The sequence below is a fragment of the Thermobia domestica genome, chromosome 13 (genome assembly GCF_964235325.1).
Source record: "Thermobia domestica chromosome 13, izTheDome1.hap1.1, whole genome shotgun sequence".
Taxonomy (NCBI): Eukaryota; Metazoa; Arthropoda; class Insecta; order Zygentoma; family Lepismatidae; genus Thermobia; species Thermobia domestica.
In genome coordinates, this window is record NC_137466.1 from 59,032,970 (window position 1) to 59,105,058 (window position 72,089).

General features: G+C 35.9%; 1 protein-coding gene across 1 annotated transcript; it reads right to left on the reverse strand.

Moving 5' to 3' along the window:
- Window positions 1-12,877: 12,877 nt before the first annotated feature.
- On the reverse strand, window positions 12,878-44,880 carry LOC145669200 (uncharacterized). Its single transcript, XM_081737525.1, has 4 exons — window positions 44,820-44,880; window positions 26,008-26,116; window positions 19,039-19,185; window positions 12,878-13,448 (listed from the first exon to the last, which is right to left on the reverse strand). Exons 2-4 carry the CDS (start codon window positions 26,114-26,116, stop codon window positions 13,360-13,362), a joined length of 345 nt encoding a protein of 114 aa, XP_081593651.1. The 5' UTR covers window positions 44,820-44,880; the 3' UTR covers window positions 12,878-13,359.
- Window positions 44,881-72,089: the final 27,209 nt, after the last annotated feature.

Below are 72,089 nucleotides of genomic sequence, written 5' to 3' on the forward strand. Positions count from 1 at the left end.
CATTGAATCAATTTGAAGATGTATTAAATGTTTTTGTTTTACGGTGATTAACGTCGAAATCGGACATGGTTGATTTCTACCACTTCCGGTTTGAATAGAATGTTAAAAGAGGAGAGAGACTATTCTTAGGGTATTGAATCCATATTGAAAACTAATTTCTCGGTGCGTCATACTGTGCACTGTAGTGGTTTCAGACACTTAATATGTTTCAACTGTTTCACGGACACAAAGTAGGCCTACTTTTTTTCTTCGAAGCTTCCTTAATAATGTTTTTCTTCTTAAATATCCACTCTATATTCGACGGGAACACTTTGTACGCTTTATTTATCTATACATTTCCAAAGCCATGTGACTCCGTATGAGTAATGACGGCCCTCGGCATCATCTTCCCCTCCAGGAGAGTTGGAAAGGAAGCGGCCTGGACCCTTTGTTATGCATTTGTCTATTGTGCTTATGAGGAAAATCAAGGTAAAATCTTACTCAGTATAGCTAATATGAAAAGGCTTTTCCCTTTTATACCTTTTCGACAGATTATTCTCACCGGAAATCGAACCAGGATCCTTCTATCAAAAACAAGAGCATTAGCGACTTCGTGAAACGGCGCCACAGCCAACTTAAACTATAAAGCTGTCTCAATTTCACTACGAAATGTTATGTGCTTAGGGGCCGTACACATACAGTTTTTACGTAACGCTATTTGTGACCAATATTTTTCTCCTCCCTTCCACTTGTCACACTTTGTAACGCAAGGCAGAACCCCTCCCCCCCTTTGTTACGTAACACTTTTTGATTTTTGTTTTTTCACCAATTTTGCTCGTTTTGGTAGATTATTACAATAAAAGGCTAGTTTTAATGGTAGTACTTTTTATTACAAAACTTGTATGTATTTATTATTATGTACTCTGAATATATTTCTTGTGTGTTTCACCAACAAGTCAAATTATTAGAACATGGTAGTACCATAATAACATTAGCCCATAAGGTTGTTTAATTAACCAATCTTAATTTTTCGAAACCTCAAACTGTCGTTTTCCCTAAAAGATTGTACCCATCCTTGTAACTCCCCGACGACCGGCAAGGAGGAAATACTGCCGGAAGTGCAGGTGAAACAGGATCTGAAGAATTGACATCGATCTGTTTTTCCGGAAACCAGGATGCTTCGTGCATTTGAAGTTTGCCAGTGTCGACGATGCAAAGTAGTTCTCTTCCTCGTCGCCCACAAATTCAAAATGCTTGCATACGTGAAGGAACAGGGACACATCATTTGTGTACAAGTTCTCAAGAATCTTCTGTGGACTGCTTTGCAAATTCTTCTTGTCCTAAATTAGTGCCAGAATGAGAATAATCTCGAATCTCTAGAAATATTCAAATTCAAAAGTTTAAAAAAAAAATCAGTACAAGATGAATATCTGACGAATTAGGTTTTTAATATCTTGTTTTGCTCTGCAAATCGTGGAACGTTCGGTCGCGGAAAATGTTACTTAACGAAAGTTTCTTCTGTACGAAATCAGTTAGAAGAATAGAGTGGATAATAATTCAAATCAAAAGCTTTAAATAATATTCTCAGAAATAACGAATCGAGTGGGAAACGCGAGGATATTTTCAAGTGGCGGTTACGATCACTAACATCTAATTCCAGGAAAGCGGTACCGTAAGTGCAATGTTGCAATAGCCACAAAACTGATTTTTATTGTATTGTAATGCACGCAGGGTTTATCACCAGCCATCCTGGTGTCTAGTTGCGTCTTCGAATCCCTTCTGCATGATTCAGTTTATATAAGCTATATGTTCGCAATTTCCCGAACAATAGAGATATTTATTTATTTAATAAAAGAAAAGAACTAAATAAAATTATTTGTTTAAAAGATTGTGTATAAACCCGAGAATAAGAATAAAAATTTCATCGAAAATAACATGCGTTACGTAACGATGACGTAAACCCCTTCTTCCCCTTTGTCACAATTTATAACGCAAGGCCGAAGCCCCTCTGACCCTTTGGCGCGTTACGTAATATGTGTACGAGCTTTATGCAGGTATATACACTTATGCTCAATATTACTTTCATTAACGGTTAGTTTATGACATGCATCAACATTTTGTAAATAGATCGAGATTGCACAACTGTTGGCCATGGCGATTATAACTACATTAGTATTGGATAGGTCAAGTTGAGTTAATACTAGTCAATACTCATTATATTTGGCTTCTTAGACGTCTAAATTATTATCGTATTATGTTTCAGAAGTTAAGATTTGCTAGATTTAAACATAAACAGATAATATATCTACGTTACAAACGAACAAATTTAATTTAGCATTTGCACATACGTACATATTCCTTGATCCGATACTCAGGAAGTTTTTATATCAAAGGAAGTTTGTTGTAAATCTATCAAAAGATGGCTAGCAGTTTAGTTACGAAAGTTTTATCTTAACAACATTATATGTTCGGAATGCAATTGATTTGTACTTTGTTTGTAAATGATTTTGTTGCTGAAGCTTTACTTACGTTACTACAGATATTGCACTGTATCAACGGCGCCGACTTTCCAAAATTTATGCAGGTGCGTAACTAGTGTTGCCACGAGACGAGACGAGACGTCTCGTCTCGTGCAAAGCATGTCTCGTCTCGCGTCTCGTCTCAAAAAAATGTGCTCGTCCCGTCTCGTCTCGTCTCGTTTGTCTCGTCTTGTCTCGTCTTGTCTCGTAAAAAATATAGCAGCATACCATGGAAACGAAACGAAAATGTAGCAGACTGCACCATGCTAATCAAGATACAACTAAGTTACAAGTAGACAAAGAGGTCTGCGCGGATACAAAATATCGCATCCGTACCGCATCCGCAGCATCTGTATCCGCACCCGCATCCGCAACATCTGTATCCGCACCCGCATCCGCATCCGCAGATAATGAGGTAGCAAATATATACAACTTACATATTCTATAATACAGGTACTTTTCTGAATTAAACGAAACAATATATTATATCAGTTTCCTCGTGATCAAATACCAACTACGATAAATAAAATGCAATATAAACCGTACAGATATAAATCCGTGATGATGATAAGTAGAGGTCTGCGCGGATACAAAATATCGCATCCGCATCCGTACCGCATCCGCAGCATCTCTATCCGCACCCACATCCGCAAACATCTCTAACCGCACCCGCATCCGCAGATAATGAGGTAGCAAATATATATAACTTACATATTCTATAATACACGTACTTTTCTGAATTAAACGAAACAATATAGCCTATTATATCAGTTTCCTCGTGATCAAATACCAACTACGATAAATAAAATGCAATATAAACCGTGCAGATACAAATTAGAAATTAATGAACGATTTATGTACTTACCCAAGATCTTCAAATATAGATATCGGACCAAAATAATGCCACGTAGGTAATATCTCCTCAACCAACTAATTTTAGAGCACGTCACTAAGTTTTTAAACTTCATCATACTCATAAAAAAAGGGGCATTTGTTCTAAACACAAAGGCGAAATAGAAATCATCGTTATTAAGAAATAAAAATTAATCACAGGACCGCAAACTCATCCACATATCCCGAACTTCATTAGCACCAGTAATTGCACTAAATTTAAAAAATAAGTGACGAAACTAACAACGCAATACAATGCATGCTTTCACGACCAAGCTCCTTCCTGGCTAAGCGGTTAGCCTACGCGCCTTTGGCGTGGGAGATCAGGGTTCAATTCCCGACGGGAGCCCCATATGGTTCGGATTCCACGTTAATCAGTAGGCCCACGTCTCATATAGCCTCGCTGCTGAACGGGACGTTAGACTCAAAATCAACTCAAGCTTTCACGACCACGCTTTTACTGAAACTAGAAGTGAAAATAACTTCGAATACAAATAGGAAGTCTATACCGTTAATTTCGGGAAGAGGCAATAGAGGAAGTTTAGAATTTACGTTTTCCTTTGCAGGCCCCACTCATTGTTGGACACATTTAGGATAGGAGAAACAATGCATTGGTTGTTCTTTCTTTCTTTACCTGAGGCCCAGAACATACATACATATACACATACACACATGAAGAAAGAGAGAGAGAGAGAGAAACATTGCTGTTATAAAACTCCAATCATTCAGATTGTTCATTGAGGTCCGTGGCACCTCTCCGAAGAGAGAAATCTATGGGGTCGCAAATGTGCATTCAGTATCTGCTGTACTTCAAAGGAAACAGTGAAGATTTTTTTTAAGAGAGAGGGAGAGAGAAAGATGAGCGTATGATGTGATTTGTTTACTATTTCGGGGACCTACGTGCTTCTCCAGTTTGTCACAAAAGGCAAAGATAATTCTGCTGACCAGTTTTCAGTTTATGGAAGGGGATGCGGTGTTTTAAATTAGGGTTTTGGTTCCTGTCCTCTCGGGCTAGAAAAACTTTATTTGAAGATATTTCTTCCTCTTCAAAGCGAATGGTCTGAAAATTTTGAGCTTTATCAGAGGGGCTTTGGCGCCAATTATTTGTCTTTTTTTTTTTTTTTTTTTTTTTTTTTTTTACAACAAACAGCGGTACTTGAGGAGTAGCGATGGGGCCTGTCGTTTCTTTCTGTTTAGGTCAGAGATGTCATTCACCTACAAAACGGCTGCTAAAAATATTGAAAACAGCAATAAAAGAATAACTCTCTCGTGTCATCTTTTGTCCTTTTGCTGTCACTGAGTAACAAGCTTCAAACACACTTGTATTTCGATTTTAGTATTTTTCAACTGGTTTTAAAACTTTTAACACAAAACGAACGTTTCTAGTACTCTTTCCACCATTATCAGAAAATTCACAGCATTTTTTTAGGTGGAAAAAATGTAGGAAACATTATCCGCAACTTTATTCGCTATCCGCACAGAAGAGAGATATATATCCGCATCCGCGCAGACCTCTAGTTACAAGTATTACCCAGAACACACAAGACAAGAAATGTCACGGTAGGTACACCGTGAAGCCTCTGGTGAATGTGGTAGTCGGTTCGATCTCGGTTAGGGCCATGTCAGCTTTGTGGTGGACAAATATTGAATATGTGTACGGACCGCGGTGGCTCAGTGATAGAGCGTTCACCTCTGGTTCTTGGGGTCTCGGGTTCGATTCCAGCCCGCCAAGTGAACTTTGTGGTGGACAAACACCGTGTGCGTGGGTTTTCTCGGGGTTCTCGTGTTTCCTCCCACGTTCTTCATTCCACCATTTCATTCATTACTCATCATCACTGTCTCCTTTAGCCTAACCGGCATAACCGTGGGACGTAAAACTCAAAGATTTCATTTCATTTTTCGAATGTGTGTGTTTTCTCGAAGTTGTCTAGTATCCTACCACTTTCTTCATTCCACTAATTTTCCCATCATCATCCATTCGGTCAAAGTTGCCTAAATGTCTTAAAAATATATTCAAATAAGCTCACAAAACGAGGACAAATAGTTTAAAAGATAATACTGTATATCTCTGCTGTTAGTTGTCTGACAAGGAACCCTAGGTATCTATCAGAGCCCGATTTTCATGAAACTTTGTATATAGAGGGAGTACCTCGGGAAACTCGCACAGCCAAAATTGTAGCTGCAGAGTCCAAGACGTTGGCACACTAGGGCCCGAGAAAGGTCAAAAGTGGATTGTCAGCACATTAAGGACATGGTGGGAAAATGCACGTTTTTCTTTAAAACTAATAATTGTAGCGACACGAAATGAGCATACATGGATACGAGATGATCGATATGATCTGTTAAAAGTTATAAAAAAGAATATCCGCCACCTTGAAAGAGGCCATGTTGAAACTGGTGCGATTGGTGTAAATGAGAAGAGAGTCATGCGATGCATTAATTTTAACGTAAATAGCCACAAAAACCTGTTGGTGAAGTCTGTTGTGATACTACATTATTCCTGTGCTTCTGGTAGAGTGGTTTAAGTACAAGATAAGCAAAGAGTATCTCATGACACTCGAGCAGATGGAGGGTATGGAGCACTATAGGTGGACTGATATGACGTTCTGATTTCTGTTCGAATTAAGTCAAGTCTAATAAAAAGTTACAAGTTAATGTCAACCATGGCGTTATTATGAAGATTGAACCCGTCATATCAGCACATCCACACCAATTACATGGTGACTGGGACACAAATGATGTAGTGCTAAAATTATATTTCGCTCGGCTTCTAGTTCCACTGATCCCACTCATAGCACTCCATAATCTGCATCAGCTTGAGTGTCATAAGATACACTTTACTCATCTTGTACCTAAAGCACAGGAATAATGTAATACCACAACAGACTTCACCAACAGACCAGAAGCACAGGAATAATGTAATCCAACAACAGACTTCACCAACAGGTTTTTGTGGCTATTTACGTTAAAATTAATGCATCGCATGACTCTTTTCTGATTTACACCAATCACACCAGTTTCAACATGGTCTCTTTCAAGATGGCGGATATTCTTTTTATAACTTTTAACAGATCATATCGATCATCTCGTATCCATGTATGCTCATTGCGTGTCGCTACAATGATTAGTTTTAAAGAAAAACGTGCATTTTCTCACCATGTCCTTAATGTACTGACGATCCACTTTTGATCTTTCTCGGGCCCTAGTGTCCCAACGTCTTGGACTCTGCAGCTACAATTTTGGCTGTGCGAGTTTCCCGAGGTATTCCCTCTATATACAAAGTTTCGTGAAAATCGGGCTCTGATAGATACCTAGGGTTCCTTGTGAGACTTCTCGATCCTGGCTTTTTTTTTTTTTTTTTTTTTTTTTTTAAGATTCTAAAACATTGAAATTTGTTTCACCAGTTTCAATACACGAATATACAGTAAATTGCTCATAGGTACGTCAAAGATGAAGACACTAATGTCAAATAATGTTTGCACGACAAGCAAATTTCGATGTAAAGGTGTCACCATCCCCGACACTATCGTATACTATCAGCCCACTTGCTTTATAGTATATATATATATATATATATATATATATATATATATATATATATATATAATATACAGTGGCGGATCCAGGATATGATCAAGGGAGGGGCTAAACCATAATTTGCCGTTTTATCCAGAGTAAATTGAAGCCCATTTTATCCAGTGTAAACCTGAGCGTCAAGGGGGGGCTATAGCCCCTTAGCCCCCCTTGGATCCGCCCTTGTATATATATATATGTATATATATATATCTATATATATAAAAGAGAACGCACAAATCCTTTGTTCCCTCATCACGCTAATACGGCTGAACCAATTTCTTTCATTTTTGGGGGGTTATTAGGATTTGGACCCTAGATGGTTTTTATCATATCACTTTAATTTTTAATTACCAGTGTCTTGAGATAATTGACCATTCAAGTGTCCATAACGTACAAATCCTTTGTTAGTTCATCATAGGTAAAAATAAACGTATTTATATGCAACCCGCATGACCGTGTCACTCGGCGGGTTAACATAAATGACAGGCGATATAATGTTAACATTTACTGGAATCTACTATGGTTTTTATCATATCACTTGAAAGCGAAAAAGTAAAAATTATCTAAGTAACAAAGTTTATTGCGTTCCGGGGTGACCGCAGCGAAGCGGGGCGGGTTAACATAAATGACAGGCGATATAATGTTAACATTTACTGCAATCTTCTATGGTTTTTATCATATCACTTGAAAGCGAAAAAGTAAAAATTATCTAAGTAACAAAGTTTATTGCGTTCCGGGGTGACCGCAGCGAAGCGGGGTGAACGCTGCTAGTATATATATATATATATATATATATATATATATATATATATATATATATATATATATATAGAGAGAGAGAGAGAGAGAGAGAGAGAGAGAGGGATGGAAAGATGTATAGATAAATAGAGAGATAGATATGTGTGTGTACACTTTGATTTCATATATTCCAGCCTTTAGGTTTCACAGTGTTAACCCATACCAATCCAAAAACTACTTTCCATTTTAGCATGTTTAGATGTGTTGCAATTATTATTTTTTTTAAAAAATGCTCAGAACCAAATAATTTTATTGAGTAATGCGTTTTCATTCTCGAGACACGAGACGAGACGAGACATTTCACGAGACGTCCCGTCTCGTCTCGTTTTCGAGACGGGACAAGTAGTCTGTCTCGTTTCGTGTCTCGTCGAAAAGGGTTCTATCTCGTCTCGTTTGCGAGACGAGACGAGACGAGACACGAGAAATGTCTCGTCTCGTGGCAACACTATGCGTATCGATGGCGGGGCGTGTTATATGTTTCCAGGGGAGTTTCAATATTTTTGATTGGTTTCCTTTTAGTTAAAATCTTTTATGAACCATGTCATAAAGGGCTATTCTCAATTCTGTTCACAATATAGTTTCATTTTTCTTTTTTATTGTGTAGACTGCCTTTGGCTAGGTCAGAGACATGCAAGGAAAGGGGGAGTGTGTTGCTTCGTTGCCTTTGCACAAACACATTTGAAACAAGCAATATTATGTTTTAGAAGTAAGAAATTTTAACTTCCACCTCAATATTTTAATTGTTTATTATTTTTTTGATAATGGCAAGTGAGAAGAATTTATTTTATTTTGTTTCTATCTAAAAAATCCTGTGGGTACGGCGCACCCACAAGATTATTTGTGTGTGTGCTGGATCCCCGAAGCACCCACGTAGTCGGCGCGCATGCATAAATATGGGGCAATGATGTTTTACTAATTAGTAACCATTGCGTTTGCTGATAGTTATTATTTCCATCCATTAGGCTATGAGTATCTTCAGCACATGATATAGTGTATTATTTTCGCTATGTCTTGAAAGCTATTCAAGTCTTGTTTCAAACTTCCATTACCTGTCTATTATATTCAGCCATCTATAAAGTTTTGGTATATATATATTCTAAAAGACAAATAAACCTCTCTTACAGAATTTTCCAGTCGACCAATTATTCAACCTCGAGTTCCTTTCCAGGAAGTCATGATTCTTGAATTATCATTGGACGATATCAAAGGAGTTAGTCCCCAAGCACCTTCTGCTCTATTCTAATTATTGAATATTGGAACGCTGCACTATTCCTAGCATCTCACTACTGATTAACGTGGAATCCGAACCACATGAGCTCCCGCCGAGAATCGAACCCGTTTCATGAAATAGTAATATATATTAATATTTATGTATATAAATCGGTACTAACGCATGAGTAGATTATGTAAACAACAATAGTATCACTACAGGAGAGAATTTCTGAATTTTTGTGAGGTCGGGTATGCAATCCCGTAGTACGCACTTTTCAAACACAGGAGTATATACATGAAAGTTTCAGTTTAAAAAAAAATACAGCTTCTTTTGTTAGTTTTGCCTTAGAGATCGATTACTAGATTCAATAGAATATTCTAACAAAATCTGATGTTAATCTAAATAGCTTTAGTGAGGTCGGGTTCAAAAACGCGCCCTTCCGGGACCAGATTCAAGTTACTCATGTTACAATTCAGTATGTTTATAAGTTCAAACTTCAGTCAATTTTTTAATGCGTTAAATATTGTCTAAACCGGTGCTCAACCTTTACCATTAGTCAAATCTAAAGCGGACATTCTTTATCTAAATGGGCCATAGAAGGAACTGACAATCTAGTTAATAAGAACGGATCCGAAGTAAAAAAATAACCTGTGGAATATCTGAAGCTAAACAACAATATAAATTATTAACTTTACAAAAGGTTTCTAAATAGCACAAAGGTGTACTTTAAAGAAGAAGGCAAAATATATCCGTAGCGCAATAGGTCAAACGGGCTAGCTTTTCGATCCGACTTACAACGCAAGTTAGAGCAATATTAACAGCCACACAAATACATATTGCACAAAGGACAAAAGGATAATTTTCTACAAGACGTTCTACTGGTTTTACACATACCTTATTTGCTTCACAGATTGAAATTGGCCTCCTTCTCTCTCAATTTCCTGACTGGCAGAATGTAAAAACACGAAACACGATACTAAGACTGACGATCAAATCTTCCTTGGCACAAACGAATCAAATATCTACTTCCAATAACAAGGCAATACAACGACCACGTATTTAAATTCTCGACCACGACTTACATCAAATTACTTCGAAGTCCACTTTTTCTTCTCAAGCCGCAGCACTAGTTATTCCAGCACAATTTACCGCGGATCTTACGCGCTGTTAGAAGCCGGTTCAAAAACACGGGCGCGAAAGATTACTAGACACCTTCAGGCCCAAAACATTACTAGTTCTTGATAAATTTATTTATTTATTACGATTTACCTTCTCTTTTTAGATTATTTTCGCAGGACAATACACACTTTATTTAAATAATAATTACACTTCCAAACAGGCCGGTAGCCAGCCCAAAAATGTAGGGGGGCCCGGCTGAAGTTAGGTGGGCCTGATCCAACCATATTATAGTTCATCACCATATTATTGTTCATGTGCAAGCCTACCGTGAAAATTTTAGGGGAGGCCCGCCCCCTAGACCCCTCTGGATACGAGCCTGCTTCTGAACCAGCAAATTCTTTCCTTTGAACATTTTTTTTTAATTTTTATTTCCTCATTTTTCTTTCTTTCTTCTCTCTCTCTCTCTCTCTCTCTTCCATACGCTGCAGAAGGTAACTGCCCTACATATCCCACCCAAGTTCTTGGGATCACCGTAGGACATTCAGGGCCTTATGCAGAATTGTTTTGACGTATGATTAGCGTCATACTAAAGGCCTGACCACTGCAAGAAACATATGTTAGTCGAAATCTTTAGTATGGCATTATGCGTCGGAACGACTCTGCATAAGGCCTTCAGAGTCTTGCGACGCATCTTCGTCCACAGCGTTACACTATATTCAGATTAATACAAAGAGACTGCAAAGAAATGCCTAGACGTTGTATTTCCTATGGATTCCTATGTTAACTATACAGACCCAAACTCCCGAACCTATTGCTGGCTGACGCTGGGAATCCAAATGCATCTTCAATAGGACTGGCTCTTTTCTGATATGTATGACATTCCACCATTCTGGATTCAAAGGAGCGAAGTGTTACTTGTTAGTAATAAAAACAGCTAAGTGAAAGTTATGATGCGAGTGTTCCAAAACCGAATGACTTTATTAAGCCTTCCGTATTGTGAAGATTTACAGTCCTACTGAGTATTAGGCAGACTCTTCTAGGATATCCAGAATACTCATACCTCAGAAAAATGTTCAGAACTTCTTAAATTTTTAAAATTAGGTTTCAATTGATAATGCAGTCTCTATTAACCGCATTCTCAGTTTTACTCATGAGAATGAATTAGTTATCGTACTCTGAGATTTTATTTTTAAATTTTCCTTGTTATGTGTTGCTATTATTGGTATTTTTGACCTATTTTCTACTAGTTATATATTTTCTAATTTGTTGTTTATTGTTTCAACTCTTTCACGCCCCCTGACTGAATTTAGTATTTGTATTGTTTTGTTTTGTTTTAATGTCTTAATTTGACGAAATTATACTTTACTTTCTTACGAGTTTTATTTTGAAGTTTTAATGTGCAGAATGTATCGGCCATTTTCCTTAACCATGACGGGGACAAGTGGGCTTACAGGTGACGTTGATATCGAATGATTTGTCACAGCGTACAACAAAATTTTGAATTATTTCGTTATAAACCTATGCTGATAATCTGGACAGAAATGTACTGTGATACGGTATATACACGGCAAGGTGTTTCATATCTTTACCAGTGTATTTAATATATGTAAGTGACTAAGTTTTTAAGATGGATACTGTGTGAAGCACGTGAGAAGATCTTATATGAATTTCGTCAAGAGTGCTACGCCGATCCTTTCTTTGAATTGATCGACACTTTCATTAAAATTAGCGCTATACAGTAAATTTCGAAACATCATCACCGTAGTACTGATTCTCATCAATCAGGTCTCCATAAACTAATGTGGCATTAATTTTGACATTGTTGCTTAATTCGTGTTGACATGAATCACAGTACACATGATAGGATTGCTAATTCTGTTATTCATTTTCAGCATACGCGGAACAGGTACTGTACAAATGCTCCTAAGGCGATGAAATTCTACAAAGGTCTAGAAAAGAGATTAAAATAGTGACTGGTTGGATTCGCAAGTGCAAAAATAACATCTCTGCGGGAATTCGATGCACAAACGAGTGCTAACTTTTGGATCAGTGGCGGATCTTGAAGGAAGTCACAGAGGTAAAACTGAACCTTTATCGCTTCAAATTAAGGGAAGAAAACTTACCTAATGTTCTAGGTAATGTATTATTGTCTGAAGGAATAAGAGTTCAATTTTAACTTATTTGACCTCCCTTAAGAAATAACACTAATCTGGACAATCTGCGTATTAGTATATTAATAACGGACCTCCATTTTCCAGCAGTGAACCCAGTCTAATTAAATTAAACATTTTAATTAAAAGTAAAATCTGACTAAAGTAAATCACTTTTAATAAATGATAGCTTTACAGTCTTAATTTGTTTATGTAAGTGATTTGTTTTGATGAGGCAACACAGTTTCAAAACTAGAATGAACGACATTCAGAAACACTTTATATAGGGTGTCCCAAAATTCGAAGTCCCGCACTAATCGGTCATGACATTTTATATCATTTACTTATTGTTATCCATACAGATATTGACTTAGTTTCTTCCTTATCTGTTTTTAATTTATCTTCACTTATACCTTAAGCTCGAAACAAACCAAAGCAAATAAATTCATTATATTAATAAATTAAAATATACTTGATCGATGCTGGTACACAGATTTCTAATTCCTACAGATGAAAGTTCTGTATTTAATATTCATGATTTGTGATTTCGATTCCAACAAAGTCCACACTTCAAACAATATCGACATTGAAAGAAATATCAAACTAAAAGAAAAATCCAAACTGAGGTTTTATTTATTTATTTATTTATTTATTTATTTATTTATTTTACATGAAATGTTCTATTAAATTCAGCTTCCGTTAAATACATATTTCAGTTTTCTTTTAAACTACTTTTCAGTATGGGAAAGTGCAAATAGTTCAATGTTCGGAATAAATAAATAAAGATTAATGTATTCTTTTTTACATTCCTACGTTAGAATAACAAAGATATTATTGTGTAAGTCATTTCTTTGATATGCTATATTGAAAGTTGATAATTAACTTGTGATACCATTGAAGTTTCTTATATTAAAATTAAATGCTCGTATTCAACTTTTATTATAAGATACCGTATTTGCATATTGTTAGCTAAAACAATTTGAGACAATGATGAAAGAAGATTGATGAGTCGTTATATAAATAGATTTATTTTAAATAATTGATTACATTATTTGTACATTAGCAACACTTCAGGTTTAAGTAATTTACATTTATTGATACAAGATAGATGCCACTAGAAGGTACCATCACCACTACCATCTACTTCACTGGTACTGTTCCCTTGTGAAGATCCTTCTGGTCCTGTTCCGGATCCTGCTGGAACTGAAATATAGCAGAAATGATTGAGAACGTTACTTTGGTAGTTTCTAGAAACGAAATGAATTACATTAGAATAGTTACTTTAATTCATTTCAGTGAACGCAATCAATATGAACAATTTTGTTTCGTTAGTAAAAACATTTTTTTTTAAAGAATGGTTTAAGGTGATCATTATTTTTTAAATGTAGAATATTTACTGTTTTATCTAAAAAAAAAAAAAAAAGGGGAACTTCAGTAGTGTGTGCAATAATGGATAAATTTATAAATTTCAGTTTTCGACTTCAGCGGTTAACATTTGTCTCATATACCACCTTGTTCATAGATAGCCCATCTCACCGACGAATTCAGAATCCTTGTAGCTACAAAATCCCTAGCAGGGGCATTTCTTCGATTGTGCTTAACCTTGATTACAGTATTATTGTAATACTACTTTCACTCCCTGTTAATTCTAAGTTCCATTATAAGTTCTGAAATTATCACTGGCAGTCTTACCACAGTTTTTCCTATTCCAAGGAGTTCCACAAGATTCAGCGCTGGTAACACCAGTGGTAGGCCTACGATACCATCAGGAACATAGACTTTTACTTTTTCAGGTCATACAATTTTGCTATCGTGTGGCACATCAGTATAAGTATCTAGCTGGAATGCCCGTTGTTTACGAGGTGGAAAATAGGTTATGGATAGTAGTTGGACGTTAGGAACATGAACATTTGTAAATTGCAAAAATCCTTAAATGGCATTTTGCATTATCAGATTTGCAAGTTTTGTAGGATATTTTGTGAAATGAAATCTTTGAGTTTTACGTCCCACAGTTATGCCGGTTAGGTTAAAGGAGACGGTGATTATGAGAAATGAATGAAAGTGGTGGAATGGAGAAAGTGGGTGGAAACGGGAGAACCCCGAGAAAACCCACGCACACGGTGTTTGTCCACCACAAAGTTCACTTGGCGGGGTCTGGGATCGAACCCGGGACCCCAAGCACCAGAGGTGAACGCTCTACCACTGAGCCACCGCGGCCCCTGTAGGACATTTTGTATCGTAGATGCGACGTATAGTTTTATTTATTTTTTTAAATGATGAACATAGTGATTAATGCAATAATGCTTGATAATCATATTTCTACATCTTGATGGTCTTTCTATTGCTTGCTTTGAAGATACACATTTTGAAACGATGGCTGTGGTGACTGCTCTAAATGCCAAACGATTGCGTTATCTTCTGGTTGAAATTCTATGAAGGCTCATGTTCTGATTATGCTTGTCACATTCTCCCATCTTTGTTTTGTATTGCTGGACGATATAAGGCTGGGAAATAATTCTTCCTTTCTTTTTCCTGATGAATTAATAAAAATATTGAGCTCATAGCAACAACATTGTGGTCACTACAGTTATGTTACTGTTTCTTTCTCCAACCCCATAAGTTCCTTTTTCCATATTTTTCATACCAGTATTTCAGACATGGTAGCAGGGATTTTAGAGTATTGTCCTCCCCTGAACCGTTCATTTCTATTTATTTCACTCTTCTCCAGCTGTTCCCAAAGATCGAGAGATGTAAAAGATCAAAGTAGATACCTATTACATGAGAGTTTCTGATTTGCAACTATTTTACTGCAGTACTTCGGAAGAACAGAAAGACTGAGTGCAAAATACTTGTAGTATTTACCTATTTGCGTACTTCGGTCCTGATATGGCTCGATAGCCAACATATACTCCAATCGTGTTGCTCCTACCCACTTTGAAGCCATTTTGGATATACTGCCTTTTATAAGGTATTTGGTACCCATGTTCACCGACGGAAGGGAACATCGTTCTACCTATGCTATAGTATTGTTACATCGGGGCATTTGTCTAAAAATTAGTGTTCACGGCTATAAAGACTGGTCATACTTTTGCAAATTTATCAAAATTATTTGATACGGCCATTACTATGTGTTAGATCAATATGACTTAAATACGTCTCTGTTCATTGTATTTACAACTAGGATGTTATACGTATCTTTCGTTTGTTCCCAGAATATTCTTCAGCATGAAAGTTATACGTAGCTACCCAGAAGTATAAGCACTTAATTTCGTCAGTGGATATATTTACCTCTTAGATTCAGTTCAAATACAGAATGAAAAAAAAAAAAAAAACAGTTATTCAAGATATAAATTTTCAGTAGTAAGGACGGTACAAAATTTCATTGTTAATCATAGTTTGGGCTTAGATTTTCGTCCACAAACATACTTGAGTTCTTTTTCTCGATAGTTTAATAATCACATCTACGGCAACTAAAACTAACTCTATGGCCTATGGAACCCGGAGGTTCAATGCCGCGTTCACAAAAGCTCTCCACTGACTTCTATCCTTAGCTAACTGCATCCAGTTTCTACTTTGTATTTCAATCTCTGCGAGATCCATCTTAATATTGTCCTCCCATCTGCACCCAGGTCTTCCTAATGGTCGTTTTCCGATTGGTCTTCCAGTCAAGACTTTGAAAGCGTTTCTACTTTCTTCCATTCTAGCTACATGACCCGCCCACCTAAGCCTCCTAGACTTCACGACCCTAACAATGTTGGGTGAACCATATAAATTATGTAGTTCCTCGTTATGAAGTTTCCGCCATTCCCCATTCCCGTTCCTCTTAAGTCCGAATATTCGTCTCAGAATCTTGTTCTCAAATACTTTCAGTCTATGTTCTTCCCTCAGAGTAAGGGACCATGTTTCACAGACATACAAAGCAACAGGCATGATTATCGTTTTATATATTTTAAGCTTCAAATTCCTCGACAGAATTCGCGACGACAAGAGATTTTGAACCGAATAGTAACACGAATTCCCTGCTTTTAGTCGACATTTAATTTCTTCGTGAATATGATTTTCGTCTGTTAATATTGATCCTAGATATTTGAAACCATCCACTTTATCAAAAGCATTATTTAATATTTTAACGCATCCATAATTTGCTGTATTCCGGTCCCGACGCACTTCCATGTATTTAGTTTTCTCTGCATTTACTTTTAAACCCATGTCCCTGCAAGCGTTTAATAAGATATCTGCACGTAATTCTTATTTAAGAACCAATTCCTGAATTCAGGATAAGCTTTCAAATCGTTGCTACTTACAGTTGTCCTCAATATATCTGTTTTACTAACGTCCCACGTAGAAAATATTTAGTGTAACAACTACAAGTAATTACAGGTTACGTGATACGAATTATATAAAGATGCCTATTTATTTTGTATATACATCATTAGTAAACATAAACATAATAACTTGATTGCCTCAATATATAGAAACATACTTTTACATTGTCTGTTTGGAGATATGGTTTAAAAGTGCAAAAAGTGACGAAACAGTACGTTCTGCTACATTTTCTTGTTTTTGCACACCATACAAACAACAATAAGCTCATTAGGATTAGGATTAGAGATTGGATTTCTGGGCTTTCGGCATATGGATATTAGCCTATCATGCAGAGGAATGACGTTCCTCGGCGATCACACTGCTCGGTGAATTCGGGAGGAAGAAAGAATGAGAAAGTAAGGAAGCGGCCTGGGGCCATTATGTTAGGAACTATCCCGATATTTGCCTGGTATGAATAAAGAAAAGCCAGAGAAATCTCACACAGGATACCTGGCCTAAAAACTTTTACTAAGTGTTCCTACTGGGAATAGACACCAGGATCGCTCGCACCAAAAACGAAAGCGTTAGCGACTACGCTACGCGAAACCACAATAATATACCCGTATAGTGCAACACTTGTGCTTGATGTGTGGATAGATCCTAACAGTGAGTGATTGGTGCGAAGTATTAAAAACTCAGAATTTAGTGTGTTGAGACAGTAGGTATATCTGAGCTAGAAAAAATATATATGTAAATCATAATTATAAAAGGCAAAGATGTCAGTTTGTGTACTACCTATCCTGAAAGTTATATAAACTACTTAAGAGATTTGTAATGTCGGTTGTAGAAAGATAATGAGCAAAATAAGAATTCTTACGTTTAATGGCACACGATTAAACGTTAACTCCTACAGTCACGTTAATATATGTCGTTATCATGTGTCTATCTGACGCTAATAAATGTCTCTGCCTGCGAAATTATTTTGTATAATGAAGTCCTTGAATAATTGCATAAAATATATAGTATGGAGTTTAGAGTGGTTGGTGGGTAGGCCTATATTAAAAAATAAATAAATTTGTAAAATATAAACAATTAGATAGTTGATGGGTAAATTTAAAAATAAATAAATTTGTAAAACATAAATAATTAGGTAGTTAGTGGGTAACTTCAAAAATAAATAAATTGTAAGATATAAACAATTAGGTAGTTGGTGGCTAAATTCATAAATAAATAAATTTGAAAAAATATAAACAATTATGTAGTTGGTGGGTAAATTGAAAAATAAATAAATTTGTAAAATATAAACAATTAGGTGGTTGGTGGGTAAATTCAAAAATAAATACCTACGGTATATTTGTAAAATATAAATAAATTAGATATTTTAATTAAGCATGATTTTAACGTATAGTGTCCAGCGAGACGGAGGGTTGGGCTGAACAACTGGTTGAAATAAACTAGCCATGTTACAAAACACAAAACTTTCGAAGTGCTTTCAAATAAGTTATTTAACATTTCCTCTGAAATAATAGCAATCTAAATTAACAAATTACAGGAAAGCTTATGAATAGAAGTTCAAAATAAGGAATTATTTCAAATTAGTTCAACAAACCTTCAATATTTGGGACAGTACACAATCAATCTGGAAAACATCTTCATTGTTTCCTTATAAACTCAATTAAAGTACTGTATAATACTTTCAAATGTATAATAAGATGATAATGAAACTTTTTCTTATAATTTCCTTTGACATTTTCAACTTCCTTGTTCTTCACATCTGAGTCTTCACGGCAATATTTTATTATATGCAAATAAGTAATTTTCAGTGAGCTTCCTAACGTATATTGCATTTTTTTAAAGAGTTAACAACTGCATTACATTTTGAATGAAGAGAATTTTATTGTTTATATACTCAATGTTGATACAAACTATTGATAATTTATTAAAACGCTTACTTCTTGTTTCTAGATTCGTTTAAATAGCCAGCCACCAATTAGTCACAAATTCGATTTTTCATTCCGTCCCCCTTAGCCTAACGGGGATAATACTGGAACGTTAAACTGAAATATTTCGTTTAATTTTCATGGAATTTTCCTTTGTGGCCTATTATTATTATTATTATTATTATTATTATTTTTAGGCCTGTCAATCAACGTAAGTCGCTATACCAATGATAATGAACTTTGTCGCAAACTGGAATGATGACAGACCCCTTCTGCTTCAATAGTGTTTTGGTGATTCCAGAAGTTCATGCATGCAGGTTAATAACGGTAATAGCCAACCGACTTACTAAAAGACATTACCCCGTATCTGTATCGGATACATTTGAAGAAAAATGTATTTTTTTCTTGGACAATTTAACCTGGTGAGAATTTCATATAGAAATAATCCTATTTGTCGTATTGTAATCGGATGGTAGGTCACATTTACCTTTCTGGATTACAACAGATAAATTATGACTTACGAAAGAAACAGAGAAAACTCTACTTACGACCGCAGCACACTGCTGTATGTGAAGTTCTTGACGCACAACTGCCAATAACTGTTCCTCCAATTCGGGTACAATCTCTTATTCTAAAGCAAAAGGCAATTGTTGACCCCGTTGTGCAATTCCTACCAATAGGTCTGCCCAAGAAAGCTGAAATATAAGTAAGATGTGGGAGTGTATCCTCAAAACATTTATCCTGTTCCTTAGAATATTGCACTTACACTTTATTAGTATTACAAAGCTAAGATCTACGCTATCCTCGATTTGCTATACATAATGTGGTTAGTCAGCACTTATTTATTTGCAAAAGTTACCAGTAATTTATACTCTGTAAAAGAGATCAAAAAATAAAACTAACAACATATTACTATATTTACAGTTGACCACAGCTTGCATACAAGGTTTGTTCTAAGTGCTTTTTAAGCAATAGGCTTTGATGCAATACGTTCCACAACCCTAAAAGTCAAAAGAGGAATGAATTACGTAGGAATGAATCTGGTAGTGAGTAAATGAGTGTTACAATAAGGAAAACCCAAAATTCAAATTTAGTACTAAGAATGCAGAGTACGTACGCACTTTAATTTATTATTTACTTAAGTAATAAAAAAACCCTCTTTATCTTGTCATCTAGCATCGGAAATCTTGACATATAAGGTTCTCAAACAATTACTTTTGCCTTAGGTTATTGAAAGTTCCAATTGAGAATATATGTTTCATTTTCATCAAACACTTTGTAATCGCATTAATGTAACAACAAATGTTTTTGGTCAAATACTACCTGAAGATACTTCTGATAAGTAATATTTTCACTATGAAGTCGTTCTCATGGTGCATTTAAAGAAAACTTTGTTCTCCTCGACTGAAACAGTTAGAACTGAGCACTTAAAGAGAATGGAAGGAAGATTACAATTGCAATACGAATTATTTAGTTCTCCTATACTTTGTTAAGAAAGGATGGTATTACCAAAGAAATACATTTTACGAAAGCTTATGTTAAACAGAAGATACAATTTATACTTGTAAAATAGGAATCATGATGGATCCTAAGACACAACCTTAAGATACACCAAGGGTAGAACTTCCCTTTTATTTTTTGAAGGAAAATAAAAGACACTTTGTTATGACCATGCAACTTTTGTTAATGATAAAAAAAAAATGCTTTGGTTTAAAACCTTTCATTATACAAAACCATAAAATTATTGCAGAGTACAGAGGTTCTTATTTAAATCTGTATCTATAGTATTTACATTTTTGCCAGCAACGCGAACTTTGGGATTCTTCCTTATATAAGCTACAAATTCCCTGTAAGTGTAATCAAAATTTATATTGATTTGAACACTATTTCATCTTTCATCTATTACACCCTCCTTGCCATTTAAAAATTTACATCAAGAAGGAGACAAGATAGCAGAGACAAATTTTGCAGCAGAAAGCTGATGGTACAAGTAACAATGATTAAACTTATCACACTATGCAACGCGTAACAGTGTAATGACATTGAAGCAGAACTGTCGATGGTCAGTATCCTGTGGAATCAGCAAGGGTGTCAGAACAACTGCAACAGGGCAAGACATCGAGAGAATGAGTCCTTGGATATCCTAGTGGGACATAGTAAGCCATATGTCTTCGACACAACGCCACAGCTCACCGATACTGTAGCTGCTGGAGTTCGCGGGTGGGAGAGGCTTTGTCCAACCATCGACCAGACATATCCAATCGGCCAGACACCGGAATAACACGCCAGAGAAGGAAGTAGAGGAACATTGTGTTTCGCCAGGGAAAGAGCTCAGTAGGTGCAACATGAGGGTGCGTATTATCCTGCTGAAATGGCTAGATATGCACTAAAAGAATTACAATCGAATTCAATATTTCATACATGTACTGTTGGTTGTTCGAGTGTCCGTTAATGTGTAGGAGAAACCAACGGGAACGGAATCCAATAGTACCACACACCATAACACATGGCGCCAGGTACGGACTACCATGATGCTGCAGACAGAACCGGTATTTGTCGAAAAAGAGGATATCTGCTATTCGTCTCTCCAAACGTGGTGTTCATGACACCATTGTAGTTCCCCATACACATGATAAGTTAGTTGTCAGTTAAAGTTGCTAAGTCAGTTAAAGTTGTAGTAATGGGCGCAGTGCAAATATCCTTGTCTCTGCTAGACGACTTAGAACTTTTCGTGGTGACACTTGAGACTATGCAACACCCTCCAGTACTTGCGCCAGTGTGCAAGATTTCATTGTACCATCCATCCTGGGCTATATAAACAAGCCATCTGTCCTCGAGGCTCGTAGTATTGCGCGTTCATTAATATCTTGCGTGATGCTGCGTAATGTCATCGAGTTTATGTAAGTTCCACCGTGGCACCATCGTACCTAATACACATACCAATGCTGCGGTAAACCACATTCATGATACATCACTACTTGTCCGTGATCAAAGGCAGAAATCTAGCTAACGGGTTGCCGCATTAGACAACGTGGCATCTTTTGACGGTATGCAGATACGTCACATCAACTTTTGTTTGCCATTAAACTGTGGATCTCTGGACAACTTTCACTTGATTTCACTAAATGGCATGTCCGGCGTCTCTGTTGCTTCATGGCACTGTCATGTTAATTAATTGTTTATTCTTCATGCTCTACATATTAAGGAAATTGTGTACTTCCTGCGATGTCTCCTTTTCGGTGTTGCATTTTTAATGGCAAGCAGTGTATAGGAGACAAAATAATTTTGGTCAAGTACGTAACCATAGATTGGTTGGACTAGGAAGTGTATATGGGTATATATAAAGATGGTTCACTAGATGAAAAGGCCCTCCGCGAGCAGGTACGGTTTTTATTTATTTTCTATATTTTTTCAAGAAAGTGTTCTTTACATTAAAGAGATTAAATATCATTTTTATACTTTTAGAATCCATGGCATTCTTAAATCTTAAGTTACTTCCGTAACGAACTCATAAGACTTTTGTCTTGAAATTGGATAGTGTAATAACGAAATAGTAGTAGATCTATGATAACCCGCGATAATACTTCATTAAGCTTACGAATTCGTAATACTACATCGTGTCTGACTATGTAGCTTGACAGGAGTCAGGAACAGTGACAAATAAGAGTGTATTCGAACTTCTCCAAGGAGTCAAAGTGAATATATTATGAAAAATATTATAATACTGTATTACTTTTATATAACCATTAACCCAGAAATAGCTTAAATGTCCGTTCTTCATACAGGAAGAATAAGTTTGAAGAAAATATTTGAACCTCCTTTCCTCCTTATGATACGCACTTCAATGAAAGAGTAATTATAATAATCTATAATTCATTCTATTTTCAACGCCAATTTGAACACCCCTATTTCTCTTTGGATACACCTTATAATGAAAATGATATTATCAAGAAATATCGCTTGAGGTAGCTAGTAACCATGTTTCAAACTTCATTTCAAACTTATAAGGTGTTTTCCCGTGATGAGATCACAAATAGCCCACAACAATGTTTCCAATGTGGTGACACAATCATAGAAATTGTTCCCCTAAAACTAGATTTAAAAAACGCTGGGACTTGTTTCTGCTCACTTTTAATAAGGAGTTTAAATACTGGGTTTCATCTTTCTAACTTGACGGACGCATGAGATACTTTGTTTTTCACATAAATGTTGGTTCCTCATTCCCTCTTAGGATAGGTCTACGAATCAAAGTGATCTAATAAAATCCTTAGCTAGAGGTAGGTATTATGTTCCAAATTTATTTAAAATTGTTCAGTCGTTTTCCGTATTCTGCCATTATCGGCAGGTCACTTGCCCCAACTGAGAAGCTTCCATGCCCCACGGTCTTTTGCTAACCTCTTCGTCTTCAAGTACAGTTTTTCTATTTTGATATCGTCCATTAATTGTAATTTCCTTCGCCCCTCCCTCTCTTTCCTGCCACCAAACCCTCTAGCATGTCCCTCATGATATAGTTCTTCCTTAGCCAATGTCCCAACAAGTTTCCTTTTCTCTTCTTAATAATATCTAAAATTGCTCTTTTCTCCTCCACCATTTCTAAGACCTTCTCATTAGCTTTCCGTTCGACCCAGCTAATTTTCTCCATTCTTCTCCACACCCACATTTCGAAATCTTCCTGTCGTTTTACATCATTTTGCGTAATGTCCAGCTTTCTGGCCCATACAGTGCAATACTCCACACGAAGCATTTTATGAGTCTTTTTCTCAACTCTTTATTCAAGGTTTCAGAATATTATTTTCTTCACCCTAAAAGTTTCTTTCGCCATTTCTATTCTTGCTTTTATTTCACGTTCATACTTCATATCATCACTAACAATACTATCCAGGTATCGGAAACTAGTCTCCTGTTCTATTTTCTTCCCTCTACTTCTATATTTGACACCGACCGCTTCGTTCCAATCACCATGGCTTTTGTCTTTCTCACATTTACTTTCATCCCATATTTCTCAGATCCCTTTCTCAAATTTCCTCATATTTTATTGATTTTCTCTTCAGATTCTGCAACAAGTGCCACATCATCTGCAAACCGTCTGCTATCGAAATGCCGTCTACATTATGCGGGGGTTCGATTCCCGGCGGGAGCTCATGTGGTTCGGATTCCACGTTCATCAGTAGGTCCACGTCTCATATAGCCTCGCTGCTGAAAGGGACGCTAAACTAAAATCAACTCAACTCAACTCATTATGCGGTGTAAGAACATAGAAAATGTTCCCTCAATCTTGAAATGACAAGCTTTAAAGACATGGGACATGTGTCTATTTACTTTTAATGAGGAATTTAAATACCAAGTTTTGTGTTCCTACCTAAAGAAGCTTTTGCTATGTTCTATTTTGGATATGACCCTCCATGTCGCCCTAAGGACGTGCCCTCGAATCAAAATAGCATCATAAAAGCCTAGCTCGAGGTTGGTACTGATTATGTTTTAAATTTCATTTTGAAACTGTTCAGCCCCTTTCCCACGATCCGATCAGAAACAAAAACCAACTTTGGTTTCAATGTGGGAGAAAATATTTATGAATGTATGAAATGCCTCATTTCACCGCCCTCCGTAAAACAGGAATTTCTCAAAAAACGTCAGTGTTTACAGTGAGTGAGTGTTAATTGACTGATGGATGAAGATCAACCGAAAGGACAAGAGTCTCCTGCATGAGTTGACAGTTAAAACAAGGATAAACAGGATTGAATATCATTGATATATCAAGCAGCAAGAGCAATGAGGACTTACGGACTTTTTGTCAAGTGTGTATTTGTACTTTCTTGCCTTCTGCTGATAGCGGCATTCTTCACCAGTGCTACTGTGAGTGTGATAAGACAGTGTTACAACTAGAGGAAAGAAACGAGCTTGAGAGCCTTGACTGGACTAACCATTCACCCTACTTTATTTTACTTCACAACAAAGAATTTCCAGTTGAGCTTGTGAACAAAACACCTCCTAGAGTATGACGTCATTACTTAATAATTTGACCCCCTTCTGTTCAGAAACACAAGACGGGCTGTGTGTTATGGTGTTCTAAAGGAGTAACTATTCCCAAAGTTTCAGATTTATTTTTATCCAGGCCCATTGGAGATACTGGACAGTGAAATATGCCGAATTGGCACAATTACTCAAATTTACGATTGTTTTTCAGACCTTTGAGAGCAGCTACAGATCTGCAAATTTTTGTGTATCAACTTATGATCCCAGTCTACATGCACACACAAATTCAGACCTCTACGTCAATTGTTTCCTCTTCCCAAACATGTCATCAATGTCCAAAAATGTTGCTCCTGTAAGCCCTGATTTCACCCCTTTTAAGTGGTTTTAGGCACAAAAAAAAAAAAAACGTTAAGAGAACAAAGTTTTAGCTCTGCACAAGTTGGAGATGCCCAGCAATTTTCAATTTGGTAGGACAAACATATGTGCTGAGATATTCAAAACAAAGTGAACGAATGAAATCGAGAAAACGAAAAATGGCGGCAGCCGCTACTTCACCATGAGATGTTGTAAAAAAATAAAAATAAATAAATAAATAAATAAATAAATAAATAAAATCATTATGGTTTTGAAGTACTCTTATATCGACTCAACATTCCTCAATAATTTAGATTTTTTTGAAAAGGTCAAGCAGCAATAGTTCTTTCTTCTTTAGCATGAATTGACTGTTTACGAGACGGTCGAAATGTTGTTGTTCAGAGTAGGGTTAATAAGAATTAAAAATAAATAATGAGGTCATTGACGCCGATTTGAAGTTCGAAACTAAATATTACTAAATAAGTTTATTATTTATTATTGGTATTATTAGTAATATTATAATTGTTTCTACAATTATCACTTGCATAACGAATATACGATCATTTTTTTTTTGTAATATACGATAATTTTAAAGACGAAAATCGATAATTTTGTTCTATGAGATTGGCAACTCTGGTTTACAATGTAACTTCTGTCATGGCTGTTGTCTAGCAATCTAAAATAATTCACTATCATTAAGAGTCTTCATCCCGGCGAAATTAAAATACCGCTAATTTTACAGTAATTATGTGATATCTTGAAATAGATAAAAGATAATCGAAAAGTGAAACAGAGCGCCCTAGACAATATTATTTTACATGAGAAAACGTTATCACCACTCATTTATCTATTTTCGATTTCAAGCCATTTAGAAAATCGGCATTTATTTTCGCGTTTCTAAACGGCTGAAAACGGAAAGCTACTAGGTGACTCGTGGTAACGGTACCTCACGCAAAATAATATTGTCAGGGCGCTCTTGTTCCATATTTCAACTATCTTTTATCTATTTGAATATATCACATAATTACTGTAAAATTAGCGGTATTTTAATTTCGCCGGGATAAAGACTCTTAACTGCTCTATACTATCTTACGATGTTTACTACAAAAATCTAAATAACTATCTTGAACCACTAGTGTACATTCCATGTATCTTAAACACTCGTAGTATCTATTTGAAAAATAACTTACTTCTTGTGTCCCCAACAGCTTCTGTCTCCTCTTCCGTTTGTTCTGTACTGGTAGAAAGTTGTAACGCTATTACAACCAACAGGATAATGGAAAAATAAGGAATTGACATCTATAAATAGAAGGTAAATAACAGTTTAGAATAAAGTTTATGTTTCTCTATTATTAATTAAAACTGATCAATCAATATTTACAAATATTTCAAATTAAAGCTCGTCTATCAGTAAAAGGCTCAAGGATAGTGTATTCAACTCTGTGAAAAAGGGTTGCTGCATCGATTTCATGATACAATACCATGTGAATTTCTGATGGATAACCAATGTCCGCAGTTTTCTCGGGGTTTTCCCTTTCACACCTAGCTATTTCACACTCTTCCAATATTTTTCCGTCCACATTCACTGGAACTCATCATAAATTTTCACTAAAAATTTCGTTTCTTTCTATATTGACAACCTAGCCACTCAGTGCCTAATTGGGGATGCAAAGTTGAGTGCAACTAGGCGCCTTCCACTCACCATCTAGAATGAGTGGGACAAACACTGATATTAACTTGCGAGAGGTTTCTCATTTGGGGATAAATTAAATAACAATACGTCCACTTCTTTAATATAAAAACACTGTATTTCGTTATGTTTATGAGTGTACTGTAAGATTTCAGAACGTTAGTAATGACGGATATTAAGATTCATTTTGCCAGACGAGTACAGAAACGGTCAAGTATTGAGCTTTTGAATACTGAATCGGTGCTACACATACCTGAATAAACTGGTGTATTTCCCTCGTTGTTCCGGCGTTGAACTCGGCTCCTTTAAGCTGAATCTCCTAGCTGATGAAAGACGAAATGAGCATTGAAGTATGACTCCGTTCCAATGCTACTCTCTGCATGACGTTCTCCGTTGTTAGGATGATTTGGAATATGAATTATTTTCTCCTCCTGTCATCTGGCTGATTCTCGAATAGAACTTGGTTCTCCTAACTCGAACCAAAGAATGATCACTGTAACTTGATCATAGACTCTACTATAGACTTCCTATCAAATCTCGAAGTACTGTCCACTGTCGAATCTCTACGAACTCTCAAAGGACTCTCCAAGGACTGTTTACGAACTCTCCCAAAACCTTCTCGTCCTCCAGTTTTGTTTCGCCTTGTCCAACCTCCGTCGTCTGCTGCAGCACGTGCAACACCGTTTTCACATGGAGAGACAAATTCCTTCCATGTGTCAAAACTCAAAATTGCAATCCTCGACACGTTCTGATTTCCCGATTCTAAGCAATTCTCCGTACATCCGTAATCTCATGAAATTCGTGAAATCTTACAGATTCACTTTATACAATTTCTAGAATCTGGCTAATGTGAGGATAGACACATTGTCAACATTTCCTTCCTACATTGCCAGACTCTCAACGATGACATTCTTGTACACATGTGTTTACAATAAACTGCTGACACAAACATTAGCAACTTTGTGCAGCTTGCATTTACTCGCATATACAACATTTAATTCCCATAACCTCAATAAATGATTTTGTGACATAAACATAAAATAGAATCAAAATATACAAATTATTTTCCTCGAAAATCGAGTCCTGCTACATGGCCCCCCTTAAAAACTTGGTTGCTCCGCAATCCAAGGTAGACCTCGTAAGAGGGCGATTTTCCATAAACACCCTGTACATCATATAAACTGAATCAATATTGAACGATAAATATGAACTTGAAAATAAAATAAAATATGTATTATTATGCAGAATAATTATATAAATAGTAATGAATATTCCTTCACCTAAAATTATTCAAAAATATATATATTTGAATTTTTAATCTTCTTTTTTTTCCTTAATTCCTATAATTATAAAATACAAAAACTTCAAATGTAATGTAGCAAAGTATATCCTCACGACATCTAGTGAGTTTTCGCAGAACTACTTGCTCATCACCTTTAGTCCAGAATGATTGTGCATAATTACATATATGTTAGTTTGCAAGTACTCTTGAATTATCTTCTCTTAGCGACAACGCTTTTAGAGTCTCAAGTTACCAAAAACTTCCACTACTCTGTCTGTCCATACGTGCCAACCAATGAATTTATTGGCCGTATCAGTACTGGATCAACTTCATTTATTTCCACCGCTATGTGAATGGAAATCTAAAACAAAAACTTATAACATAGTTTTCAGATCATAGTTAGTTAATATATTCACATTTGCACTGTAAAAACTTGAAAATATAATTGTTTTATTTTCATCAAAATTTTATTCACTGACATTTTAGCATGAACGGAAATATAATCTAGCCGCAGGGCGTTGGATATCATGTAGATCCTTCCAGCATAGTAACTGCAAGATCATCAGTTTTCAATCAAGTGCGTCAAGGTTAACCTAACTTCTATTTCCTGCCTTTCTATTCGCGCGTCACTGTTGACTGGATAACATCGAGTGTTAATATTCCGTAGCAATTATTGCGTTATTAGTTTTAAAACACTATAATTTATAATATAACGATGTCACACGGATAAAAACAATCACTTTTTATGTTTTTCGGGCACTCAGTTTTTCCGTGTCTGTCGGAATTTTCGTTGAAAACGTCGGTTTTCGTGAATTTATAGTGTCCCATTGATGTATTAGTGTATTTCTCATCTTCTGTAGTGATGTGGTGCAAGTGTGTGTTTTCCCGTTCAGTTTCAGTGCTCTTACTACAATCCGCTATACTACCATCTGGCAAATTCTTAAAAATAGTGATATCAGTGCTTTGTGGGATAGTTTTTAGTGTAGATTTGCTCTTATTAAAAATAGTGGCATAAATTGGTGATATTTGGGAAACTGCGTAAGTCTCAGACTCATCTCTACCATTTGCTTCTACATCTATGTTTGATCTTACATTATTTTTACCATTTCTTACACTATTTTCGTATTTTCTCTCTATCCTATTTAATCTTAACAAAATATAACATGTGATAATTACTATTATAACTAATACACTTCCTAAAACTAACGCTGATATTAATAATAATATTGTATTGATGTCCATTTCCTTCGCTTTTGGATATTATCTGAAATAGACGAGAAATAGATAAAGTCGGGATAGGCCTACTTAAAATTCGTAGAAAATTACATTTATTATAGTTAATTAAATAATTAAAACACCTAACTTGTGTCTGCCTACACTCTTTTGCGTTCTAAAAGTCGCATATTTTGAAGCAGTCTTATTTTGTTCTTTCTGTGTCGAGCACCCTTGTTACTTTCCTAGTAATCTTTGTGCATGACCGTTAACACTCTAGCTATGTGTGAAGTCCGTCTAACCCTAACTTGGAGACTATGTTTCACACCTAAAAACTCGTGTTTTCACTCTTTTTCTATCATAAATATAGCATTAAATTATACTCGCTATATCTCTCTATATTTAAGCTTTTATTACTTATTTCATACGTATTTATGTAGTTTAAACTTTATTTTAATCATTTACGTGGTTAAATATTATAAATTTTATTAAATACTAATTTTTCTTGAATTTCTAAAACATATTATATGAATTTACGCTCGGACTAGGATTAATCTTCACGCTTTACGGAACTTCAGCGGGGCTAGATAGAGCGACTCCTGTTCGTGTCCACTTCGAGTTCACTCGGAATCTTTCGTATTTACCATGTGCTTGAGACCTGGAGTGGAGACTAGCGTAGCCTCTCGCGGAGCTACTCTCTCGCACGGGTCTCAGTTCTCATTCTTACCTCTAGCTGCTCAGAGTATTAAAGCTGTTTGACGCAAATCCATACAGAATAATATGTGAGCCTTTGCTCATATCGTTTACAAATTACGTTCTACAATAAAATTAATAATTCTAATGATTCTTTTCAATCAATATTGATTGATTATTACTAATTATAATAAAATACATTAATATCTTTTCTTTTCTTTTCTAAAACTTACAAAAATTTTCGGAGTTTAAAAATAATGAATAAATACGTTATTACTACATACACTAAACATTCTTTAACACTATTTGTGAATTATTTCTAGCTTTATCTATGCTTATTTGCATCTTTTAACCTTTTAATTCACCATTTACATACGCTATAAAATTTATTATTTGCTATTTTATAAAAACACTTGTAGTAATTATACATATATACTATCTACTATTACTATAATAGTAACCCATTACTAATTCGTCTATTTTTATCTATTATTAACTATTTTCTAGTGTTGTTATTACTAATATTATTACTTTCTACATTTATTTACCTTATCCCTTCTTGAATGTTTGAATGTTTTTAGACTTTATCTATTCTTGATTGATGTCACAATCCTAGATTTATCTAGGTTATCTATTTCATCTATTTCTATCCTTATTTCACAATTTTCTTCATTTCGTTCACACTTTATACGGAAATGGGACATCGTTTGGTACACCGTATTACAATACAACCTATCCGGTTTGGGTAGTATGACTATTATGGACTATCATAGACTATTGACTTTGTTTACTTAACCCTATACCTTCATATGGTGATGGTGTTTACTATTGGTGATGGCTGCTTGGTGAGTATGGAATGCATGATTTGAATACACTTTGACACATTTACTTGTTTGTTTACATTCGATTTTTTTTTTCAAAATTACCAATACTTAATTCCAATGTTTACAAACTGGTTTACAACCTTTTCTAGACTTTTCTCGCTCTAGTTCGCGGAATACAAACAATTTTTATACAATATGATCCTAAATAATGTTATTATTATTATTGTTGTTATTATTATTATTATTATTATGATTATTATGGTTCACTATTTTCTACTTTATATTTTCTTATCGATCTATACAGTCTACAATACAACGTTATTAATGCAATGACTGAAATAATTAATACAAATATGATTGCTGCTATTACATACATTATGTAATTTGTTCTAATTATTAGTAGTGGTACAGTGGTATCCACTTTCAGTTTTAATAAATTTTCAGCTAGATTGTTGAGTTCCTCATGGTGTATACTAAAATTTAATTGCTTTAGCGTCCAATTCCCTATCAAACTTAGATGCTTATTGTTTACGCTTATTACTTTTCTTGTTGGAATCGCCAATTCTCCAAAAATTAGGTTATCAAATGAATCGCATTCAATGAAATACGAGCAATTGTTCCCAAAATTTACCTTCGTCGATGTAACTTCGTGATGTTTACCTAACTTAGTCACATATCCTTCTACCAATGATGAGTATAATACTCCAGCATGAGTATATTTGTACACTACCTTGCCTAGGTATTTCTCGGTTTGTTGTTCGCAACCACTTAACGATCCATTGAACACAATGTTGTTCAAGCATTTAGCTGCATCATCTAGTGATATCTGCTCGCAAAAATACAAGAAACTCTTGAATTCACATTTCGATCGATCTAGTGTGTGATATATTCCATTAGCTAAGTATACCACTTCCGGTAACTTATAGTACGTTCGAAAATTGTTAGATAACCCATTGAAATTACATTAAACATTTTTGATACAGTATTTTCATAAACAATAGGCGTTTTTAGCAATAAGTCGATGTTGTTTTCGTTATAGTCATATTTCATTATTCTAATGTTTCCTTTTCAGTCTCGAATAAAATTCTGGAATTAGTAAAACCTAATATTAATTTCCTGTTACTATTCATTTATTTATTTATTTGTGTTTTAGTCTACTGTCAACAATTTATTTAATCCTATGTATTTTATATCTTATTTTTACTTTCTAGGTGTCAACTGATTTTAATTAGTAATTTTAATTTTACATTCCATACATTTATTATTTATTCACAATTCTAGTAACTATAATTCAAAAAGTGTCTATCGATTCGGGAAATTTCCTGATGGAGATTAGCATTTCCTCCAATCTCGGGATTAGGGTTTGGTTGAGAAAGTGCCCCCTTTCTGACACTTCATCGGTAGACCCAATTTGTACCATAGTTACATTAGACCCTATGTTAAAACTTTTTTTTTCACCAAATCAAAATTTATTCATCACCGTCTGATGTTTTATCTGTCTCACCATATTTTTCACCATTTTTACTTTCTACAAATAATTTTAATCGTCTTAAGTCTATAGTGTCACTCTTCTTTTCACCATTTTTAGTTTCATACTGTACTTTGTATGAATTATTGTTTATCTTGTCCACAATTACCCCTTTAGTATTGTAACGGTTACCAAAACATGCGGGCAAACCTGCTCTTGGCATTTCCCTAATTAACACTTTTTGACCAATTTCAAAATTCGGTTGATCAAACTTTTTCTCTATTTGCTTCTTCTGAGATCTAAATCTTCTCTGCAAATTTTTGTACGCTAGCTGGCGTGCCTCTTTTATGCTCTGAAGTCTCACCTCATTGTCGACGTATTCGCAAGGAATGTCTAGGTCCTGCTCAAGAAACGTTCTTGGTTCGACTCCATGCAATAGATAGTATGGCGAAAAACCAGTACCATCATGCACTTGCGTATTAATAGTAAATATCAAACTTGGCAAGATCTCGTCCCAGTTTGAAAAATCCTTGTCAATGTAATGCTTCATTACTTGCTGTAATGAGCCAATGGCCCTCTCTGCACTCCCTATCGAATAATGGGCGCTTGTATTCGCAAAATGCAATTGCATTCCAAATTTCTCTGCCATTTCTTCCACTATTCTGCTGCGATGAGATGATAGCCTGTCCAGATGGAGCTGAGATGGAACTCCATGTTTCGTAATCAGATCTTCGAAAATTACCTGCGCAACGATCTCTGCCGTTACTGCGGGTACCGCTCTAGCGATAACAAATCTAGTTGCATTATCTACAAACACTAGAATGTACTTATTTCTATTGTTACGAGACAATTTGAAAGGACCAACCTCATCCATCACAACTGACTGAAATGGAGCATAAGAGGGGTACGTCTGCGCGTGAAATGGTACTCTTCCTGTCTTTCTTTTCTGTATCTGGCAACTTATGCATTCTCCTATCTTCTCCATGAAAAACTTCTTCATGTTCGGAAAATATATTAATTTTAATGCACGTCTATAGCATTTCGTGTACGAAAAATGTCCGCTACCATATACCGAACAATGTAGGTTCTTAAATACCTGTTCTCTTAACGCATAAGGAATACATAATAATAATTTTGTACCACCTGCCATTCTTTGTGTTCTATAAAGCCTATCGTCTTTTACCGTATACCATCGGGCTTGCTTTTCGGCCTTTACATCAGCATCCTCTGGGTGTTCAATTGCATGCATAATCGGTCCGAAAAATGAATCTTTTCTTTGTAACTCGCCAACATCAATGTCCTCATCGAAAGTCAAATTAACTTGGAGATCTTCGGAATTCACTTTCAACGTTTCTAACTCAATATCATCTATTGTTGGTTCAATGTCTGTGTTCCTGGACAAAATATCACTAGGATTCTTTTCTCCAGGACAATGCACCGGTGTGTACTTATACTGAGCTAAGTCTAAACTCCATCTTACCAATTTCGGAGCTAATTTAGGTGACGTTTGCAAATACTTTAATGCCTTACAATCGGTGTACAGCTCAAATTCTTTATTGAACAAGTAATAATTAAATGCTCTTAAAGAACTTATCACTGCCAATATTTCTAATTCCACTATGTGTCTGGTCTTCTCTTGTGGACGTAACACACGACTGTAATACGCTACTGGTGTCCATTCACCATTAGCCTGTTTTTGCATTAAAACTCCACCAATCGAACTAGTCGATGCATCTGTGTACACTCTCGTGTCCAAATCTTCCCTAAATGGAGCTAGTAATGGTGCATTCAGTAGTGTTGATTTTAATTGATCGAACGCCTGCTGGTGTGATTCATTCCATTCGAACTTATGACCCTTTTTCAAAATTGGTTGAAACGCTGATGTGATTTTGGCATAGTCCTTACAGAATTTTCTAACGTAATTTGTTAAACCAAGAAAAGATTTTAACTGCTTTACATTATTCGGGGCCTTACATGCTTTTATCGCCTGAATTATCTTCGGGCTAACCTCGTATCCTGCGTCACTGACAATGTGTCCGAGAGCCAAAATTTTCCTTTCTATGAACTGACATTTTTCTACAGATAGTTTGAGTCCGTAATGTCTCAATCTTTTGAAAACTGATTGTAGTACATCTACCATTTTCTCCTGATTATTCGTATATATAAATACATCATCCATATAATAGGAAACTGACTCCGGATTTACATTTGCCAGGGTCATCGCCATTATTTTTGTGTATATGGCGGGCGATTGTAAGTATCCCATCGGAAGAACACGATACTGATAAGCTCCTACGCCTGGTATATTGAATGAGGTATACTCCCGTGACTCCTCAGAAATAGGCACTTGATGATAAGCTGATTTTACATCCAAAATACTAAAATATTTATGTCCTCCCATACACGTTAAAATTTGATGGATCGGAGGCAGCGCAATGCTATGTAATTTGACGCATTTGTTCAAAAACCGACAGTCCAAAACTGCACGAATACCCCCTGACGGTTTTTGTATAAACAACATCGGAGAGTTGTAAGCACTTGAACTTTCTTCAATTATTCCTTGCCTTAACAAAATATTAATTTGTTCCTTGACTTTATCTCTTAACGCTATGGGAATTGGATATTGGTGTCGTCTAAATGGTACTTTTGTTTCTAACTCGATGTGGTGCTCAAAATGTTTTACTTGGCCTAATTCGTCATCCTGCCATGCAAAAACATCCGCAAAATCATAGCACAAACTCTCAATTCTATTCCTAATTTCCGGTTTCGTTTCGGTCCCAAATTTCAATCGAGATTTATCAAAATTTCTACGAGATCTTAAAATACTATCTATATCTTCAGTTGATAATCCTTCGTTCTTCAATTGTTCTTCATCCACGCATTCTTCAGCTTTTCCTAGCGTTACATTTGGTCTTAATAAAATTGCTCTATTAGATGGATTAATAATTTCGATCTTGTTATTTTCAGCCGATAAAAGTGCTCGCGGAATCAACACATTGTATTGGGCTTCTATCTTCCTGTCCGGTTCTAACAAGTATTCCCTGTTATTCCAAGAACTAACCAAATTCACTTCCACAGTAGTCTTAGTCCTAGGTAACAACCGTACCTTATGACCTAATACCCATCTTGGTCTAATACAATGTTTTATTCCTAAAGCTGCATTATCAGACACAGTCACAGATTCCTGTTCTTCCCTTTTCCTTAATCTTGGCTTTCCAAATCTCTGCAATGTCAATTTATTCTGACCGTAATTTATTTGGCAATTCTGACTCTGTAGAAAATCATTCCCGATCAAAACTTGATACGGAAAATCCTTCACTACGCGAAATTCCAAATGAAATGTCTGTCCGGCCATTTTAAATCTAATCACAGCGATCTTATTTACTACTAACACATTCTGTGTTATTCCACGAATCCGTGTTGGTCTAGGGATTACCTTCGCACTAGGTGGGACTAGCTTTTCATTTACAATAGATATCTGCGATCCTGTATCAATCAACGCCTTATGACTTCTACCATCTACTTCTATCGGAACATAGAGCATATTATTATCAGTTAACGTAGAGGCTACTATTTCTCTAACTTTTAATTTACCACCTGTAAATGTGCCTCTGTCATTTACAGTTTGACTTAGTTTAAATTATTTGAACTTGTAGCCTGATAATAAGTTGTACCATTTATCTGGTTCGGTACCACTGGAACATACTGTACTGGACTATTTACTTGGCTATGATTTTGGCACCATGATGTACCATTAACACCATTCGCACAACAACTATTCCCTCTTTGTTGCCAAAAACCTCTCTTCCTTCCGCCTCTGTTATTACGCCAATTATTTCTAAATCCTCTTCCATTATTGTATCCGCTAGAACCTCTATTCCTATTATAACTATTATTATTGCCATTTCGATTCCAATTCCTATTTCCATTATTCTTATAAAAATTTCGTCCTCCATTCCGAAAATTTCTATTTCCTCTAAAATTATTACTATTATTCTTCTGTTGCTTCGAATCACTACCGCTTTTATCTTCTCTACTATTTCGGTCTTGAAAATTAGCAGCTAATGTCAACTGTAATTTCTCTATTTTCTTCTCTAGCTCACTCAATTGAGTGATACTCGGTGGCTCTTGCTTAATTTTTACGTCTTCCCTATTTTTAATCTCTTTCTTTAACAACAACTTGTCTACGTCCACATCGCTATCTTCCTCTTCTACTTGTTCTCTCATTTTCTTTAAAAGGTCTTTGACAGTAACCTTTCCGTTTTCCCGTTTAACGCGTTTCTCTACTTTGCACTTATTCTTCTCTATTTTCTGAAGATCCTCTACAAATTTATCAATTGTGGAATACGAGTTAGTTCCTACTCGTTCCATGAAATATGGCTGAAGACCACCTACAATTATCCCTATTTTCTTTTTATCATCCATGCTAGCGTCTAATCTTTCGCACAAAACTAGCATATCATACACATAATTTATTATAGGTTCATCCTCAAGATGCAACCTTTCTCTTATACGTTCCTCTATATCTAATGTTACATTTGTACGTGTAAATTCTTCTATTATGCTTTTCTGTAGTTGCTTATAACTAGTTTCGCTAACATTCCGTCTCTTTAAAAATACCTTCATCCATTGTCTACCATTCCCTTTAAATACACTAGGTAATAGCTCTTTTCTCTTTTCCTCACTTACGCCTGCCATTTGACACGCGTCGTCAAACTCATCAAAGAAACCAATTATATCGCTATCTGTCTTCAAGTCAAACTTCGGAAGTTTGTTTACATCGGAATAAAATGTTACGCCTGTCGCCATTTTATCTTCTTTTGTACTACTCGACTGCTTATTACCAATTACGCTACTTCCAAATGGAAAAATTGATGTAAAATCTTCCGTATAAGATTTTGCTATAGGACTGGACGGAAAATTTTCGACGGGTCCTAATTTCAAATTCGGTTTCACACTTTCTTGCTTTTTCTTACTCGAACTTGCAATATTAAACAAGTTTCCGACCTGTACTCCTTTTGCCGCTTTTTGTGCTCTCGTACGAATACTTTCGTTACTCATTTACTTATTAATTACTTAAACTTATTCTTATAACACGTATATTCGAGCTACTTAATTAACTTGTCGGGAGAATCGGATAACTATTTTCTTATTGCAAAACCTTAAATTCACTATATCAATTAATACATGATAACTTACTACCTTAACCTAATTCGAGAAAATACGATCACAATATTTAAAATTACACTTCATCGTAGAGAGGGTGGGAAGGGTGGGTTTTCGTTACGTAATATCTTATCATTTAACCTATGGACTTATTTTCTAAGAAAGACTCAGATCATCTCCGCCATGGGTGGGAAGGGAGGGAATTAAATTTACTAAAATCTTTACAAATAACCTCCGCTAGGCATCGAACCCTAAGCATACTCCACCATGGATGAATTACTACTGGAATCGTACCTTGATCTAAAAGATCTTAAGACCAGCATCTCACCACCATGACAACCTAGCCACTCAGTGCCTAATTGGGGATGCAAAGTTGAGTGCAACTAGGCGCCTTCCACTCACCATCTAGAATGAGTGGGACAAACACTGATATTAACTTGCGAGAGGTTTCTCATTTGGGGATAAATTAAATAACAATACGTCCACTTCATTAAAATAAAAACACTGTATTTCGTTATGTTTATGAGTGTACTGTAAGATTTCAGAACGTTAGTAATGACGGATATTAAGATTCATTTTGCCAGACGAGTACAGAAACGGTCAAGTATTGAGCTTTTGAATACTGAATCGGTGCTACACATACCTGAATAAACTGGTGTATTTCCCTCGTTGTTCCGGCGTTGAACTCGGCTCCTTTAAGCTGAATCTCCTAGCTGATGAAAGACGAAATGAGCATTGAAGTATGACTCCGTTCCAATGCTACTCTCTGCATGACGTTCTCCGTTGTTAGGATGATTTGGAATATGAATTATTTTCTCCTCCTGTCATCTGGCTGATTCTCGAATAGAACTTGGTTCTCCTAACTCGAACCAAAGAATGATCACTGTAACTTGATCATAGACTCTACTATAGACTTCCTATCAAATCTCGAAGTACTGTCCACTGTCGAATCTCTACGAACTCTCAAAGGACTCTCCAAGGACTGTTTACGAACTCTCCCAAAACCTTCTCGTCCTCCAGTTTTGTTTCGCCTTGTCCAACCTCCGTCGTCTGCTGCAGCACGTGCAACACCGTTTTCACATGGAGAGACAAATTCCTTCCATGTGTCAAAACTCAAAATTGCAATCCTCGACACGTTCTGATTTCCCGATTCTAAGCAATTCTCCGTACATCCGTAATCTCATGAAATTCGTGAAATCTTACAGATTCACTTTATACAATTTCTAGAATCTGGCTAATGTGAGGATAGACACATTGTCAACATTTCCTTCCTACATTGCCAGACTCTCAACGATGACATTCTTGTACACATGTGTTTACAATAAACTGCTGACACAAACATTAGCAACTTTGTGCAGCTTGCATTTACTCGCATATACAACATTTAATTCCCATAACCTCAATAAATGATTTTGTGACATAAACATAAAATAGAATCAAAATATACAAATTATTTTCCTCGAAAATCGAGTCCTGCTACAATCTGTAACATTTTTTCTTTTTGTTCTTCAAACTAAATAAACATTTAGGAAAGGAGTAACATATTTATATCTAAGTTACCACCGTCGCAGCTTTGATATGATGCAATTTTAGGAAAGTAATTAAAGATGTCTTACTTACCGGTATCATTAATTCGGGATCCGTTTCTATATCTTCAGGATTATTGTTTTTTTAATTACGTATTATTTAAAATGATTCTCAAGTCACACGTCGATTGAGCTCTACTAGTGTTTATTTTTTAATTTTTTTTTCATAAAATATCCCTGCAAAATCGCTATCGGCAGTTTAATCTGATCCAATACATGTACACTCATGTCCAAAATTATTGTCGCATATCTAATAATATGTTGTTGGAATATAATTTGATAACGAATTCGCCCGGTATTTCTTATAAATGTTAGTATGTGTATAATCGGCAAAGACGTGTATGTGGCAAATTTCATGTCAAAAGAGCAGTAAATAAGAACAATAAAACGAAAATAAAACTTTCTTGTCCATTTAACAACATTGTGTTTTACTCATTCTAATTTTCGCATTTATAATTCTTTTCCTATGAAATTTACCAGAAATATACATTTCCCGATTATACGCATAGTATCAGTATTAAAGTACCCTGCTAAATCATTATCAAATTATATTCTTACAAGAAGATAGTTATAGACATGCGACAATCATTTTGGACATGAGTGTACCAATGAACGTGCTGTTGGGTGTTGTTTTCTGGAAGACTTTTCGAACGTTCACTAGATGATACAGCAGCAGTCATTGTAGAAGTTAATCGTAATGAGGATATTTTAAACTATAAATGCAAATGAGGGCTGCCGGTACAATCCAATAGTATCATTTCAGATTTTACTAAGGGAGGTGAGACCGCCGTGACTCAGTGGTAGAACGTTCACCTCTGGTGCAATGGGTCCTTTGCTCGATCCCAGCTCGCGCCAAGTGAGCTTTGTGCCAGACAAACACCGTATGCGCAGGTTTTTTCGGGGTTCTCCCATTTCCTCCCACTTTCTTCATTCCATCACTTCATTCATTCCCGTCATCACCGTTTTCTTTAGCCGGCCTGCATAATCGTGGGACGTAAAACAAAGATTCCATTTCATTTTACAAAGGGAGGTGGCGGTAAAATTGTCCACCAACATAAAAGTTTCACGATTTTTTGTTAGTATTTTAGTATACGGTTCATTAACAAGTGTACGTTTCTGAAACTCAGGGGGGCATTTCCTAATATATAGTCCTCCTCCTGCCTTCCCCAAATGTCGTCCCTGATATAATGCTCGATAGATACTTAATCATGAAACTCCATTATGTCGTTTACAATCAACTATCTTCGGAACTATTTATAAACCAAATAGTGAAAAAACGCTAGTTACAATATTAGGAAAATCCCTGGCTAACTTCAGAAGTACTGTCAAAGTAGAGTGGCGTTCAACACTGATATTACAGAATATGCAATTACGACATGTAGCTGACTTGTTTTTCGTAGCTGTGAATTCTGAAGAAACTCATAAGAGGCATTGGATGGCAAAGTGGCGTAAGTCACTTTTGAGACATTATGAGATATTGAGACTTACGCCACATTACCTTGCAGGGTCATCGGAAATTCGAAGTTACAACGTTCTTTATGCTGCCATGACTTGGCCTATTTTTAACTCTGAGATACGCAACTTTACCATCCAACAGGTTATGGTTTCAAGTTCACGGAAATGGCTTAATCTCATTTTCTTTTTAATGAGTTACGCCACTTCGCCATTAAACGCCTCATATTGCATCCAGCATTGCATTGGCAGTACTTACTTGCATTTATATTTAAAATATCTGCATTATCTTCACCTTATATTGACTCCTGTAGTGACATCTAGTGAACGTTTGCAGTCTTACAGAAAAACAATACTCAGCAAAGAAACATAATGGGCCCATAAATAAAATTTCATATTAATCTTTTGTTCGAACCAAAATATTTTCCTTTGTAGTTCCAACCTCAATTTCGGCTACATATGGGGCGCATCCAGAAAGTAAGTTCCCCACGCGTCCCATAGGTAGGAAACGCTATGTTGCGCGAAGCGACTATGTGTACGTGAGAGAGTAAGGTCCTAGCATGGCACATGCACTAGCAGAACTTCCCTAGTGCTTTCAGTAGCGTCGTGGCAGTGGTTGAAGATGGACGTTCCTATTCCAGCTCCCGCAGCGTGTGAAGTGCGAGCAGTGATAAAGTTTTTGAATACACTTGACATAGCACCAATCGAAATCCATCGTTAGCTGTGCCAGGTCCATGGGCCTAACGGCATGAGCAAGCAGTTCCTGCAGATTTTCCGCTCCTTATTGCACACCACTGTCACGGAGTGCCTGTTGATCAAGAAGTTTTGTGTTGAAGCAACTGACCCTAGAGCACAAAGCAAGATGCACAGTGTCAGCATTGATATTTTTGCAACGATACAGCTGACGATGGATTTCAATCGGTACTATGCCTTGTGCATTCAAAAACCTTATCACTGATCGCACTTCACACGCGGCGGGAGCTGGAATAGGAACGCCAATCTTTAATCACTGCCACGACGCTACTGAGAGAATTAGGGAAGTTCTGCTGGTGCATGCGCCATGTTAGGACCTTACTCTTTCACGTACACGCAGTCGCTTCGCGCAACATACGGTTTCCTAGCTATGGGACGCGTGGGAAACTTACTTTCTGGATACGCATCGTATAATTTGGAAAGCAAAGACTTGCATAGGAAGAGACTTCATATGCTTACTAAGCCAAATCTCTAAACTTACTTTAGTCAAAATCTCATGAGGTGTGTAGATCACGTGCTATATACACTTTGCTTCTTATTTCAATCTTAAGAACAATTCTAGTGTCACGTGTACACCAATTGATTTAGTTTGGTTTGCATGGCGTGATCTTTTCTTAATGGTAGTAGATTTTTACTATTTCCGTTTCAGTAGATAGATCAGAATATAGATGAAATATGTTCTTTGGGCACTTAATAGATTCTAGAATATCGCTTTTCGCTCTCTATTACCGGTTTTTTCTGACTAGTGACCTACGTTAAAACCCTAAATGATCATTTCTGCTACTGCTGGTTTGAATGAATTTTTTAGAACGCTAAATCAATTTTTCAATAAAACGGTTCTGTCTGTCTGTTATCGTGTTTGAACCATGTAAATCATCACTGAAACCGAAAGTTGTAGTGAATCGCTATCGCTTCCGGTTTTGATAGAGACTTAAGAACGGAGAGATTAAATGTATATATTCTTGGGTCGCTTAATTGATCCCTGGAACTGGTTCTCGTTATCTTTTTCTGTATAGTGATTAAGTTCTTAAACAGTTAATTTCTAACTCTTACACAGTAAAAAATGAGGTGTTGAAACAATACAAAATGACTACAACTTTGGCGTGTTACTTGTGTGTCAATTTTTAACAGTGTGCGTTAGACAAGTCACCTCCATCAACGAACTTTATTCGCCTAACTTTTGACTCTCAATAACAGACCAAAATCATATTCAGGAAGAAACTAAATGTCGACTAAAAGCAGTTAAAAGACTCATTCAAAATCTTTTGGCGTCGCAAATTCTGTCGAGGAATTTGAAGCTTAAAATACTAGGTATATAAAACGATAATCATGCCTTTGTCCTGTATGGTTCCGAAAAATGGTCGCTTACTCGGAAGGAATAACGTAGACTGATAGTATCGGAGAACAAGGTCCAGACGAATATTCGGATCCAAGAGAAATGGGAATGGGGAATGTCGGAAACTTCCTAACGAGGTACTACATAATTTATACATTGTTAGGGTCATCAAGTCTAGGAGGCTCAGATGGGTAGGTCATGTTGCCAGAATGGAAGAAAGTAGGAACGCTTTTAAAGTATTAACTGGAAATCCAATCGGAAAACGACCATTAGGAAGACCTAGGCGCAGATGGGAGGACAACATTAAGATGGATCTCGCAGAAATACGAACACAAAGTAGAAACTGGATCCAGCTGGCCAAGGATAGAAGTCAATGGAGAGCTTTTGTGAACGCGGCATTGAACCTCTGGGTTCCATGGGCCATAAAGTTAGTTATTTAATATCCTGGCCAAAATTGATGGTAATCCATCAAGATTTTCTTGACACTTTTGTCCCCTAACAGTCAGACAGATAGATAGACAGACAGACAGACATATATATACAGTCAGACAGAATAAAAGGGGTTTTGTTAAACCAAACGTCTTGAAAATCAAATGAAGAGCAGAAAGACAAATACAGTGATTGTTTTATCGTAAATTCGTTCCGACATTGTTGCAATGAATTAAATCCTTTTAGGTTTATTGTTCCTTTTAATCAACACCGAGGCTATATCAAATGGAACCTACTGCTTTAAGTATGATCTGAACCACTACTCGAGTTCATATCCGAAATAAGTATCCCCACTAGAAATCCTATTCTTAGGACTACACGTACTGAAAGTACGTACGTACATCAGCAATTCGACCATGAAAAAACACGATGAAGTTATGGGTGATATATACATATATAAAGGTTCTTCAAACTTTTTGCAAGTAGGGTTTTAGAATGTTCTGCGAACTCCCCTACTCTGAAAACATATTTGTCATATTTTATGTTTCAGCAGACAACAACTACAGCAGTGTAGTTACGTTTTTAAAAACAGTTTTAATTAAAATTAGCTGAATTTTCTGTCCAGCTACATTCAGCAGCACATTCAGAAGATCATAATGGACCTATAAATAAAATTTCATATAGATGTATTTGTTCGAACTCTAATATTTTCCTTCTTGGTTTAAACCTCAACTTGGATACCCATAATTTTGGATATTACTAGAAGAAAATACTCAGTTATAGCAATACAGAGTTTTCATAAAGTCTGGACGGATTTAATTTGCTTATAATTTTCATAAAAATGCTCATAATGAAATCAAATAAAGTGCAAACGGTAGCGGAAGGATTAAATTTTTACTTAGCAACACTGTTAGATAAGCGGAAACTCTGAACACGTTGAGAGAGGGAGAGGATTGGATGGATTGGCCGCGGTGGCCCGACCGCTTGGCCGCCAAGATCACCCGACCTTACCCCCTGCGACTTCTGCTTTGGGGTCATGTGAAAACGGAAGTTTATGCAAAGAAGCCAAGTGGTTTGGAGAACTTAAAGGACAAAATCAGGGCGTCTGTGGCTGGCATTTCGGATCAAACACGGCGGAACGCTGTGAGTGGATTCCAGCGCCGCCTACGCGAATGTGTGGACGTAAATGGCGCCCAGTTGGAGGTGTGGCGGTGAATGAACTGAGCTGGTGCAGATTACAGGTAAAAATTTAATCCTTCCGCTACCGTTTGCACTTTATTTGATTTCAATATGAGCATTTTTATGTAAATTATAAGCGAATTAAATCCGTCCAGACTTTATGAAAACCCTGTATTTGAAGATTATTAAGAGTGTTATCCATCTATATCTACGAGCTATTAAAATTTGTATTAACTTTTATACAATTTATTATCAATCTAATCTATACCTGTTTGAAATTTTCAACTAGTACGTGATACGTAATTTGTTTATTTACTTTTGGTATAATGTTCAATCTAAGTGGAATACAAGGACAGATCACGAGGTCCAGAGTTGGAGAAACTCACTATTACTGACGACTGTTTAAGATGATTATCCTATAATAACATAGAATTGTGGCAGTTGCCCCTTCCCTCTAATGGGTAATAAATATTTCTTCTAACAAGTCTTACTGTTATTGCGTTGAATGAACGAAATTCTTTTAATTAAATTTTGCGTGTTTTCTTTTTTTCAAAACGCCTTGAAATACAAGTAGCTCTACAACTTCTCATAATAATGGATCAACATCTAAAGTTCTTTGTATCCACTGAGAATCGATTACAGGTCCTGATCGTTTGATTTTCCGACAGTAATATTATATGCAGAAATATCACATTGAAAGTAACATACAGGGATGCGCACGAGACAAGATTTGAGGCTGTGTCGTTTCGAAAAGGTGCTGTAAAAGCAATGTCTCGACTCGAAAAATGTATGTTTCTATATTGGAAGAGCTTTGTCTCGACTCGAATTTTGTCAGAAAAATTCTGTTTCGACTCGTCTCGTGCGCATCCCTAGTAACATAATTCTTTATATTTATACAAGAAACAAAATAAAACCTCTCTTTGGATGCTTACCTTGAAAAATTTGTTTCAAAACTAAAATAACTTGTTTTTCACTTCCACTACTTGACTTACAGTAAGTATGGAAAACATTACGGTTGTACATCTTTCCTTTATATACATCAAATGGAGGTGAAGAAAGTAAGCGGTGTTTGTCCAATCTATTAGGCAACTGACAATCATTTTGGTAACCAAAAATGCTTTGAACTAAGACCATTTTACAATAAGCGGATGCAATGCAAACTCATAATTTCTTTTGAATGAATATAGTCGCTTCTTTAAAGAAAATGTGGCGTTAAAAGTAAAAAGAGACAGGAAAATAAGTGAAAAAGCAAATAGTGGTATATCACACCTGACTTTGTGTGTACTTATTCTAGAGTATTAGTTTACAAATATATACAAAAGTATTATTGCTTGTTGACTTATTTTTATAGTGAGTGGAAAATTTTAACCCATTTGCCTATTTTATTTATTTGTAGTATGACACAGATGTAAATTATTTTCAAATTGAATCCGGATTTAAGAAAGAATGATACAATGTGTTGCTTCGTAGTTAAGTTACTCTGTGGCTTGAGGAACCCGAAGATTCATCACCACAGAAAGAAAATACGTATATTTATTGGTTTCCATCTTGCCCGCCGCCATTCGTGGATAAAGCCATCCGCTGGATTGCTGTTACCTCTCTAAGAATCTGTTTTATATTACTTGATTATCCTCTTACTTTATTTGATTAGCTTTACAGTGTATGCTAGTCTACCCAAAAGTCTATTTCCTCTAGACTTCTAAACTACAATTACAGATAATATTATCTCGCACGTATTACCTGCAGGACACGGTGACTTAGTGATTGAGCTCTTCTGGTGGGCAGTGAAGCAGAGCGTAAGTAGCGGAAATGGTAAGTGGGAATGGGGAGTCGCAAACTGTAAAACTTAATCTACAATCGGATAATTTAGGAGAATATAAATAAAATAAATGAATTTCGGATTTTTATGTTGGTTATATGTATATTTCGTTATTGGTTAATTAATGTCGGAACGCATTTAATGACCGTGTCTATAGCCACAACTCCCAGTCACGACCCCTCTTCAATTTTATTAGAATTAGGAAAATTAAAGTGAGGAAAAAGAAGAAAGTAGGAGAAAAGAGGGAAGAGAGGAAGGGAAAAAGAAAGGATGAAGTAACTAGAGATGAAGAATTATTGAATAATAATGGGAATATGGTAAAGAAACTTGAATAGTTATTGAAAAGGTGATCAATACCCGAATGTTATTACTTGAGAATCAATTCTCAAGTATTCCCGAAGAGACACATGTTCCCTCATACTACCCTGACCTGGATTCAGGCAACTGCACAAGTAGGAGTTACCCTGACCCATCCCAGGTGATGAGAAGTTTTAATTTAATCATTTGTCTGCTACTCCCAAATGTTAAATAATCTTTATCCAGTAGCTGAATTTCCATAGTGGAGATCGAACTCACATTTGAATTTGCCAAGGGAAAAAATCAAAATGATTTACACATTTTCCACAAATAGAAGTTCTCGATATTCTTGAAAAAACTGTCGTTATCCAAGCTTATCCTGTTATTTTGGCTTTCCTTTCAGAGCCGATTTAGAATAATTTAGATTTAGTTATCTTTCATGACCTCGGTCATGCACCAATAGACATACAATATAGTATTACACACATATTATAAACACTATCGTCGTAAATCAAGCTTGCAAGCTGCTACTTAAAACTAAATTTGTCATTCATTCACGCATACACACATACATACAGGACAATGTGTTGATATAGGTAATTCAGTTTCAAAAGAAACTATAATCTTACTACAGTTGGTTGACATTTATTACATCTATTAAGAATTTAAAATATAAATAAAATATTTATAACATGCAATTGAATACACATATAAAAGTATCATTCCACATAGAATCTTGAATTACATCAATATGAATATAATCTTAGCAGAAAGATGAGAGAAAAACAAATAAAAAAATAATTTAAATTTTGATAAAATAAAATGTACATTTGAAAGCAATCCAGTTACATCTTATAATATTTCGTATGAAAGAAAAAAAAGTTAAGATGATGGTTAAATGAATCCATATCTCATATGAAAGGAAAGAAAAAAAGATGATAAAAACGAGTCTCTTCTCGTAATTTCAGACGATCTTTTATATCACACGTTTCGTAAGGCCCCCTTTTGGTGTCCATGTACTTAACTTCACTTTATTTAGATGTACACACATGAGATCATATTTATAAGTCGTGAACAACACATATTCAATCTGTAGACATATTTGTTTATACATTTTTCCAATTTCCGGAGTTAAGGGAACAAAGTTTTTTTGTTACTAATTTCACGGTGACTACGTCACTCATCTTGTCATTCCATTTATTACCTTGTTCATTTACTAGCTTTAAATCACTATCACCTTGTATCACATTAGTTGCACACATTCATGGTTATATTCGCACAATGTATAGAAAAACGAGAATTTTCTAGGTTCACAGAGATTTCTCTTTTGTATCAAGACCACGATTACTGAGGTGGAACACTGTTCAGGTTCGAGGATTCATATATGATGGACGAAATTGAAATGTAATTGCACAGGAGGATTTCAGGTTTATGGACTTGAGAGTAAATTTGATGATAAATTAGGGTTAGGATGATCTGCCTTAATTTCATGCTACATGCAGTTAGTATAATAACAGACGATGTTGATATTTACATATGTTAAGTAATCATATTACAAAGATTAAAGAGAATAGCTAACATGCAGCGGTATACTTTAAATTCACAGTTTATATTCGTCGAATTTTCTGAAACTATGGCAACCAACAATCGTTCGGGGTAGGTACCAAGACCCTTTACACATATTTAACTACGTAACTCAACATTATACATTTTACTTTAATATCACATTTATATTCAACACATATTTATATCTCAACATACATATACTCAATTATTATTTAATCTTTCAAATTAATGACCTCGATCAATAAAATTCCAAGGTTGCAACACTTCACATAAGAAAAATCCGACCATAGAACAAAATTCGACTTATTAACCGCGCATAATGATAAACATTTCTATTCTCAAACAATTTTAAAAGTGTGGACATTTAAAATGCAAGGCGTGCACGTAAACAGAGATATTGTATATATAAATGACTCTAAAAATGTTAGTAATACTTATGGGCCCAAATATCTATACAACATTCACCTCTATGGCAATCAATGGAAGCAAAGTAGAAATAACGGATAGTACAACGTAAAATTTCAACTAGATAGTGATAAAAGAAACGAAAGCAAAAATTGAATCGTATACTAAACTATCGCTCGCTATTGCGGTGGGTCAAGCTGTGATGGGAAACGGTCCCTTAATATTTGACATCAACAAAATACCTCCACGAACCGTGTCTCGCAACATCTCAGTTGGAAATTCAGGTTCAAATTATATATGTTAAATGGTTGATATTTGTCGGGTTCAAAACTCGGTGGAGGGTAGGTTGGAAATCTAAAACTCTTAGAGAAGAGAAGTTAGAAAGATAGCTAGGTAAGAGAAACAGCAGCGCGCGAAATGAAAATAAGCTTGGACAGTAAAACTACGAAGATAAGTGGTCGAACTTAGACATATGACAATCCACAGCCAAATATATTTTCATATGCCGAAACAGGTGGCCTACTAAATATGTAGCCTAAGATAAATATCCTCAAGCCCACGAGCTAGTCTGTGTTCTGAGCAAGATTTCCACAAAGACAGTGGCTTTATTGAAATCATATTTCGCGCCGTGTCCCGCCGAGACATTGGAGGCTCCGGCCCTACCGGAACCTCAGTGTGGTCTTTAATTTAGAATTTCTAAATAAAATATTATCCGACCTCTCAGAAACTGAGAAGAGTTAGGAGTAAAGTATGTAAAACTAGAATAAAATCAATAAATAGAAAACTTCTAACAGCGATTTCAAAAATAAAAAAATAAATAAAATAAATTGTGTACTATTAAGTTATCTGCCAAATCTTACTAGTAGCTCCCAATTCGCAAGATTCGCTACATCTTGAGACGTCTTTTAATTTCAATCACTACCTAGTTTAAGAACTAAGGAAAATGAATATATTTATTTGGAAGGATCGACATGTTGGTACGGAAATAATGAGGTTCTACTGTAATAAATTTACTAGGTTATTCAATCCTATCCAATTCGAGTCTCTGCGAACAGTGATGAAGTTGGCTTAATCAGATGACGCGGAAAGGAATAATTCAAAGTTGCAGAGTAGTATCTCAAACGTAAGCTGAACGCATATATTTAAACTGTACCAATTCTCCAAACGGCTATTCTCTTCAGTGATTACTTGGAAATTATCCAGAATCATTTGCCACATGACCACTATTCGCATCGTCAGACCAGATGAGCAGTTAGTATGTACGGTTACTATTAATTGTCGAGCCACGACACGAAAATACAATCCGTCATTTTCATAGTAAACAAAACATTTATGTATATATATATATATATATATATAATGAACAATTTGCTCTCGCCTTCGGTGCGAGAGGTCTCGGGTTCGATTCCCGGTGGAGGCACTCGGTCGAAAAAGTGTACAACGCTTTTTCAGGCAAGCCACCCTGAATGAGGTTTACCTGGGTTTTCCCAATTCACACCAGGAAATGCCGGGGTAGTACTTCCTTCCCCAATCATTTCTTCCTTCCATTTTCCCTTCAGCCCTCAAAACGTGAAGGGCTAAATGGCCTTAGTTGCCGAAAGCCCAGAAATCTAAATCCTAATCCTAATCCTAACAATCAACACTTTGTGGCAAACATTACAACTGGGAACATATATGCACAGGGGTCCTATTATTTATTCACATTCTCTACAATATTTATGTATATATTATTACTATCTTTATTCGTTTATATTTATTCTGATTTATAACAAATTCCTTTATAGACACCCTATTCTATCATTCTGCCCTAGACTGTTCAAAGCAGTCTCATTATATATATATATATATATATATATATATATATATATATATATATATATATATATATATATATTAAAATCAACCAGCCACTACATGAACTAGAGTACACTGATCAATACGCGAGAATTTGTATGAACTAATACTAGATTCTTTCAATACAAACCAATGTATATTTACACTTCACGGCTTCGTATTATTTGTATATGCAATGAGAATTCAACATCACTAACTACCCTCTTAACTAAATACGATTATATTTTTAAAAACGACAACAAAGCGATCGTTCACAGAACATAACAAAGGGAGAGAATTTGAAACTGCAGTCTGAAGATAGAATAGTGCCATATAGTCAAACTTTAGTTTAAGGATAAAGATGAAGTTTAATATTATTAATCATTTAATTATGAAACTACATAAAGTATTGTGCTTTTCAGAGAAGCTAATTTATAATGTAATTCGTCTACGTATCTATTGATATGGACCAGAATAATATTCATGCTTCAATAATTACAAAAGAAGTGTAATTTTCGAGTGGACTAAATTCTTCAGTCTCGGAGGAACAAAACACTCGCGGCAAGTAGTTCTTCGTCCGACATGAGATGGTGTTGGTAGTATGAAAACAAACTTTGCACTACTAAACAAGCTTTGTACTTTATTATCGATTAGCTGTAAGTAGTATACTATTTAATAACGCTACAGAATTACTATAAATTTTCATTATGAATCACTGTACTTATTACAATGTATACATAAATTCTGAATCCTTTTTTGCTTTTTCTGGTTAGTACAAATTTATCCGTTTGTTTATTTAAATAGTACAAAAGGGTTTAAAATACTCAGCTAGTTAAATGGCATTTTTCGTTGGTACAAAATTCAATAGGTCACTCAAATTTATCCCTTCTTTTGTTTAAATACTACATGGTATAGAAACTCTGAACTAGTTAAAAATGGCATTCCTCGTTGGTACAAAATTGAATAGACCACTCAAATATATTCCATCGTTCATTTAAAGAGTACAAGAAGATATGAAATTCTCAGCTAGTTAAAATGGACGTTCTTCGCCTTTTTTAGGTTAGCACAAAAAGGTACATAACTTCTGAGGTAGTTAAAATGGCATTTACCGTTGGTACAAAATTGAATAGGTCACTCAAATTTATCCCTTCCTTTGTTCAAATAGTACAAGATGATATAAAATTATCAGCTAGTTAAAATGGCATATTTTTGCTTTTTTCCTCGTTAGTACAAAATAAATACTCCGTCCAAATTCATTTTTCGTTTATTTGAATAGCCCAAAAAGATACAAAAATACTGAGCTAGTTAAAAGGGCGTTTCTTTGATTTTTCTCGTTAATACAAAAGTAAATAAGCCACTAAAATAATTCATTATTCACTTTTTTCTGCTTGGTACAAAATTGAATAGGTCACACAAATTTATCCGTTGCTCCGTTTACGAGTTATTCTGGTTTAAATATTTTACCTTTTAACCTCGATAGTCAATACTTTCGGGACATGGGGTAGTTTATGACCTGTTACTAAACGTGGAAACAGCACCTCAATATGTAACTCTATTTTCGAGTTATTCCAGTTTAAATATTTGACCTTTGACCTCCATGGTCAATACTTTTGATACATGTAGTACTTTGTGACCTATTACTAAATATGGAAACAGCACCTCAATATGTGACTCCATTTACGAGTTATTGGGGCTTAAATATTTGACCTTTGACCTCGATGGTCACTAATTTTGCATCATGTGGTAGTTGATGACCTATTGCTAAATGTGGAAACAGCACCTCAATATGTTGCTTCGTTTACAACTTATTCGGGATTAAATATATAACCTTTGACCTCGATGGTTATAAGGTAAATTAATGGTTGGAGGAAATCACCAAATTTACATAACGTCGAAAGTAAAAAACCGAATAACGTTCTGAAATGAATCATCAATTTATATATATATATATATATATATATATATATATATATATATAACGTCGTTATTCAAAGGTCCTCAGTTTATATTTATATAAGCGATGCTACGTAAAATCACACAAAACATTTTACGCATTGTATTTAAATATTACCTTTTTATTTGGGCACAAAAGAGATTAAACAATTACACTCCTTAGAATTGTTCATGTAGCTTACACAAGATGGATCCGGAATTATATATATTTATCTTTTGTTGTTATGACAACCAATTGCACATCGTCGAATTACTATAATAACAAAATAGGAACGTATATCAACTGAAAGAGAAATTACATTTATATCCTTTTTTTCTTCATATTATTCTTCTTCCTTTCTTAAACAGTTTGTGCATAACTTAAAAGTACCCACCCAACACAAGTACATACAGATCATGTGTAAAGAATGTTCCTCGAGGTACATTGGAATGTACATGATAGGTACGTGAATAGAGCAATCATGTGAAATACACATGTAAGGAATAAGGTTACTTCCGCCCAAAAGTACGTGCATGACACATACCGAGGAATGTATCTATTATGTGTATATCACGTACCGTGTATGTACTTGACACATTTACTTGGCATTGGCATGTGCCAGGAATGTACTAGGCATGTCAGTAATGTTCCTTAGGGCAGTGCTATGCAACTGGGGGTGCGAGTACTTAAATACTAAAACCTTAACGCTTCATTTTTACGTTCGAATTTAGAAGCTTGTACTTTTAAAAAAAGCCAAGCAACTAACTCTGAAAATATATGCCCTCCTCCGGCATCTGTGTGGCAATTTAACTATTTATTAAAATACTACAGTAACATTTACGAGCGTTTTTTTTTTTTTTTTTTTTAAGGTGAGGGAGTAGAGGTATAAAATATGTATCTTTATTCATCATTTTTGAGCATCCATTTTGAGGAAGAGATGTTGCACTCCCAGCCATTAGAGGGTTACGCCCTCTCTTTGGCACAGATGTTAAGACAAGTTAATTGCAGTTAAACTATTGTAGTTGGTCTAAGTGCGACTATGAGTAGATTAATATTTAACACAAAATATAAATACATTAATCTTGATGAGAAAAAAAAATGTTTATAATACAATAATAATAATAATAATAACAAGAATAATAATAAGAATAATAAGAATAAGAATACTGAGAAAACATAAGTGCAGGAAATACATTCAAGGTACTAAGGTGCTGGATATGAAAAATAATACATTTAAAAGTGTAAATAAATATAATGTGGATATGAATAGATGAAATGAAGTGCATTCACGCCACAATCACAATGGGTAAGTTAGTTTAAACACATGAGGGTTATATCTTCTGTCTCGGGGCGACTCGAGACTGATGTAGACAGGATGAAAGCCCAATGTTAATTATGAATGAAAAACAAGTGCTAAGATGGTAGAATGTGAGGTAAATGTTCGTGAATCATGTAAATGGCAAAAATATCTCTTTCAGCTGCGTCCAGATTCGATGTTTGAATATATATCGTTGTTAGAATGTTGAGTGGCGAGTGTAGAAATCTGTACGGTGCGTCGGTAAGGGCATCAACTCGTAATGTATCGAGATATAAGGGATGAGAAGTAGTGATTCGAGACTGTATATATCGTGCCCTAAGAGTAGAGAGATGATCAATGATGTTGGGAAAATCAATGTGTTCATACGTGAGGTAATTTGGATATGGTAATTTAATACGATATGCAAGGCGAATAACATGGCGTTCGAGAATTGCAAGCTTTTCGTATAGCGTAGGTGAGGCATGGCACCAGGCAATGTTACCAAATGTTAATATAGGCCGTAAAAATGCTTTATAGGTATTGAGTAGTAACTTTGCATTTAGCCCCCAAGTTGTGCCAGTGAGACAACGAAGGAGATTTAATCTGCGCTTTGCTTGTAACGCAAGTTTTTGGAAGTGAGGTTTCCAAGAGAGTTTCGAATCAAAGACCACTCCTAAGTATGTTGCAGAAACTGCTGGTCTAAGGAAATGACCATCTACTGACACACGAAGATTTCCAGGATTTCTGTATACTTTACTGCGTCGTTTTGAAGGGAGGAAAACAAGAGCTTGTGTTTTCGCAGTGTTAACAGTTAATTTCCATTTACTGCACCAATTAAGAAAGTTGTTTAAGGTTATTTGTAGGTTTCTGCTGACCTGAAGGATTGTTTTCCCAAGCGATAAAAAGGCAGTATCGTCTGCGTATTGAAAGATGTACACATTAGGCGTTGGGCTCGGCATGTCGGAAGCGTATAATATATACAATAATGGACTAAGGGCGGAACCTTGTGGTACACCTGTATGTGGGAAAATGGGCCTTGATAGTACATTGCCTATTGAAACATATGCGATACGGTTACTTATAAAGGAGTATATGAGTCGAAGGTAACAAGTGGGCAAGCGGAGTGACTGTAGTTTACGTAGTAAGCCATAATGCCACACTTTATCGAATGCCTTTTCTAAGTCCATGAGGACTAGACAGGATGGAAGTCCTTTATTGTACTGATTTGTGATGACTGTAGTTAAACGAAGCAGTTGATCACTGATAGAGAAGTTAGGTCGAAAACCTGCTTGATGTATTGGTAATAGATCATATGTCTTAAGATGTGCATGAAGTCTATTTACTAGAATCTTTTCGAATAGTTTACTAAATACGGAAGTCAACTGAATCGGCCGATATGAACTGACATCATGAATGGGCTTATTTGGTTTATGGAACATACATACTTTGGAAACCTTCCACTGTAACGGGTAATAACCAGTTGAGAGGATGAAATTATAAACGGAAATTAACAAAGTGATAAACGAGACCGGTGATTCTTTTATCATCCTATAAGAAATTTCGTCCATGCCTGGTGCTGTGTTTCGTTTTCTACTAAGAGCTGCATGAAATTCATTCGGTGTAATAGGCCTTGTAAGAGGATGATTGTGATCAATGTGATGTGATGTAGAAGGCTGTAGAGAACAGATGGTGGAGAGATCAATCCGCTCATCACGACAAGGCGATTCTGATGGAGTAAAGACTGTCTGTAATTGGTCAGCGAAAGCATTTGCCTTATCGATATCAGTGTGAAGTGGTACACCATTAAGTTGAAGCGGATACGTATTTATTGTACTTTTACCCGTTAGTTGGTGAAATTTTTTCCAGTATCGGGTTGGATGTACTTCGTCTCGCAGTTTGTTGCAAGCACTAATCCAGTGCTTCCGTTTGTATGCAATAAGGTAGTTCCTAACTGCTCTTTGCCATTGCCTGTGATAAAGAAGCTCTTCCACATTACCAGTTCGGTGATATTCTCTAATGTGTTGACGTGAGCGTTTTACAAGTGCAAGATATTGAGGTGGCAATTTTGGTTTGTACGCGCTTATTTTGTCTTCAGGAATACTTACACGTGCGTTTGTTGTTAAGGTGTCAGTAAGATGAGTGAGAGTATTATATAATTCGTGTTCGCTACTTGGTGCAGTAATATCCGTAATATCTCTGTCAATATTCTGCCTATATGTGCTCCAGTTTGCTCGATCATATCGCTTGACAGTACGGTATTCGGTTTTAGACTGTGGGCAACGGCCCCTAGTCAACGATAGCTTAATTGGTGCATGATCGCTGCCTATAGTGTCAAGAATTTGTATAGTGCAGTCATTGACTAGATTAAGAGATGTTATCACTACATCGGGTGTTGTTTGACTAATTGGTCGTGAATGACTAGGTAAACGATGTACATGTAAATTCAAATTTTGAGTTACATAGTCAAAGAAGTGTTGTTTCTCTCGGTCGCCTCGACTATGAATGTTCATATCGGCCATGATGATGACATTTCGGAAGTTATGTGCTATGTAATGAAGAAAATCAAATGGGATGGGGTGTCGCGGCCGTATATAGATTGTAGCGATATTGATAACAAGTGATGGGTAATAAATTGACAAAAGAAGATGCTCCGGATGATTGATGAAAATCTGTGGATGATATTGGCGAAACGATACCTTAGGGGAAAACCCAACTGCGACCCCACCCTGTGCTCTTGCACCATGCCCTGAATAATCATGGCGATATATTTGATAACCTGGTAGACGTACTGTGGTGGTAGGTTTGAGTGCAGTTTCATTTAATGCAAATAGATCAATGTGTTCCTCTAGCAGTAGCTGTTCCAGTAGAAGTTTATGTTGTAGAAACGATCGAATATTAAGAAATAGAATATTCATAATTGCCATAATGAGAAATACGAGTGCCATGGTTTTATACGGTTGTTTCAAGTGGGGCGATTTGAAAATGGGCGTATTGTCTGGAGTAGGTAGCATGGAGATTGATATTGAAGAGTGATTTAGCTGTGTCACTAATAGTGCGAAGGATATGATCACGTTGAAAAGGCAGTATGTTTTGAAGCACAATAGTTAAACAGCGGAGAAGATCCTCAACACTGACAGGGTGTAAAATTGATTGCGCTGGTGGCGTTGGCTTGTCAGAACTTCGGAGGGGTGCTGTAAACTCTGGACGAGTAGGTTCTGCCTGAGGTTTTGCCTTGCAGCGATAGCTGTAAGTGGGGTGTGAGTCTCCGCACGTGGCACATTTTGGCGGTTGCTGTTGGTTTTTACACAATCTAGTGTTATGTTGTTCACCGCAATAGCCACATTTAGGTTGATTAGGGCACGAGTTCGTAAAATGAGAATTATAAACTTGACATTTCTCACATCTAATAGGCACTGGTCCAGGAGTCTTTGACGGTTCTACCTTATGGATCTTTTTGTAAATGGGTGCACCGTAGGCTAATAAATGATCAATAGCTTGTTGGTTTTGGGATAATACCCGAACCATATAAGTAGGTCCTGAATTATTCTTGATACGAATGCACTTGTCAACATTGATGCCCTCTTGAATAAGTTCTTCACGAACTTCTTCATCGGTAAATTCAGGTAGGACGCCACGAATGACCACAGACAGCATTGGTATCTTCTTCGGAGGTGGAGGTTGTTTGATCCTAGAATCCGTTTTCTTAGCAAGTTTGGCATTTTTCCCAAAGATTTCATAGGATGCCTTGTTTCTCAAGTAGGTTCCAAAGTTCGGGTCTTTTGATTTTATGATATAGCCATTTCTAGTGTGAACTATTTGCTCAACATTAGCACGTGGGACGTATTTAATGATCTGCAGAAAGATCATCTTTGGATGTGTATATTTAGCGTCAAAATCGGTAAGTAGAAAATTATAAACCGGGTCTGGAGTTCTGCCGAGAAAAGCTGATGATGATTCTGAACATGGTGGTCCCGTGTCCATGGCGTTGTCGACGTGAATTGGTTGAGTGTTAGTAGTATGGGGTCCACCGCGGAATCTTTTGGCAGACTGGGTAGATTCAGTGGATGGATGTCTATCCCTAGATGAACTCGCTACCGGTTGACTTCCCCATGAGAAATGTCTAGTGCGCCTCGAAGGTCCAACGGATGCAGCTTGAGCAAACGAAGAGCTTGCGTTCGTAGGAACTGAGGCTGGTAATCCTATATGTCTACCGAGAATCGATTGCCCGTCAGTGATGCCAGAGTCCGCCATCGTAAGAAGGTAACCTAGGGCCGAAGCCCAAATGAAAATGAATGTGAAAGAAAAGATGATGAAATGAAGTTCAAAAAGCGTTTGCCCTCCGAAAGTGAAAACTTCCGTCAATCCTCTAAGTGCTGTATACGTGCTTTGCTCACAAATGCGTATTGCAACACTTGGTCTTAGCTAGCACATTAACTGACACAAGAGAGGCTCGCTAGGCTCCTTGATTCAGAATGTATAATGTTTGATTTACGAGCGACCGAGCTCTAACCTATAATCTTAGCATTCAAACCTTTGATTTACGGTTATTTGTGATTTCACGTTTATAACAAAGACAAATATTTTTAAAAGAGTGTAGTTTAAATAAATTACTGAAATAAATATTTTTCACAAAGTTTATCCTTTTAAATTATTGTTCAAAGGCCTTTGCCTTTAGTAAGCCTTCTCCGAAATACATGCAAATGAATTGTGCTGCCATCTTTGGAGCTCTTTTAAAATACACATATATGTTTCTCGACAATGAGATCTCAGAAACTACAGGCTCTAGAAAGATGACGTTTTCACTGATCGATTGCAAATTTCATGTAGATTGTCCAGTTCTAATTGAATATTTAAAAAACATGGGCACTATTTCTTTAGTACATTTTTACGGGTACATTGGAAGTGTTGAACTTTCAAAAAAAATAAAATAAAACATCACATCCTAATCATTACACATTCCAACACCACACTGTTGTATATAGCGGTTGTATATGTCTCCGGCATTTGTTTCATAGCCAAATAATAATGGAAAAGGAAGGCTAAATCAGTAAAAGATGTTTCACCGGTTTCAAGCTTATTGCCACTGAAAAGCGACATTTCCTGAAGGATGTCTATATTATCAGGCTGACTTTCGTGAAGGAGTTAGTTTATACTTAAACTTACGTCTTCCCGAAAAGTTTATTTAACGTCTAGTTTTAACGTACAGGTTTTGAACTAATTCTCTGCTGTGTAACGTCACAATATAACCATCAATGCTAATTTTATGAGGACAATTCTGACAGTGGGGTTTAGAATGTTACAACCTAGAGAACGCATCAAACGTCAGAAAATTGCAAAATGACACACACAATATATTACAATGTGGCTAAACTCAGAAAGTGGCTATAGAAGTGGAAAGCATATGGCTAAAAAGCCACTATTGGCTCTTTGGAAATTATGTGACTAACGACGTTCTCAAAATGGCCAGATCTCGTCACAAAGTGGCTAAATTGGCAACCCTAGTCGCAATACGAAGCAACTTACGCACAACCATGCCATGGTACATGGGGTATGTGCCATTCACATTCCTCACATTCCAGTGAAGCATGTAAAAGTACCTTTCAAGTGTCAGAAATTCCTCGAAAGGCACGTACCTAGCGACACGTGCTATGCATATGAAATGTACATTTTTCAAGTACCAGGTACGTAAACGGTACATATGGAACTTAAATGGCACGTTCCTAGAATGTACCTGGTTGGGTGGGTAAATTCTGCCCACAAATACAAATAAGAGTAAATATAAGTAAAAATACAAGTAAGTATCGTTGTATGGTCCCTACTTTTGAGACATGTAGTACTTGGTGACCTATTACTAAATGTGGAAACAGCACCTCAATATGTGACTCTGTTTACGAGTTATTGAGGCTTAAATATTTGACTTTTGACCTAGATGGTCAGTACTTTTGCGACATGTAGTACTAGATGAATGCTTGTGTAGTTTCTGCTATGTTACATAGGGGTTGATAAAAGGGAACAAATACACTCCTGCTATTGGTTTCATATTCTCTGTTGTATTAAATAGGGGTGTGTAATATATGTTCATATTCTTATGTAATCTGTGAAATGTTAAATAGTGGTTAAAAATAGGACATACTCTTTTATCACCTCTGCTATGTTTAAAATGCTTGTAGACTTTCTTGTGTAATTTCTGCTATGTTAAAATAGGGGTTGATAAAAGGGAACGAGTATACCCCTAAAACGGTCGTAAAAGAGAACGAGTACACCCCTATAACGGAGGACTCAATTTCTCGACTCGTACCTGGGTCGTCTGACATCGTGCATCAAGCGGCACTGGGAAAGTCGTTCTCTGCTTCAGGCGCGACTGACGAAATGGGTACGAGCTCAGTGGCGCAGAATCGCTATTTTTCTACTACTTGTGTCAGTTACAATTAGTAAACATAATCTCACGTGTGTGTATAAAGACGAAATAAAGCTAAATATATGGACACCAGAAAGGGTGCTTTGATATAATACATACAATATTATAGATCATTTAGAGCTACGAGAGAGGACTCGTATAACTACTTTAAAAATTTGCATATATGAGATAAAGACTCGTTTCTAACCCTCATTTTCAAGTTGTTTTTCTTTCACTCATCGTATTGTATGCTGTACTTATTCACGGACGTATATCATATCCAATAAAATATATATTTTTTTCTTTCATTCTATCTGTCCGTTAATATATAAATATATGTATGTGTGTATATTCTTACATTACTATTGTTCAATCTCGTGTTTGCATTGAGGGATTTATATGTATGTTTATTGCATGTTTATAAAATTCTGTGTGTAATTTCCTAATAGATGGCTAATAAATATTCGCCAATTGTAGTTAGATGGTTTCTTTAAACTATTTTCACCCATGTCGATACGCTAGTTTTAAATGGTAGCATTTAATATCGATTTACTATGATAGTGTTTATAATAAGTATATAATAGCATGCTATATATATGCTATATGCAGTGGTTCACTGGTAGAGCGTTCACCTTAGGTGCTTGGGGTCCCGGGTTCGATCCCAGCCCCCGGCAAGTGAACTTTGTGGTGGACAAACACCGTGTGCGTGGGTTTTTTCGGGGTTGTCCCGTTTCTTCCCACTATCTTCATTCCACCATTTCGTCCATTACTTACCATCACCGTCTCCTTTAGCCTAACCGGCATAACCGTGGGACGTAAAACTCAAAGATTTCATTTCATTTTTTTAAATATAGGAATTCAGATACTAAGTGAAGGTTATGGACCTGGAAATAACAGGCAAACAACTAAATTAAACTTTCTCGTCACCCGAGTTGGGTCGGGGCAATTCCCACTTGCATAGTTGCCTGGATCCAGATCAGGGTTGTATGAGTGAACATGTGTCTCTTCCGGATCACTTCAACATTGATCCTCAAGCAATAGAATTTTGAATACAAATTACCTTTTAATAACTATTCAAGTTTCTTCACCATATTTTCATATTTATCCAGTAATTCCTTCTCCTCTAACTTCCTATATTCTTCTTCTTTTCCTCCTTTTCCTTCCTTCTTCTCACCCATCTTCTTCTTCCTCTTTCTCATTTTTTCATTCCCTATTTCTACTAAAAAAACTGAAAAGAGGGGTCGTGACTGTTAATTGTCGCTATTGACACGGTCATTAAATTGTTTTAATGTTTCTTCGGAAGTCCGATATGAATTAGTCAACCATAACACCAGCATCTGAAGTTAGAATTCTAAAATTCATTTATTTAATTTATATTTGGGTAAATTATCAAAATTACAAAAGATTTCAATTTTAATTCAAAAGTATAGTGACTTCACACCCTTTTCCCCACTCACAACGTATATTCTATCTTTTCAATACATGTTTGCCAGATAATTTATTTAGAAACCAAATAGTAAAAGTTTTAAACATAGAATATGAAAGATTTTTCTTTCGTTATAACTTTGTACATCTCATACTATTATCTCAAATAAAGTGTAAAAGTCGTGAATATGACGTTTTCTTTAAGTAGAATTGAGAGTCTTACTTTAATTTTTTAGTTGCTTATAGAAGTGTAAATATAGTAAAAGCTATGAATGTAGTCAAAAAGTACAGTGAACGGAGTAGAGCAGTATATGATGTATGTTAGAGTTCAGTGTTGAATACGATTTCAGTGTTTGAATACATTAAAGGTTTTCTCAGTGCAACTGAGAATAGATACGTGCAATGTTTTGGGTTTTCTTCTTAATTTAAATTGTTTTTTCTAAATTTTCAGTCTGTATATTTCGTGTTTTTGTTCATTTTCCGTTGGGCAAAATTCTAGTAAAAATCAGTGTAGATTTTTTGTAGGGCCTTTACAGTGTAGTCTTATCAGTGGTCATCAGTTCCAGTACAACCGGGAGGTCGATGTCTTGCGTCGCTAGTTTGGGATTTGCAACTTTTTCCACAGAGGGTTGCAGGTAACAGACTGTAGACTTAGATGTTGAACTCTGAGTGGTGATGGAAGATATCCTGAAAATTTTCTCTGGGCAAAATTTGTATTCTGTTTTTCGGGGACATACGAACAAACAAGTATATTATTGATTGCTAGTTACGCATCTGCTATAACCCGATAGATGGTGCGACCACCAATCAATGATGACCCTCCATAGTCTTAAAGAAAATGATCATCACATTACACAGTCATCATCATCATAGGTACTCTGCCTTTATTGGTAGGTCACTTGCCGTGAAGCTTCCATGCTCCACGGTCCTCCGCTAACCTCTTCGTCTTCGCGTATGATCTTTCTGTTTTAATATCATCCATTAATTGTAGCCTCCTTCGCCCCCTCCCTCTCTTTCCCGCCACCATACCTTCTAGGACGTCCCTCATGATACAATCTCTTCTTAGGCAATGTCCCAACCAGTTTCTCTTCCTCTTTCTAATACTATCTAAAACTGTTCTTTTCTCACCCACCATTTCTAATACTCTCTCATTCGTTTTCCGCTCGACCCAACTAATTCTTTCCATTCTTCTCCACACCCACATTTCAAAGGCTTCCAGTCGATTTTCGTCACCTTTACGTAATGTCCACGTTTCCGCCCCATACAGTACAACACTCCACACGAAGCATTTTATGAGTCTTTTTCTCAACTCTTTATTCAAGGTCCCACAAAACAGACTTTTCTTCCTCCTAAAGGCTTCTTTCGCCATTCCTGTCCTTGCTTTTATTTCACGTTCGCACTTCATGTCATTACTAAGAATACTACCCAGGTATCGAAAACTATTCATTTGTTCTATTTTCTCCCCTTCTACTTTTATATTTGACACAGACCCCTTCGTTCCAATCACCATGGCTTTTGTCTTTCTCACCATTACCATTACACAGTTACACTTCTTATTTATTATTTCTAATTAATTATTATTATTATTATTCATTTATTATTTGTTATATTTATATTTATATTTTTATAAGTAAAATCAATGATGAAATCATGTGCTGTAGAAGTATGGAAGGCGGCTGTAAATGCGATGAGGAGTGTTATAGAAATCTGAACCCTGTTCACGTTCACGAATTGCAAGAACATGGTCGAATGACGAAGAAGCATAACGTGGTAAGGCGGAATCTTCTCGAGAAACTCATGGAGAATTGGGTGAGCGCCTCTAATGTGGTGGTTGATATAACAAGAGCAAAGACAATAGAGATATGGTAGAAGTGTCGGTATATCTGTGCGGCGATAGACTCCTTGTGTTGGAATGCGAGGCTTACAGCATGACGTTCCAGAACTTGTAATCTATCATAAAACTTCAATAGAGCTGACAACCAGACTTTATGTGCATGAGTTAGAGCAGAGCGTACAAAAGCCTTGTAAGTATAAAGTATCAGTCTTGTATTGAGGCCCTAGTTGGTGCCTCGTAAACTCCGCAACAAGTTAATTCGACGGCGAATATTAGCTTTGAAGTCGGAGAAATGAGCTTTCCAAGTGAGACGTTTGTCAAAGATGACGCCAAGGTACTTCATACTATTTTGTAATTTTAATGGAGGACCTAAGAGTGTGAGATGCAAACCATCAGGATCTCGAGTTTGACAATGTTTGTTGTGTTAGAGTCCAAACAACGTCATTTGAGTTTTTGTTGCATTTAATTTCAGTTTCAATTTGAGACAGCAACTAACAAGTTTGTCGATTACCAGTTGTAGTTTAGCGTTAATACAATCCACTGAGAAATATAATGCTGCAAACACAATGTCATCAGCAAATTGTAGAGAATATATTGGTAATTGAAGTTGTGTCATATCAGCGACATGTAAAGTAGAGGTGGCAAAACAGAGCCTTGCTGCACTCCTACTCAAAGTACAATTATTTTTTTAGTATATTAAATAGTTGACATTTCCGTGTTAGAAATGTTGGCAAAATGGTACGTTTGAAGATCTAATTAAAAAAAAAAATACATTAATGATTAAGTCTTCGTTTGTTATACTTTATTTAAATATGATATATTGAAATACAGTAATTTGATACGATATGCGAAAGAATTTTTTTTTCTTTCTGGTAAAATTATACACGTCAACTTTTGCCATAATATACTGCATTTGCATAATGGTAATTAAAACAATTGTGGCAGTGACGAAAAAGGTTGAAGAATCATTAAATAAATAAATTTATTTTAAATACTTGATTACATTGTTTGTACAGCAACGCTTCAATTTTAACTAATACATTTGTTGATAGTATTTACACATACATCAAGATAGTGGCACTGGGGATCATCAAAATCATCTACGACGTCCCATGGATGGAGGTGTTTGTGGAACTGAAATATAAAATAATTTGTTCAGAACATTACTTTGACAGTTTGTAGAAATCTTAGAATAGTTATATTTCAATTTATTTCAGGGAATGCAGTTACCATGAAAAATATTTGCTTTATTAATGATATACTTTTTTAGAATGGTGTAACTTGAACCAATTTTTATCTAATAAATGTGGAATATTTTTTATTTGATCTAAAAATATCTGCAATAGTGTATGAATAAATTAATAAATTCTATTATTTCTCACCACAGAGGCTTCCATTTACCTAACATATCATTCACAGACAACCCATCTCAGTCACAATTTCAAGTAGTGGCGGAATTATGGGGAAGGCTGTGGGGCTGACCCCCTTCTGAAAACCATCTTTTCTCTTCTGAACACAGTTATATTGTGATGCACATGCATACATATTTCCCCTCCCAATTTGTCCTAATTTAATAGAATTTCCTTCAAATGGTACAGACGTTGAATGGTACAGCTCTAATCTGACATATACAGTCAACAAGAAAAGTATCTTCCACCTGATTGCTATAAGTCTATTAGCTCGGATCCCAGCACTTTTATTGGTATCACAAACTCCTGGATAGATGCAACCCAACTTACATCTAACATTTCAACCAGGAGACAACAGTTGGTAAACTTGTGGAGCACTGACACGCGCTTATGCTGTATAGTTTATGCATGAAGAAGTTTCTCCATTTTAAGACATCTCTATCGTTTGGAGCGTGTTGTTCAATGAGTGTTCCTCAGCTATGATACGTTGTGTGTGTATTTATATGATATATGATTTCACTACATACTGCAAGTGCGAAGAAAAAAAAATCATTGACTATACATAAGTTGGAAAATGTTTAAATTAACTGAGAATTTCGATTCTGGAACAACTGAAGGAAATAAGTTTGTGTGAATTTTTGTCTCCATTCTGGACCTACTCCAATTCCTCGTCATCCTTGTATCTCATCAAAGCCGCAGCTAGAGGGGCGAGCGGGGCGGTTGCCCCGGGCGCTAACAGCAAGAGGGTGTCGAACTAGCAAGAAGAAAGAAGAAGTGTTGGAAAGGAGTAAACGACGCCTCGCCCCGACAAAGTTTTGATGCCCTCTTAAATCAATATTGCCGGTTTGTAAAGAAATAGACTTGTTAAATTTTTTTTAGGCTCGCTCCGCTCGCAACCCGAACGTTTCAATAAAAGTCACAACAAATTTTACTTAATATTTAAAGAAATTTATTACATATGATTTATTAATGACGATGTGATATGCAAGGTACCAAGTTATGACTTACAGAGTACGCAGCAGCGTATTCAAAATCAGAAACTGTCAAAGTCTGAAATACGTGTTCGGAGTTTTGATGGTGATGAATTTGCTGAATTAATCACACTTTTCTACCCAATCGGATTAATCACGACGGTGAGAACAGGAGCGTCATTTCAGATTTTGCTTGGGGGGGGAAACCCTTTGATATAAGTAAAATTTCGCGTATTTCACTGATTTACTACTATTTTATTGATAAAATCTATAGAAATCTCAAACTCAGGGGGGAGCAATTGCCCCTCCCTGCCCCCCTAAATGACGCCCCTGGGTGAGAATGGAGATATGAAAATGAGGATACACGCGTTAACTGATGTTTGCTAGAGAATATTAAAAATAAAGATAAACAAGGAAAATAATAACATTTTCCAACTTCAAGCAGTTATAGAATAGGGGCTTAAGGGGTCAGAACTTAACCGAATGAATTTTGTCTTTTTCAAAGACTAGTCACTACCAGTGTTTTTTGGTTCCATTAACAAATGAAATGCTACCAATTTGAATGAATTTATTGGGATCATTTCTCCACAACTACTTGTATCGCCAGGATATATTTTTCTGCGTACGTATCTAATTATGTCGTATTACATAGAAAACAAATGCACACATTATATATAATGTTGTATGAGTGTGTTTTACTATGTTAATTAATAATAAGTAACGTTAAATTCAGAAGTTTTATTCATTAAGAAATTAAGTCATTTATATATATTGGATTTTAGTACCCAAACTATATTTTGGATTTTAAATATAAACATTAAACATATTCTTCACCTCCATCGACCAATATTGAGAAATTCACAAAGAAATCTTCTTCTGAATTTTCGTTACATTTCACAAAATATTTTTTACCGTAAAAGAATAGAAATTAAAATGCTATTTGTGTGGTCACATACAGAATAAAACTACAGAATTTTACAATTATTACTGGAAATTACCGCTGTCACCCATTTCGTACATTTTAAAAGTATATGGTTTCTGGTGTATTGAAATTTCATTTCTTATCGATAGTATGAAATGTTATAAATAGTTTAAAATTTCCATAACTGTGCTCCAAGTGGATTTGGATACAGCCAAAGGTGGTTTTGTCAAGTTTAACAAAAAGTCCAAAATAAGCCTCTTGAAAACAGCTCCTATTTGTAAAAAAGAAATATGTAGTGATCGCTTTTGACTGTTACAATGGTCTGTCCAAACAGTTTGATAAAATTTCAGCGTAGCGTAACAACAAAATTTGCTTCTCTTATATGTAAATAAATAAATAAAATAAATAAATAAATAAATAAACAAATAAATAAATAAAAATAAAGGAAAACTTAATAAGGTGAGTGCAGGGAGCGCCGAATTCTACTTCGCCACGGGCGCAGAAATCTCAAGATACGGCTCTGTATCTCGTTTCTTCTGTATGGCTGAAGATCTTGCTTATCACATTGAACATGGATTGAAATTGAAATTGAAGCATGTTCAAAAGTTCGAATCTGCAAGGATTCGAATCTCTCCATTGATAAAAATCAAATGTGTTAACTATTTACCTGCGCCAATCACTTGATATTGCACAAAAGCTCTTGGTTACCTAGAAACCTATTCTTGTGAGTTTAGGTGAGGCACTAACAAGGGAAATTCGGGAGAAAGCACTCGCCTGTAGAGAAACTAAGCATGTCATTTGAAGGATCATGATGCTGATTACAACAAGCAAATAAAATTCCTGTACAGTTGAGAACTGTTCGAGAGATTCAACTTGGAAGTTTATATAAAAAAATTAGTATATGCGTATTTAAACATGTTAAGTACAACTAATATTGACATACGAATCGAAATCTATCAGAAGTAACAGAAAAAAACTGGTTTGCAATAACTAACGGTTTTGTTAGTTAAAATTAATCATTAGACTGTTCACAATAATGATAGGTTAGAGATGAAAATTGTTCTGTTCTACGAAGAAATGACGCTGGCAAAAGACTTTCTTACACCATGAATATTTTATATCTGTAATTGCGTTGTGTCCATTAAGGAAAGAGTTCGCATAACGAAAGCGAAGAGCAAATTCTACAGTTGATTCAAAAGGTAAATAATTTGTCCGATATCCTGCTTATGGAAGGCAAACTGAAACAATCCAATGTATCGCGGTGATCGGGACTGATTCATAAGCATGGGCACGAACTCCAGCTGATTGTTTCTTTGGTACATCATAAAGTTCCGATGAAGAAATTCCATACTATATACAAACATCCTGCCATAGTATTTGATTGGTCGGAATCCAAACACATCAAATGGTTGTACAAATCTTGTGCAGTTTATATGGCATACTCTCAACCACTAAGTCTTTGTTATCCATCATCGACCTTGCAATGAACTATTTGTTTGTAAATGAACCCCAGTGATCAAGCAAGAGCAAGTTCAAACCATCAGTCTTCGCCATGAGAGAGAATACTTCGGTTATATACTGGCATTCTTCTTTCCTCATCATGCAGCTCGTAGAAGCGCCGAATATCAACTTAGGTGGTTTTATCATAGACTCCCATACTTTGATGCCAAACGCATTTTGCTTCTCTTCTGTTAGTGTTGTTCAAAACTGCATAATATCGGTACGTCGCTAGGAGATGCAATCGTGCATTTAACGTTGAGTCTCTCGAAAAGTTCTCTTCCGTACTGGAATTTTATTAGCTTGTTGTAATCAGCATGAGTTGGTCTTTCAAATGGCATGCTTAGTTCTCTCCAGGCGAGTGCTTTCTCCTTAACTTCCCCTGTAAGGCCTGTGTGAACAGAAAATCATTAGTTAATCTTCCTCATCGAAATTTTATTGTTTAGAAAATTCTTATTACAATTCTATTATTGTTTTATTATCATTTACGCTCATTGAAAATCCATAATGTCACAGATTCAACCTCTTTTACATCAGTTATTGTGACGCAACTGGAAACGTGACTTGTACGGAAAATATATTCATACATTGCAAGAGACGTAACTTCTAATTATACGCCGCAAATTCAGTGGCATCTGTGTGTAAACAAATCCTAGTTTAGAACAGAAAACCATTTTACACCTAAGCTTACACCTAACTTTTCTCGGTACTGACAGCAGTTGGTAGCACTGTCGTTATGCAAGTAAAATTGTGAGTAGATGACGCACGAAACATTTCTCCATTCTAAGATGAATCTCTCTGGTTCAGAGCGTTATCCAATGAACATCATATGTTAATCTCAATATTGCTGTGTATGTAATGTATTATATCATTATATACTGTATATTCAAAGAAATAAAAGCACTGACCACATATAAATCAGAAAATGCTTGAAAGTAGATGAAAATATCAAATCTAGAACAAGTGCTGGAAAAGTGTTTGTAAATGATCGTTTGACAGACTTCTCCAATTCTTATTGCAACATCTTTTTCTTTCTAAGTAAGAGAAGATCTTGCTTGTCACACTGAGTATGCATTGAAATTTAAATTGGAATAGAAACAGAAACACTTGAAAAAGTTTCAGCGTGGCCGGCATTCGAATCCGGGTATCCCGAATAGAAGTTCAATTCACTAACGACTCACCTACCGCGCCACAAAAACTAATACCTAGTTAAATTCGTTTCATGAAAAAAAAAAACGATATTAATGCCTGTGTGTCTTAATGACTTACTCGAGATTTCCTTGTTTAACTCAACAACAAGTTATATAGACGTTCCTCAATGAGGAAAATATCATGAAACGTTCTTCAAATTGATGCTTCGTCATCGGTTTCAGGGATGGTTTACATTACATTTCGTCTTTACCATAACTTCTAATTTCCCAAGAAGAAAAGACGACAAAATTATTTTCACATTCTTTAAATTCTATCAACACATGTAGAAATAGACATCTCTATGTTTATGTTCCATAACTACTAGTTTATTTTCTTATATTTATATGAGGAATTTGTGGCAAATTGAGCTGGTGACACTAGCCGAGTAATTTCGGGCGTTCGGCTTCTGATCATGAGGCGCAATCCACTAGGGGTTCGAATTCCTCTGAAGAGCAAAATCGGAATTTTAACTTTCCTCATTGTTTCTGTGTTCGTGTCCCTGTAGTGCTTGGAATATGTCGAAAGGACATGAGGTGCCAGTAGCGAATAATACTCCGGTTGGGGCGATTTGTTTTTTAAAAAATGTGAAACCAGGAAACTCCCATTGCAGCTACCTGGGTTCAAATCCCGTCGTGGCAATTATTAATTTTTCTCTATGAGCAGGTAATGTTTTCGTAATTGGTATTGTAATTATGATATTCCTTTATTATTATTATTATTATTATTATTATTATTATTATTATTATTATTATTATTATTATTATTATTATTATTATTATTACCACAGAAGGAAAGTAAAAGTAACATAGTCGAAGGTATTCATGGGAACAGAAAAGATATACAGTATGTCAGATATTTCTTAGGTTTACACATGAACGCAATAATATTATTACGTTTATGGATTTATAGATAGAATTATCATTTTATGACAACAAGAGATGGAATATAAATATTTGTTAGCTGATAACAGTAATGCATTTTGTTTCGCCCTTCTTCTAAGTAGAAAGGTAAGGTGCCATCTTAAATAGGAACATTCTCGTTACTAGAGTTGTAAATTCGATCCCTATTTGCAATTTGTGCACAGGAACAATTCCTTGGAACTCATTTTTGGCCAATACTACAGCAGTAAGTACGTGTTTAGCCCTTATGTATTCATCAAGTTTTGTCCAAACACGTTACGTTCCCAAACAGTTCGAATGACGTAATTTTGTGTTGTTGGCATTTCACCTGTGAAAGAAGTCGTCTCAACTCTTAGACCCAGAGAAATTGAATATTTTTCATGTCAGTATACAACAGAAGTATCAATACTGCAAATTATAAAGAATTTCCTGATTGCCACAGCCGGAATCGAACCCGCGACACTAATATTATGAAACTAACGCTTAAGCCACTACTCTAAGACATCACTGTTCTGGAACAAGGAAAAAACTGGAAGTGCAGTGAATTCAGTAATTATAACCCTCTTACGGTTCCAGTGTAATAATGCTGAAACTTGATTTCAGTCTTGATAAAATAGTAAAACATTATGTAGAAGGAATAGTCAAGAGAATTCGACTTTAAATTGACAACTCATATGTACGGAGGCGCTGATGTATGCTGTCGAATCGGACCCTGATTTTTCACGGCACAGAATTGGACAAATACTCATATTGATTGGAATCTGGTGTTTCAGGGCACTGGATTATTTTTTTTAAGTTAACTAATTTAGAGAACCTTCCTTAGTAATTTGTTTCCTATTTCTACGCGTTTCACATTTCCCAGTAACTGTTTAAGAAGATGAACAAAAACTTAGAAACATTGAGGACAGTAAAATCACAAACTATTCGCGCGTTCTTCCCTTGCCTGAAGTAAAACAATAAAATGTGTTGAACATGCAATTTTTTGTCTTCCATCTTCTATGTGTTGTCAAATTCAGTGTTTGAGTTGGTCAGTGGGTCAAATGGATCGAGTTTTCTGAGTGGGTCAGTGGGTCCTGGGTCAACAGCATGTGACTCACTACGACCCTTCACCCACCGTGACCCGCCACCCACTATGACCCACTATGATCCACCGACCCATTCTGCTCACTCTATTGGAGACAGCATCTTGTGAACAGCATATTTTTTCACCCGCAACCCTAGCCATAGAAACTAAAAACACGTTTCTGATTGGTTGCAGCTTGCGCTTGTCCAAACATTCTGGTGTAACATGTTACATATTGTGTATTATAGTAGTAATAGAAGAAACTTGTCACTTTGTTGGAATTGAAAAAGAAGAAAATTGAAGAAACAGTTTAGGTTAAATTTATATCATGGCAGTCAAGGTGGAACAAAACGTCCTTGCGGAGCTTCTAACCCGTTCTTACTACTCTTACTACTACTACTACTACTACTACTACACTTATACTGTGGATTCGTATAGCAAAACTGCACACGTAACGTAATCACTTTTTTGAGTATTATTTTCATCTTATTTTAATGAAAACAGTGTTTTGAAAATTTAAAAAATAAAATATAAAAATCGGTCACGAAGACTGCCAGTAACAGGCACTTGATTTTTGCTATATTTATGCTACGTGGCGAGAAACGGATCACTCTAACTAACCAGAACCGGTATTTAGCTCCTGTGAGTGGGGTCGAAGTGATTTAAAAATATGCTTCTGAACACTGGTCAATTTGTCTACGTTTTACTTTGAAGGCCTCCATTTCCCTTTTTCATTTATTTCTGTTTACTTACCTGAGATGAGTATCTCTAAGTGGAAAAAGAATTTGAGGCATATTTGAATATTGATTTTTGTAATTGCAATAATAGCAATAGGACATATACTACTACTTGGCTTTCGAGACACACAGCCTGTGAGGTTTCGAGGAGCTAACTACTGGGAAAATACATTTTTCAATCACTAATATATAAATTATTATGCAAAAAAATTCAATGTAACTATGTGTGCCTAATCACGGCTAAATTGCAGTCAAAGAAAATGGCTTTTGGTATATAAACCCAAACTGGGATGTTATCATATTGCTTTCATTATAATAATAGAAGAGGCCGTGGATCATGTGTCAAAGTTGATAACGTATTTTGGTGAGTCAGTGGTTCATGCTGAGTGGTGAGTAGGAGTGGGTCATGGTGGGTGGTGAGTCAGAGTGGGTCATGGTGGGTCTTGGGTCACGGTGGGTGGTGGGTCAATGGGTCGTGGGCCAAGTTTTCATTGACCACATCTCTGGTCAAATCTGTAAAACCAAACCAAACAAAGAGCAATATTAATACACAAAACGCTCAACATCTTAGCTATTCATGACATAACTATTGCATGATCCAAATAACTCTAGTATATCCACAAATCATCATTTGTCATATTTTACCGAAATATGTCATGACTTTTCCGAAAACCTGATACTGTAAATGTTGTTAATACGCAAAGTTC

Excerpts from the sequence above, each read along its gene's own strand:
- LOC145669200 (XM_081737525.1), bottom strand. The coding sequence starts at position 26,116 with ATGTCAATTCCTTATTTTTCCATTATCCTGTTGGTTGTAATAGCGTTA. Across the intron at positions 19,186-26,007 it reads AGCTGTTGGGGACACAAGAA|CTTTCTTGGGCAGACCTATT; the intron begins GTAAGTTATTTT and ends CTTATATTTCAG. Across the intron at positions 13,449-19,038 it reads TACAGCAGTGTGCTGCGGTC|TTCCAGCAGGATCCGGAACA; the intron begins GTAAGTAGAGTT and ends GCTATATTTCAG.